Source organism: Harpia harpyja, chromosome 12, assembly GCF_026419915.1.
Source record: "Harpia harpyja isolate bHarHar1 chromosome 12, bHarHar1 primary haplotype, whole genome shotgun sequence".
NCBI lineage: Eukaryota > Metazoa > Chordata > Aves > Accipitriformes > Accipitridae > Harpia > Harpia harpyja.
In genome coordinates, this window is record NC_068951.1 from 40481464 (window position 1) to 40553552 (window position 72089).

General features: G+C 39.1%; 1 protein-coding gene across 2 annotated transcripts; it reads left to right on the forward strand.

Annotated features, from left to right (window-relative positions):
• The first annotated feature begins 19721 nt into the window (after window positions 1–19721).
• PDCD10 (programmed cell death 10) lies at window positions 19722–32878 on the forward strand. 2 transcript variants are annotated; one of them, XM_052803790.1, is made up of 8 exons: window positions 19722–19875; window positions 26628–26842; window positions 27504–27557; window positions 28922–29039; window positions 29694–29820; window positions 30202–30280; window positions 30593–30675; window positions 32394–32878. In XM_052803790.1, the coding sequence occupies exons 2-8, from the start codon at window positions 26747–26749 to the stop codon at window positions 32473–32475; spliced, it is 639 nt and encodes a 212-aa protein (XP_052659750.1). In that variant the 5' UTR covers window positions 19722–19875; window positions 26628–26746; the 3' UTR covers window positions 32476–32878. The 2 variants fall into 2 exon arrangements, with proteins under 2 accessions (XP_052659750.1, XP_052659751.1); XM_052803791.1 differs by lacking the exon at window positions 19722–19875 and adding an exon at window positions 20105–20128.
• Window positions 32879–72089: the final 39211 nt, after the last annotated feature.

Below are 72089 nucleotides of genomic sequence, written 5' to 3' on the forward strand. Positions count from 1 at the left end.
AAAGTTATGGGTTTTTATCACCATCTGTCAATTACAGAGTCACTGCCTTCTGAAGCAGGAAACCTTGAGGTTAATTTCATTAGAAAGCAGCACAATAACAACAGATAAGATACTGGGGTATTTAAACCTCTAGTATATAGTGACTAAGACAAAGAAGAGTCATTCTATAAGAAGTGTTTGGACCATACTAAAACCTTGCTCTCCAACACACAGCAAGGCGTGCCCCTCAGGATTCTTTATTTCCTTTTTTTTAAATGGCCCCATAACACCAGAAGCTTCACGAAAACCTGAAAGGAAAATGGTACGCTGAAAACTTTCATATTTACTATTTCTACCATTAAATCCCAAATGTTTTTAAACTTTCATGGAGCTTGGCACTGAGTCACCAACCTGCTGAGGCAATTATGCAAGCCAAAGTTGTCTTCACCAAGCTTCCTCAAGCATAATCCCTCAGCTCCAATTAAAAAATAAAAAGAGATGCTGAGAAGCCATGTCCAAAATACTTAAATTTTAATACCCTAAAGCAACCATTTAAATCCATGTCTAGACAATTAAGAAAAGGTGGTCTTATTTCAAAAACTGCTACTATAAGGCCTGCAATCGTGAGGACCCGCATACAATTTCTCTGTTTCTTCTGCCTAGAAGAAAAAAATTTTTAGAAATTGTTTGGCATAGTGCTTTTATTTGTGACAGCTACAATGTGTCCCCAAAAGTAAAAGCTATAAATAAGAAAACATAAAACAAACAAGCTGTATGAAGGAGAAAATTTGAACTACTGGAGAATTTGGAGAGGCTCAGAATTGGGAGTGTGCACGTGGCCCTTCTGAGAAAGTCAACAAAGCCTGACTAGGGAGACCTTCAAGGCTAGAGATTGAAATACTATATAGCATCTACTTTCAATAGACTGAAAGGGGGGCCTACCTGTCAAGTTCCATAGAAGCAGCTTAACCAGGCACAGATTGATTTTTTTTTTTTAACATATATTAATGTTTCCGTGATGGTTGTCAGTCCTATACACCACTCTGAATGAGGTTACTCTCATGCGTGTTGGTCTTCTGGTGAAGATGTTGACCTGGTTTTACTATGGAAGGAGGGACAATGCCTAGACACAGGAGGTGAAGTTGGGTCTTAGAGGCTCTCAAGAACCAATTCTGACAAGTTCTACTTTTGGAATTTTTTCTCTTTTGAATGAAGAGGCCAGCATAGTACTCCACTCACAGTGCAGCCATCCAGGGAAGATACCCCAAATGAGACAGTAGCATTATGTTTCCTCCCTCAGATCTCCTTAGGGCTGTTTGGGAAAGGAAGGCAGAGGAAGGGTGTGGCCTGATTCCGTAGTAGTCATTTTCTATCAGAAGCAACAGAGATGGTGCACTGCCATCAGTTATTTTAGCTGCAAGAACAACTTCTTGCCTGCTCTTGCATGTCCTGCAAATTCCCTTACTTACAATAAGTCACATTTCTGTTATTTTACTGTGAAATTCAGTTGATCAGCAAGCTCCCAGAAGCAAGCTCCCAACTATAATTTAATTAAAAGGGCAGTAGCTAAGTTTCACCATATGCAACTGCCAGATGCAATCATTGCAGTTTAAGTCTAAAGGCGATGTTACTGCATGTACTAGAGCGTAGTTTTATAAGTGATGAAAGCTGTCACTTATGTCACAGACATTGCTGTAATGCATTACGATATTACAGTTTCAGCAGAACCAAAAAATATTAATAATACATATTCTGAAAGCATTTACAGCAAGCGAGTTTGGAATACAATGTTTCCGGTGCCATACACTTTTTCTTGCAACTCTGTATTTATGCATAGTCACTTCAGATATGTTACATTAGACTATATACTTTGCCTAGCATTATACAAGCTCTCACAGCCAATTTTAAACCTTCAAAAATGGGAGGACTGGAGGACAACTAATTAGGGATAAACAAAACCAAAACAGGAGCCCTTCACTGTTCAATGATTCATAGGAATAGGGAATACTGCATCAAAGGTACCTTAAAATTGTGTCTCTTGGGAGAAGACTTGCTGAATGCATGTCAAAAGCCTACCAACCAACTCAGGAAAATTTTTAAATGTCTTTAACAAAATATTATGAGGAATGATAGCCTTGAAATCATCCCAAAATAACTAAAGAGACAAGGTATACATTAGCTGTGAAACACTGTTTAAAAAGTTCAAAGCAGAAGTTAATACTTCAATACATTGTTCAGCTTCCTTCACAAGGACTTCAGAAAAAAAAAGATCAGGCTATGGTATAAGTATGTCAAGAAGATAAAGAAAATTAATTAAAATGTCTCAGGATTTCAGAAGAGGAGTCTATCACTTCATAAACTGAATGCCAAGTGTGACATACAAAACAGCTTGCTTTCCTACAAAACAAGGCTTCAGACTTGCAGTCAACATTGGGCTCCATTTACATTTAGGTAATGTCACTATTGCCAAGAGAGGAGTCATTCACTTATGTTAAAACTACTTAGACCAGAATTAGTTTCTTGCAGGACAGTAACAAGATATACAGATTTCTTTAGAAAAAAAAAAAAAGCAGTTAACCCTAGCATTAAAAGTAGGTTATACCCCGATTAATTACAAACTCATAATGACAAGGATTATTATAATGCATGGACACAGTTTCTCTAACGCTTCTCAGCTTCATAGTCCATTTCTATACAGAAGATGCAAGACTGCAGCAGCCGCAGCCACTGGTGAGCTTCCAGCCAGCTACAATTACTCTTAAAAGCAACTGCATATATCAGGCAGACTGTCATGACAGCCACAATCCTGACAGCCAGCAAATCTCCCCCAGCCACCCCAGCAGCCCTGGCACCTTCCGTGCTGGCAGCTGCTCTGGAGCCAGCCAGGGGACTGTGCTGGCAGAGGTGGCCAGGCCATTTCCATCCAGCCAATAGAGCTGTCCTGGCACAGCCGCTGAAGCTGGACAGGACCTACGAAAGCCTGTTTTTAAAACCAGTTGAAAGAGCTGTTTTGGCAAATGTGCTGAGCCTGACCAACAGAGCCACAGCTGATACAAAAGGCGAAATGAAAACAGCCTGTAAAGCTGGTCATGCACAAAAACTCCAGAGACAAAAGGATGAGAAAGAGGAGTCCCTCAGAAGGTGTTTACTTCCAAACCAGCAAAATGGAGTCAATGAACAAGAACATTTCATCAAAAAATCAGTAACTCCGATATAAAAATTTACCACTACTACGTAAGCTTCACCACTTCAAATATTTCTCTAAGGTAACATGTTACAAAATAAAGACTTCTTTTTTAAAAATTACAGAATAATCTGGATGCAAAATTCAGCTAGTAACAGGATTTTTCACTCCGTACTTCACACAGTAGAATACTCAAAAAGGCATGTGATAAGAATTTCCTTTTGATGTGAAGGATGCTGATCACTGATCTTCCCAAAGGAGTGAGAAGCATGGAAAGGCCACGTACAGAAGAAAATTAAACTTTTCCTTCCTCCTGCCCTAAGGCCAGTTCCAATTCTTGCCTCTTAGGCTTCAGCATCATTGCTATCTGCTCTGCTAGTACTTTTCATGTATTTTCAAATATTTTCACTTTTCTCTCTTATCTCCATGATTTCTTCAACTCCAGAACTCCAATTTTATATTGCTTCCACTTGAGAGCAGCTCTGTAAATATCTTAAAAAAAAAAAAAAAAAAGCAAGCAAGCAACCAGGGCATCTGCCTGATTACAGACACCAATACAGGCAACTGATCAACTCGCATAATATCTGGACAGGAGGAAAAAACAGCTAGCATGGCATAGTGGACAGATACTAAAATCCTCACTTTTTTCCCCACATCATCATTCAAGTCCTTCCTCCCTCTTAATTCTTAAGCATCCATGAACTTACCAGGTTAAGGAGGGGGGGGGGGGGAGAAGGGAAACAGTAGTAGCCTCATCCTGTTCAAAATGGGTGAGCTGGCAGAGTATGAAGACAAGAAGCAGATTCAGTGCCCTGCATGTGTTACTGAAATCGTTGAGAAAGAATATTTGGAACAGCAGCAGTTTCAAGGGATAAATGGGAAAGTTGGAAATGGAAAGACAGGGAGGAAAAAACCCAATCCCTGCTGTGCAAGTAACTTATCCACAACAGAAGATATACAGCAACCAAAGAAATATAGCTTCTTCAGTTAGAGGCAAAAAACAAGACTCATTTTACAGGGCGGGGGGGGAATGAAGAAAATATTCACATTTTTGTTCTAATAGTTTTGTTTATCATGGCCTTGGAGACCTATAGCTGTTGAAACATCCCTCTTGGCTCACCATGGACAAAACAGCTCAGTTCAGAGTCCAGTATTCAAGCTGTGCCTGGAAGGTGGAATCTGGCCTTGAAGTGCACTTCTGCGGATACACTGTTTAAGCCTCATTGGTTTGTGTTTATGAGAACTGATGCTGTTCCAAGTATCCTCTCGATGATGAGCCATTTAAACAACACATGTAGGGAACTGTATTTGTCTTAATCTTGCTTATTCTCCCACACAGAAAAGTTTGTATCATGTTAGATCTGATTCTAACTGCTAAAGCAATTCAAATGAACAAGAGCAATCATGAAGCACTGAACAAACAGTCCACTTCTGTTGTTCACTGGCTCACATCTATACAATCTCCCTGTGGCTATATGAACACATTTGCGGTATGTTGTACAGAGGGTGTTTGGGGGTTTTTATTTGGTTGGTGTTGATTTTTGTAGGTTTGTTTTTGTTTTCTTTTAAGATTTTTAAATGGCTTTTTATAATACGAAAATTCTAATACCTTACAGAAAGTAATCAAGTCATTTCCAACACCCAGAATGAGAAATGAGCGTTGAAACCTCATTGCCTCCCCCTCCCAAAAATAGACTACCTGTCTTCCAGCAAGTCTTAGGTGTTTCCTCTAGGATTTCCTGTGGCAAGTTAATATTAATTCTACCTTTTGATAGAGAGACTATAATACTACTCCCATTTTTTGTATTATAAGCTATGATTCATGCGTGTCTAATATTTTACATTGGTGGGTAGCATACACATTCTTATTAAAAATTAGGTTAATCTTTTTAATTAGCGTGGCTTTGAAAACTAAATAGGCTAACCTGAATTCTAGTGCCTGTTTATAAGATCTCAATTTTCAAGCTTTCCACAGGTTATCTGATTGTTATGTCTAAATTAAGTTGTTAAACAGGCAAGGTGGACAGCTGTACCTCAAAGCAAGGAATTTAGACCCAGTTTGTGCCAACCAGTTCCATTAACACAGCCACAGCAGAAAATATATTTTAATTTTCAATCAATGTATCTCAGCAGCAAACTCATTAGCCAACAGTCAACCAGAATGCCTTGCCTCATGCAGACCTCCTGGAGTTGGTGCAGCTGTATGAGAAGTGTTGCCCAAAGCATGCACATTTTTTTAGTTACTTACCACAGACCAGTTACTCTATCGGATCCAAATACACCCCAATGTATAAATGGGCAAAAGCTCATATCTAATTGCACAAAGAATCTGTTAATCCTTGAAGAAGCACACAGAGATCAACTTCACACCTTGTGGAAACTAGACTGTATACCTCAGCCACCTCTGTCTCATAATCGGAAAGTTTATCACTGTGATACATGAGATACTGTTTAGAATTATAGCTAGCTCACCTCTTAGAGGAAGAAAAGCAGGCATGGTGGCAGAATTTAAGAGGGAAACATTACTTAGAGTATGAAATTATCCACCTAAAGTTCTTTTTAAGTTTATTTCTTCTTTGTTCAAAGTCATCCAAGGCAGAATATATAGGCTCTCTTTAAGTGAGGAACAACTCTCATAGATTTGTTGTTTCAAGCAGTAAACTGCCGGTGTACAGGTGAAAGCAGCTCAACTGCATCAAGTGTCCAATCCTGTTTGACATTCAATGGCATGGATTTCTGCATGGCTTAAAGAGCAAAGAGTAATCAGCTGAGACATCAGCTTCATGCTTGTTTTCATAAAAATATATGGAAGCCAATTGCAGCAAACACCAAACCTTAAACATGTCTTTTCCAGCTCCCAAAGTCCACAATAACCGAGCCTATTAATAATAATGGACTAAAAGTTCACTACACATTTTTTCCCCAATGCTAAATTAAAAAGCTAGACTTGAAAACTATCCAGTCCTCACTGCATATAGAGTTGTAATATTTGCATGCTTACTGTGGCTACTAAATACAATATTAATCATGTCAGACATGACCACGCACTTGCCTAGGTAAGACTTAAATTTATGTCTCCATATAGCCAAATATTAATAGCCTAACAGCTGTTTTCCCATGATTCACAGGGTTTCAGGAATTCTTACAATGTACTAGGAGGGGCAATGAAAGGCCTAGTAAAATAATGGATTAAGAAAACTCTCAGCACAGCAAGACTTGAAAACACACTTATCACAGCTGTAATTACAAGCCTGAATAGCCACAGCTGATCCCTAACCTCAAACACTGCTTACACTCTCCTTCAATGAGTCTGCATTAGGAGAAAAAAAAAAAAATCTTTACTGTGGCCTTATTAAACAAACATTTCCTTGTACTTGTTTTAAAGGTTCTACTGGTTTAACCTGTTTATATAGAAAGAGTCAGACCATGACGTTACAAAATTAGAGCACTAACTACCTCAAAGTCCTCAGGTTGTTCAGATTTTCATAGGTCTCACCACTGTCTTTTTGCTGAATTGTTTCAAGAAGGGAACTGCAACCATATTCACCTGCTATTTGACATCGGCAACTCACCACTCCCTCTAACAATTGCTGAGATCACTTTATCCAGGTACACATACTAGAAATTATTCCCTGCAATGTCCTGATCAAACTGTGGATGTCTCAGATAGTGTATTTGGTTTATGATACTGCTAATGAACTGTCAAAGAGGTCCAGCTGGTTACTATGAACTAAAAGCAGTACCTTTCAAAAACCAGAACTATCTTCTATGTCTAAGTAATCTTCTCCTAAGCTTGACTGTGACAACAGTCCAGCTATGAATTCTTCAAGGCAGGTGCTTATTTTTTAATTGGACTAACAACGATGCCAGCTGAGGTAGCCAAGTATGAAAGTAATGTGGTTTTAAAAGCTCAAATTTTGCCAGTTTGGGGATGTTTTATTTCAGTCTCTATCTTTGATATCAATCATGGAGGGAGAAGAAGAGGAATTAAAATACTATTCTGATTGTGTACACATAGTGAACGGGACAAGAAGAGTCTCAAATTGTAGTAGCAAAACATCAGGCTGGATTTTAACAATAGCATTTTTTCTGGCAAAGACAATGAAGCTCTGCAATAGGTTGCCTGGGGAGGTCTCTAGATCTACCCATATCCACCAGATCCCTTTAAGAAGGTTAGACAAGCACATCAGGAATCAAGAGACAATTGACTGTTACTTGGGAAAGCAGATGAACTAGAGGAGTGAGTTTCAAAGTTCCTTGTGTACAGCATACATTTTTTCCATCCTCCACGCTCTGGAAAAGATACATATACATACACATATACGTCCGTATGCACACAAATACATCCCCACCCATATACATTCTATGGCCCCATTTTAAGAACCATAAAACTATGTACCTCTTACACACTGAAAAACACTGCTGAAAAGGACTTTATCTACCTAATGAATAGTGATCTCACATGGAAGATGCATCAGAGGGAAAGCAAGAGAAAAAGACTATATAAACCTGCTCCCGATCTATGTTCTATGCAAAATGAAACAACTGTTAAGGGAAAACGAGGAAAGGTACAGCTCAAAATTTCTTTTGGTTCAATGATTTTGGAATTCTTTGGCCAAGCGGGCAAGTAAGGTTCAAATCTCTGTTCTACGTCAGGTATGGAAACACAGTAGTAGTCACTGTTTTGTGAATTTTATGGCTGGCATATAAACCCCACTAGGAACAAAGTTCTGTTCACTATGCATCTTTGCTTTTATTTAAAAGGCCTGAAAAATTACAGATTTTTTCCCTTGGCTTGAACTAATATTATAAAAATATTTCGGAGCTACACAATAAGTTTTGTGTGTTTAGCTGCTCAATCCATAGGGGAAAAAAGTTAATTACACAACCCAATTATATACTTAATGTGCCAGGGCCAAGTCACTGTATGTTCACAGGAAACATTAATAAACATCATTTATCTCATTTTTGAAAAGTTGTGATTACCATTTTTCAATAACTGAAGCTATCAGCAACATGATAGTTCTCATACTTTATGAAACTGAACCAAAGTGGCAAAGCCTATTTGAATTAAGCTCAAATGCCAGTTTATTGTGAACATTTTCTCTTTTCGTTCCCATATATAATGTCAAAATTCAGGCCTGAATTTCTGAGAGTGCAGCACACCAGGGCTCAGCTGAGAACAAATGGGAAGAGCCAAGCACATGAGATAAAACAAGCCTCTATTTTGGTGCCTAAACGGGAGGTAAACATTCCAGAGTAAAAAAAGAACACAAAAACCCATATGCCTGCTTGTTTTCAGAATCATTACATCTTAAAGACTCTATGTAGAAATGATCCACTTTGCGTTTCAGTTACTGAACACACGAGAAGTATTTAAGAAGTTTCCTCTACACAATACAAAACATCACAGTACTATGTACTTGTAGTCCAAGACCCCTTAAAGTAAACTGAAAGACTTTAATTCTATCATACTTTGCATATATAAAATCTGCATGCACGCATTAAAAACCTTTTGTAAGTTCATAAAATTCTCTTCTGTAATGAAAAATTAAAAGCCTGTTTGAGGAGGAGTACATAACCTTTCTGCAACTGCAATACAATGTACAAAGTTGAAAGACTCAAACTGAAGACAAACATCTTTGGTTGCTGATACATGAGGAATTTGGAGACGGAATAGACATTTTATTTTCAAATATAAGAAACTGGCAATAAAAGAAAAAAATGCTGAAACTACCTTGATCTGTAATAATACAAAACCCACTGCCACTCGGTGGTTTTGCCTTAGCAACCTGACACCTTTATTATGGGTTACCGACATTCCGCTTCTGAACTGCTACTGAGATACCACCAAGCTCTCAACTCCCATTCGAATACTGACCTGGCTGCATCTTTCTTGTTTTGAAGACAGGCAAAATTATTGGTATGTATCACTGTAGACAAGCAAACCCTAATATTTTAATTATGAGTGAAAGTGAAGAGATTCCTACAGAGGAAACAGAATTGGTAACTTTTCTTGCCATACAGACATGACAGTTACAGTATAATTGAACATATAAACAAACTTTATGAATTGTGTGCTAAATTACCTTCAAGTGTAAGTCTTCTGACAAAACAGACATATCATCAGCCTTTGGTATACTTAGTTTGATGCAGAAACATGCTGTCAACTCATCAGGTAATTACTTCCAACATATCAGAATATGGGAAGGTCTAAACATCAACTTACACAATATGTATTAGTGCTTGCAGTCCCTGTTTGCATTATCAGATATAACAATGTCCTGATTTTTGAAAGCATTTTTACCACATAAAGGCTACTGCTAATATCACTATGCCAGGCCTTTTTACTAGAAAGTTGCAGAACTTAAACAGTGGTTCGTCCAGTATATACGCACAAGATTAGCCCAAGGTTAAGTCTTACAATTTTAAGAGTTTTTCAGAATAAGAATATTCAGGTTTTTACTCAAAACCAAGAAAAAGATCACATTCCCACAGAAACAGTTAATCTCAGGTGAATCTGTCTCAGAGGCTACAGCCCAACACTACTCAGGCCTAGAAATATTCTAAAACAAATTAAAAAAATGTATCAACAAGAAAAATAAGTGATTTCCCTAAGCATTTCCATAGCTTGCATAAAGACATCAATTACCATAGCTTGTCTTCTAAATTAACGATTCACAGTGATGGATTATTCATGCAAGTCGGCCAGCTGAACACTACACTTTGACTCTGGGGAGAAAGTATAGCATGTCTTAATTAACTATATTTTGTATAAGCCAGAAGACAGCCAGAAAAACGTTATTTCTCTAGTCAACCAGGTAAAATGTAAGAAAATAAAACTAGTGGTAATTTAAATATGAAAGAGTCTGCAGTAGTGTCCATAATCCTTATTTAAAGTGAACTAGCAAGAGCACATTGCCTCAGTGAGCTCTGTAAAGTAGTTCCAAATTGCTGTTTTGTTGAATGAACTGATTTGAGATCTGCTCCATTTAAGCATGAAAAAAAGATGGAAATTTCATGTTGATATGCTGTTTCCTGTTGTATCCACAACCTCGCAAGACTTCAATGATGGCACAATTTCTTGTTTCAAAAGGCTATCAAGTATTTTCACAGCCTTGACTGAAATTCAACTCAACACTGAATTTTTCTATAAGTGAATGATACATTATCTCAAATATTTTCCAAATGAATGCTGTATTCTAACAGCCTCCTTGAACATAGATAACATTTATGTGTTGTGTAAATCTACTGATGATATTTGTTACTTTGATCAGAACAGTGCAAAATACCTCTACAAGTCAAACAATATCTAGGATTTGCAATTGTTAGCTTTCAAAGTGTTATTCAATCATTGTATTGAAAGATTTACAAAACAAAAATGGGAAGTCTATGATAAATGTTACCATTTATCCTTAGAGTAAGTAAAACAAACAATCTAATATCTCTAAAAATCTATACCAAACTGCTCTAGGATAGCAAAGACCACCATGCCTGATGAATTATATGACCACCTAGTTGCTTACACAGCTTATATACAATACATTAAGGTTGTTAAAAGTATTAATCACATCCAAATAGACCTTTACCCTTTAACAAACTAATACCTAGATGCCTCAGACTCATTACTGGATTTTATTTTATGAGTAGAAGTGTCTGTTTTCATTTTATATTGGAGAAACGCAGGTTATGTATAGATTACATGATTTGTCCGCTACTGAGGGATCTAAAACAAAGTAAGCTTTTTTCTTCTTCCTTTAAAACTATCCTGTCCATTGGTGTAGCATCCTCTGAGCCTACCCAGGACAATCCTAGGGCCTTTGAAAGCAAAAATTTAATTCTGTCCTTGCTCTCTTGGTGCTTCAGCAATACTTCTGGGAGGTTCTTCTAAAGCCCTATAATTCTTAAGGAATTAAATAATAACTCAAATATAGAATAGTTACATAAATAAGGATTAGGAAAGAATGGTGCATATCAATTGAATTAGTCTCTACCAATCCTGAAATGACAAATAGCAGGAACACTTATTATCATAAATCTGCCTCCGCAGGGCTTTCACTACAGGTAAGATGACACCCTATTAGACCTAGCTCCTTGTAACAATTCTGATAAGCAGATTTGAACTTATGTTGCTTTCCTCTCCTTCCAAATAGAAGATATCCTTGTGTTCTTGTTGCAAAATAAGCTTCCATCACTTCAGTAACTTATTTTCATTGAGATTGAGTGAAAGTTTGTCCTCTTCATGCTAAAGGGTATTTTGCTGCCACTTCATATATGAAGATCTGGTATCAGTTATGTCAAATTCCCAAGTGTACTGTGTTTTGATATTGTATGTACATTTTCCTCCCTCATGTTCGTATATGAAAAATTACCAATGGCATTTTTTCACTTCATGCGTATCATCCCCTCAAAATAAATCTACTTACAGTCAATTTGTTTCTTACTCACATTCACGGATATCTTCTCTATATACCCTGCTGCTCCATATCCCCCATAATTAGACATTTAGACATTTATCCCCCATAATTAGACACTGCCCAGAGAAGCTGTGGATACCCCATCCCTGGAAGTGTTCCAGGCCAGGCTGGACAGGGCTTTGAGCAACCTGGTCTAGTGGAAGGTGTCCCTGCCCATGGCAGGGGGGTTGGGACTAAGTGATCTTTAAGGTCCCTTCCAACCCAAACAAACCATTCTATGATTATTTGATGATTCTATGATTTCGGCTTGCTTGTTCTTTTGACACTTGTTTTTCCTCATATCTCCTCAGAGATCTAATACACTGCTTTCTTTAGTATTTCAACACATGCACGGTAGGGACAGCAGATGGAAACTACCAGCTACAGATGACACCAAGTAGCTTCTGGGCAAGGGGAGACTCCAAAAGCTGTAAAATCTACATGGATTTTTGTGCTACCATGACATTTTCTATGCCTCAGAGATGCTGGGGAAGACTAACCAAAGGCACTCTCCTACAGGAAATTGAAAACAAGCATGGTTATAGCATGCAGTGACCACACAGGTGACAGTGAATTGAGGAGCTGCATTCAGGCATGCATGGCATCTGAGACTTCAGACAACCTGACCCCAGGAAGAACAAGAACATTTACAGCTACAAAGCACCACAAACATTGTTTCGGGCTGCTCAGTCCTATCAGGCATCATCCTTCTATTAAGATTGTTACCTCATGTCTCTGGCTAAACAAAAAACCCCACAAAACACAAACCCAAAACACAACCCACATCTGAACAAGTTCACATGGGGGCAGGATACTTCACAGACCCCTTATTTTCTGTTTGAACTGGTAGTAATAAAACTACTCCTGCTTACTCTAAAGAGAAAGCCACAGCTAGTACTCCTCACAGTTCTGCTTCCTTGCAACGGCATTTTCAGATGGCAGAAGTAAGGAGGGGTGGGCAATGCCTCCTGAAGATTAAAAGAAGCAAAGGTCTGTATGCACACACTGCAGGAGCACAGAGCCCCACAGGCATAGCAGAGGAAACGCTAGAGCATGCAGAGGGAGATCTCTACAGTTAGGCCTGGGCACTGAGGGAGACACATAGAACAGGCAAGCAGATGAAGAGGGAAGGCCCAGTTCTGATGCAGAGGAATGACCCAAGGCGAAGGTGAGACATTCCTTCCAGACCTTCACTCCTATCGGTTACAGACAACACGTAATCCCTATCCTGCAATACTTACGTCAACATTGCTGCAGGATGAAAATGAGATCATAGCAGTCAAAGACCAAACCAGTGCTGAATTAAAAGGGTTCAGCTCTGCATCTCCTGTGTTCACAGCGTAAGCGCTAGATGGTTGTTCTTTTCAACACCTTGCCTTACTTCTCTTAAGAGGTTCTCGGACACTGCCGTCCTCTTCTTCCCAGCTCCTCAACTTGCAGACCTTCACTAATAGCTTCTTTGGATAAAGAGAACTGGGAGAACAGATGTGTTCACGAACTCTGTGACCGGACTAATCACAGCCAGAGTCACAGGACAAGGAAAAAAGACGACAGTCCATAGCGCATGCAGTCATGAAATAAGATTTTATTTTTCATGCTAGACTGTGAAAGTATAGCAGGCACATTAAGCATTAAACTAGAAGTGTCTTCTGTCATCTTCAACTCAAACGTCAGCTTTGTCAAATGTTATCTGAACCTTGATTTTAGAAGTGTGGAGTCAGCTTTGGGGTTTTTTTGCCTTTTTTTTTTTTAGCAACAAAAACACTTGCTGCCTGTAACATTACTGTGAATAAACAATGTTACTTTATTAAAGAGGTTTTTATTCACCATATGTAAGTGCACATGCTTTTAAAGACAAAATGGAATTACTACAGTGTTTTAAAAGTCCATATCCAGTTTAATAAGAGACCAGTTTATTCCTCTTTAGTACTTGTAAGAATCATTAGACATCTTTCAACTCCCACTAATTACTTTGTTTTTGGCAGACATTACTGTTTCCTCCTCCTGCTTTTTTGAATAAATCTGCAATTAACAAGTCAATAAACTGACATATTTACAGTAAAAATAACTTGGCTTCCCTGTCTTTTTCCTCCCACTTCTCATATTTCTCTTTGCAGATGAAAAGGTTATAGTTCAACCTACAGGCTTTACATATACTTACAGCAATTTGGGTAGGGACCTAGGCATCTTTCTTTTACATCAACAGGATCTCAAGTTGAAGACCTGATATTACAGTAAGCTGGTTGTGTTGTCTTAGGTCTTGATTAATAGCTTTAAATAGTTTAGAAACTAGAGCAAACACTTCTTTTGAAAAAAAGATGTCCACAAAAGAAAACATGAGTTGCTTCAGTGAACTCAAATTGCTATGCGAAGTACACAATCATTAAATGCTCCAAGAACTGCTTTAATTTAAATGTGGAAAGAAAAGCATTCGAAAAGGGCAGTTTTAGTGTACCAATTAAAAAAGATATCTTAAATCTTTAAACCTATTTTCTTTCTAACTACGACTTACATAACTGAGATGTATGGGGAAAACTGGGGCAGCAAACATTACCTCAGACATAGAAACAGTTGCAGAAAAACAATGTTTTGCTATACTGCCAAGGAAGGAGGCAATCTCTAGCGGCTAAGTGATCATGAGGAGTTCAGACAGGCTGTCATTGGCAAAGTACCCGTGCTCCTAACATTACCTTGACATGACAAGGTCAGTTAAAAAAATCATGTTGAAAAGTAGATGTCTCAGCTTACTCCAAACTTCTATAGGAGAATCAAGGGCTGGAACGGCATCACTGCTCAAAAGTATCAGATGAAAATACAACTAGTGAGCAAGTGTTTAGGCATGTTATCTTCTTGCAAAGGCAATTAAAGCATTTGTTTTCCTGTCGTATCCAAGCAAAATTCTCAGAATTCAGTCAGAATTCCAAAAGCAAAGCAAAGCCTTAAATATGTTGTTCAAGAAAGTTAGAAGGGAAATCATAGTTCCCTCTTCTCAGATGAGGAAGTCCCCCCAACCCACTACGCATACAGAAACGTGGATGACAAAAATAGATGAAAACAGAAGAGCACAGGAACTGAAGTTCTTCCGAGGTCTGAAGAGATCACTCCTAGCTAACAAGTGCTTATTTTCATATATTTAAGAAACTCCACTGCACACACAGTACAGTTTCAGTTTCAATTCTGACAGATTTGATCTTCCTGGAAGATGCCAACTGTCCATTAGCCCCGTCAAGTCATCATGGGTTTGGAATTGTCAGACATACACAGCAAATTAGAAATAGTTTACATTATTAAGCAATTATTTGTTTAGATGTAATGGTGAAAGACTGCAGGGCTGAAGTACATCGGTGGAAAGATATCTTCTGATTAATAGGCTCGCTATTTAGTTAATATGAATACAACCACATTATTTTAACTTTCTTCTTCTATACACTGTATTACTTGTTACAATTGATTCTTCTTGAAAGAATAGTCTTGAGATCAGAAAAAATTTCTCAAGAATTATCATAATATTTAAACACTCAACTAAACCAACAATCCTTTACAACACAGAAAAAATATTTCTCAAGAATTATCATAATATTTAAACACTCAACTAAACCAAAAATCCTTTACAACACAGGAGGTCAAACCTTATTAACCCAAAAGCCAGACACATATTTAAGTCATTTGCTTGTATCAATAAGAAATTCTCTTTGCCCATCTCATAGCTACAGCTGCCTTGCAATGACTCTAAAAGACCAAAAAGGATGCAGATAACACACAGCTTTTATCACATTAGCCACAGTCTGCAGTTTTCATAATCATTAACTTTGAAGTATATTAAACAAAGCAAACATGACCTCACAGTTGGTATTTTAATCACACCATATAAGAACAAGTCTTTATCATACATACTTCATTAAGGCCACCAAACAAGATGCTTTCCAGAACTACCCAAAACACAAACAGGCGGAAAAGAGCACTACTGTTGCACAGCCAAGTGAAGCCAGGCAGTGACCACACTACAAAGGCGGTTAATGGGTTAATGATTTTAAATGCAGAGTCACCAGACAACTTCCAACATGTACCTCTGACTTTGGCTGGGCTGAGGGATCAACAAGAAGCGGAATGCATGCATGTGTATGAGACCAACAGAAAAAAGAAATTGAAGCTTTTAGTTTTAAAATAATGCAATGTAGGATAGCTTTACTTACTAGCAAAATGCACAGATTATCCTATCTACATTTATGTTTAGTACAATATGCGATTACCTTTTTAGAAACAGAATTTGGGAGAGGGAAAGTGAAGAGAGACACGGCGTTTTTTTCAGTGAAGTGGGGAAACTGAAGATATTTCATATAGGAATATAGGAATTCATCCTACTTGAATTCTCGCAGTACTGTGTTGTTAGGTACCTTCTCCAATATAAACCTGCTTTCTAATGACTGTACTAAGGTATTTACAGTATAAAAAAAAGTATATTCCTAATGTGATTGATGCAGTTTACTTGCATCTCTGTCACTTTGTACTGCTTTAAATACCAAGTGCAGAGGGAAAATAAGTCCAAAACTTTACAGTTATTATTGAATTGTAGGATTAATTTTTTGTCTTGAAGTGGCTAGCTTCATTATATCCAGCACAACTTTACAAAGAAGTTTAGAGAAAATATGTTGTTCTGTCAAGTCAATAATTAAAGATGCAGAAAGCATTTCCTCTCCTTCTGCAGGAATAAGTGTTACATTATTTCCCCCTACCCCCAAGTTCCACTAACCTTTTGTCACCCAGTTCACAAGACTAGCAGTGCTTGAAAGACATGAATTAAAGCCAAGAATTTTAAATATATTTCCAAATTTAAGTTAACTACCCTGGTCTTTCATGTATTTGAGGAAAAATACAAAGTTATCACTAATCACAGTTGACTACACAGACATCTTCCCTACCATCTGCCCATTACACTGACATGTAACCAGAGATACTGACTGTATCAGGTATATACAAGGGTATATAAAATAAAGAAAACCAGACATTAATTTTTGAAGCCATGTTTACACACCAATTTTTAACATTATTTTGAACACACAGCATAATCAAGATGAGGACAGCCTAAAGACTGAGTATAGGACAGATGTACCCTACATTAATTCTTATTCAGCCTGTGTTTTTACAAAGGCTGAGTAACATATCGCCTACACAGAACATGGACTGTTAGATATTATTTTAAAAGGTATTCTGCCACACCAAATATGCGTCTTCATGGATGATGAACAACCCAAAATAAAATTTGAAATTTTGAGAAAAAAAAAACATTAGATATGTTAGTTGAAAAGGACTTCACAGAGCTAAGAGTAGCTAGATCTTGATGTGAAGAATCCTACTAGCACTAACCCCTCTTCCCTGCTACATTTTGTGATATTTAAGATTAGAAGTTGAATTAAACTACGCATAAACATGACATTTACATCTACAGAATAAATTTTCAAAAGACTTATTACAATAATGTACTGTCCCTAGAACTCTGCTAGACTATGTATGAACATATACGCATTCTTCCATCTGAGGGGAATAGATGAGAGGAGGTAACAAGGGATCCAAGTCTTAAGAATGAACACAAAACCACACCACACCAGCACGCTCCTGCAGGAAGCGAGTCATTTAACAGCTCAGAGGTGCATTAATCCCAGGCCATTTTTGGAACCAACTTGAGCCGGCAGCGCTGTAGCCAAAGCGTTCAGTAGGCCAACAGATGCACAGCATATTGTGTGGTTTCAACAATGAATATGAAAGTAGATGAGTGACAACTTCATGAATACTTTCACACACATGTGAACAAATCATTCATTTAAACTGGTAGATGGGGAGACAAAGTGAAAGCAAATTTAAAAACCCAAACTCCATCTCAAACTCGACTTGAGAATGTGAACATACAGGATAAACAGCCTTGTAAAGATAAATTTTGGAACTCATGACTGCATTTAATAGCAAACTTAACATTGCCACAAGCCTTCACCTTGTGTTACCTCTTTAGTTGCCCTGTGTAATTCTGTAGACAACCCATACCTTGAAAGAAAAAGCCAAGAACCATTCCTCCTCCCTCCCTCCCTCGGCAGTTATTCCTCATCACACTCAACCAAGCCACAACAACTCTGAAAAATACAATAGGCATAAAATAGGAAAGTATGAATCTGGTCCGAGACCTTGCTGCTTTAAAAAAAAAAAAAAAAAATACAACCAGAATCTGGAAAAGTATCACAAAATTGATGGAAAGGGATAACATACTCTATTTTAAGGTTTAGCACCTGTAGGACTGCAGCTTTGTAGTTTTACTTTAAAACATACTAATTTCACTAAAGGATAAAATCCCATAGATATGCATTTGGCTCAGTCTATGCTATGACATTTTGGTAAACGTCTCTCACCTAAGCAGAATGGCATCATTTTCCATTAGACTGAAGTACTGATCACATAAACAATGAGGAGACAAGAATTGGGGAATCAGAGATCATAAGTGATTAATAATATACAATTCATACACACTATGCAAATTCTAAGTAGCCCTTTAATAATAAGATGTGTGGAGTATTTGATATATGAGACATCATACATAGGTCTGATGAAAACAAAATAAGGTGGTGCGAGAGGACAGAATTCAGTACGTGTAATAATGTATAACAATCCAGGTGCTTTTTTTTTTTTCTTTTTTCCTTTTTTCCCCAGTGCGTTTGCTCACCTACGCGAAGGTGATGGAGACCGGCAACATACGCACATATACGCACATGATCTGTCTGTTCCCACAGACAGACATCAAAGTCTTCCCACTTTGCCATCTCACTACTACAAGAAGTTACAGCCAATTGTCTGACAAGTTTAATACTTTAGCTGTTCATTCACATGTTCGCATTGGAATTCATGTATCTTATAAACATTAGGTAATACTGAGCAGTACTTAAAAAAAAAAAAAGCTAGTTTTAATACTGATGCATCAGAAATGCAGACACAAATCCAAACCCAAGTTAACGCTTTAACAATTGAGCTCTTTTTAAATATAACTTAAAACTTTGAATCTTAAAGCTTGCCAGTAACACAATTACCTCGACAAATAATACACAAGTTTACTTAGTTTTTTGAACAGTCCGAACCCCCAAATACTCCGTATACACACGCAGCCTGCAGAGCACTGAACAAGCTGACGGAACAAGCGTGCCACGGACGAGAGAAGCCCCTCAAAAAAGGGCTTCCGAAGCACGGCTCCGGCTGGGTAGCGACCAGAAAAGCCACACAAACCTGCGCGACGTCACCTTCTTGGGCACGGACGGCTTTTTGAGAACTACTGCTGCGACACTTACCACAGTATAACTTGAAAAACAAAGTGCCGGTGCTGAAGCGCAGACGGGGGTGAGCGGGGCTGAGGACGCCTCGGCTCCTCGGGAGGCGGGAGCCGTTTCCTCACCACCGGGGCCGGCAGGTGGAGAGACAAAGGGTGACTGAACACCTCAAGGGGTTTGGGATGCCTGTGTGTGTGTGTGTGTCCCCGTCCCCGCCTTAAGTTCCCCTGCCGCCGAGGAAGCGCCCTCGCTCCCCAACGCCTCCTCTCCCCGCCGCAGCCTCCCTCCCCTCAGGCGCTAACGGAACGCCGCGCCGCCCGCGGCGGCGCCTTCCCGCCCGGCGCGAGCCGCCGCTCCCACCGGCGGTCCCCCCCCCGCCACGCGCCCCCTCCTCCGCACAGCCGCTACCCGGACAGGCGTGCCGAAACAGAGCGATAGAAAGCTTCGCTCCGTTTAAGCGATAAAACCGGAGCCGCCGCCCAACACACGCTCGCACCCTCCTACTACCGCCAGCGCACTCACCGGCCCGGTGCTACTACCGCTGCCCCCCGCCGCCGCCGCACCCGCCGCTCCGCGCTCCGCCGCGGGTGTGCTCCCCCCGCCGCCAGCGCCTGGGTAGTCTCACCGCCCCGCCCCGCCCCGCCGAGGCTCCGCCCCCTCCTCCACCCGGCCCCGCGCTCCGATTGGGCCCTCCCGCCTCCTTCTCCCCCCTCCCCATCCCGTCTTCTGTCTCCGCCCCCCCGGGGTGCCGCGTGGCATTGTGGGACTTGTGGTCCGCGGGCGGCGGACTACAGAGCCCAGGGGCCCGCGCGGCCGCCGGTTAGTTCCGGACAACGCCTGGTGTGTGGTAACCGCGGCGGACGCTTCCTCCTTCTCCTCCTCCTCCTCCTCGCAGGCGCTTCCTGCGCGGCGGTGCAAGCCCACTCGAGGGCTCCGTGGGTCGGGGGGAAGCGAGGTGAGGTGCTATGCCGTGCCTCGCCGCCGGCTTTCCCTTCTCGGCGTGTGCCCGCGGAGGAGCGGCCGCGTTTGGAGGAGGCGGGAGGCTGGGGGGGGGGTGTCCGCTAGTGTGTTTGCGCAGGGCCTGGCTCGCCCTTCGGGGCTGCGGCGCGTTAGAAGCGTAAAACTGTTTCCAGCATCGGGGCCTGGCTTGAGGGGCGGCGGGGAGGAGGACAGGGCAGGGCAGGGACCGCCGGTAGGTCCCGCCGCAGGTGAGCGCGGCCTCGGGCCTCGCCGTGTGAGGAAAGGCGGAGAGTGTCCCTTCGCCTCCCCGCCGGGGAGAGGGTCCGGCCCTGCCGGGCGTCTGACCCGGTTACTTCTCGCCCCGAGGCTGGGGTGCGGCGGGGAGAGGGCTTGTCCTTCTCCCCGTCCTTCCCGCAACCCGCCGTTCCCCCGCCGGTGGTTTGGGGCCCTCCCTTCTTCGGGGGTGGAGCGGGGAGGCGGCGGCGGTGGTGGTGGGGGGGCTGCCCGGCTTGAGGCCCCTCGGCCTGGGCCGCCCCGGGAGGGCCGGCCGGCCCTGGGAAGCGTAGGCCCGGATGTGTTATTATTTTTAGCTCGTCCGAAGGTCGGAGCGGAGCGCTGTCAGGTGGCTGCGGTGAGCTCCGGCGGCCCGGTCAGTGCCCTCTCAGGTGGAGGAGAGAGAAAAACATCTCGGCTCCTTCCCGCAAACCTGGCGGCTCCGGGGCCGCCCCGCTCCGCGGTGGACAGCGAGAGTGCCGGGCAGGGACAGGGGGGACCCCGGGCGGTGCTCGGCTGGGTAACCGAGCAGTGTGGGGAGACGTTCAGTGCTTGGGTGTCCCATTAAGCTGCTCACTGAACTGGTGAGTTGGGTTGGTTCCTTTCCTGTAGCTTGCACATGCTGGGGCACCGGTAGATGGCTGAAAGCCTGGACCAGGTTTGTGCTGTTCCTGTTATCAGAGGAACTAATTGCCCTTTGGTATTTCTTTACTCGTTGGATGCATTTGTATGTTTGAAACTGTGAATTACCTGTTAGTGTTTGATAGAGTAATAGCTTTACTTTCACATTCCCAAAGAGGGAAAAAAAGAAACAGGGCTGCGTTGTTGTGATTATATGTGCTAAGAGCCGTGACCTGTTTCAGTTATACTGTGTGATAATTTTAATGTTGCTAACTAGTGAAACTGGGGCGCAGTGCAGGAGGCTATAGTTTCTCATGTGCTAGGCAGACACAAAAGCTGGGTGTATTAGGACAGACTAAATCACTTCCATTTTGAAGTTCAGCACTGCGAAAGAACGTGAACTAATTGTAAGCCTGACTTCAGAGCAAGCCTGGATTTTGTTTTTTAAGTTGATACGATTCTAAAAATAGACATCTTGGGTTTATTGCAAGTTTGTGTGATTTACGAATTAGTCATACGGATTGCTCTTCCAATAATAAAATGCATAACCAGTTATGCTTTGTCAGAGTGAACTCAACTGTAAGTGGCTATTATATGTGTATGGAGATGTTTGAAAACTGCATATCTCTATTCTAGCGAGAGGCATTTAAAGATACTTTTAAAACTTCAATGCTCTTTTGTGGTGACATTCCTTTTATTAACTCTTCAGTGAAACTGCTGGGTGTAAGAGTTAGTAGAATATGGAATCAGTGCAGTAGAGTACCTTTTTTAAGTTTCTTGTTATCTTTACTGATTTTAAAATATGGAGGCTGTTATCATGACAGTTGATCTGTATGCCAGTTCCAGCGAATTCAACCATGCTCCCATGAAGTCACCTCAGTTTTAAAAAAAGAAGGAAAGTTCTGTATCTGAAGCACAAAGCCTTTAAACTTTGTATCATGTAGCCTAAGTTACACAATGGGAAATAATTGCCATCTATAATTGAAATACAGTGCTGGCAGGTAAGTTACCATCTGACAAGGAAAAGGAGTGTGGTTTTTTTATTTCTTTTAAGTGACCATTAATAAGGGAAACTTAGTTACCAAGCTATGTGTGGGGTATGCGTGTAGTTAAAAGGGCATACTCTGCAATTTCTTTTCTTCTGTGAAATTTGCAACTGTAATTAGTAAATTGCCTAAACTCCCTCCTCCCATGTACATTGGTCTTACAAATAGGAGCCAAGCTCTTTGCCTCTGAATTCAGGGTAGAATTCATGCTGCTATTTCCCTTCCCCCACTCTTTCTTCTGAACTTAAATTAGTTTTTCTGGTAACTCAGGGGTCTTGAATCGGGTTAAAGGTAAAACCTCTTCTGAATCCTCACTGCAAAAAGTGGAGCAGACCTTCTTGGCAGTAAGGATAGCCTTTTTTCTAGCAGGAAGAGAGCTGTAATTTTTGCTAGAAGCCAACCATTGAAATAATCATTCTGGTAGATCACTGCCTCGGGCCTTGTTCCTCTTCAGTAGTTTTCTAAAAAAGAGTATTAATGTCGAGGTGCTTAAAGTTTTCCAGATCTAAGGTAGATGGAGCCTGGGGAAGGGAATAGAGACAACCTCAGCGCATAGGTAGATTTACTGATGACCTAACTGAAGGTTGAAATCCTGCCAATTGATACCCAATGTTTCTGTTGTTTTAAAACTCTACAACTTTTAAAATCGTGAGACCCTCCGCTCTTCTCTTCAAACACTGTTTCAAAAGATAGTGTTAAACCACCACCTTTCTTTCATGGGTACCTTGCTTGTTTTCACACTGGCCAATGAGCAGATGTGGGTTTGGGCAAGATTCCTGCACTCTGTAGTGATACCGTGATGATTATATTCTTAAGTAGCTCTGCAGTTCTGCCACTTGATTTTAGTGCGTGACCAAAAGTCTGTCAGTAAATGACACGGATTAGAGAAAGCAAATTATCACCTTAGACACTGATAACCATAGTTTTGGGAAGTGTGGTGGGTTTTGCTATTTACCCTTTTTGGCTTACAGGAAGTTTACCTTAACATAGGTTTTTTTCTAATAAAGTTCAGTTGAGTGATTTAAAATGTCATTGGATGGATATGAGGGAATAGGTCTATCAAAGAATCCTTCCAAATTTGTTCCTCATCTAAAATGTACCAGTTCTCAGTGTTTGCTGAATAGCTGGGATGATATTTTAGTGCTGGAACTTAAAGGTTAGAATCTAAGATTTATACTGACAGTGAAAGTATATACTCTATGTTAGTACCTCTCTTGGAATACAGCTTGATGTGTTTGATGGTTTAAGACTGAGCAGCCAGGATTGCATTAACTGGCATCTTAGCATAGTTTTCAAACTTAGATTCTCTTTAAATTCCCTATATCATTCCGTACATTCTCTCCGACGGTTGATCTCATCCGATGTAGCATGATGCATGATTGTAATTGCACATACACAGATTTGAATTTGTGGGATCACTGTAAGAAAAAAAGATCAGACTTGCATGCAGATTAATATTTGACAGTAACCTACTATCTTCACCTTGTCTTCCCCCTCTGACCAATTAACAAGTTTGCCAGCAGAGTAACACCTTTTTTGCATCTTACAGCAATTTGCCAGGATTTTCTGCACAGCACAACTACATTGTGCTGTTCTAATAGATCACCTTCTCATGGAATCTTATTCCATCTTTTTTTTGAGAATGCAAAAAAACAATTGGCAGATGGAACTAGGGTAAGCTTGTCTCACATAAAAGACTCTCTTGAGATTGTAGGGAACTGAAGTTAAGCTTTTAGAAGACAGTGTTGTCATAAAGCTTGGCAGTGATGCAGATGGCTGCTTTTGATCACATACCAAAAGAAATACTGAAAGCTCCTAGTTGCTGCATGATAATGGGCATTAAACTTTGGGTTTAGTCAGGCCAGTAGACTTTTGAAGGCTAGTGGACTTTCTAATAATTGATCTGAATAACAGAACAGAAACTTCAGTTTTCATGGGGATTTGGTCCATAATCAGGATTGAGACCTTCTTCAAAAGTACTTGTATGTGGTTTAGTGCAGCTATGACAAACTATCTTTCTGTAATGCAAATAAACGTGGGGTTTTTTTTGTGAAGAATTTTTCACTGCTGTTTAACACTAGCAAAGACTGCAGTGCATCTAAGTTACATCTGAAAGATGTGGAGAGGTTGATCCCTAGCTGCAAAGACAAATAGCGTGGCAATGTTAGCAGTCAGATACCTGCATGACAGCACGACACTACCTGGTTTATCTTCTGGAACATGGGAAGGTTTCTGCAATCATGAACGACCAGTGTGATATATTGAATATATTTCTTTTCATATGTTGGCAACAAAAATATTTGATGTTCTCATGTATTTCTTGTGTGCGTTTATATTTAAATCTACCTCTTGTCTTCAGTTGCAACAGTTGTATCCTTTGTGTTAATGTAAATCCAAGGTTTTGTATTTTGTTTGAAGCGTGTCAGTGTCTGGTAAAGAGGTAATAGATGGTGTATAATTGTTTTTATATGGGGGGTTTAACTGTACCATGGATTAGTAACAATAGCTTATGGCTCTTCAGGAGAAAACGAGTTCTTCATGGTAGTCCACAGTGTAATAGGTGTTCATCATCATAAAAATCCATCATTTCAGTTAGTATTTCCTTTTATTTGTGGATACTGCTAACCCATAAAAACAAAGTAATTATATCTGATGGTTATTTTGTCCTTTTTTGCCCTTCTTCCTGTGATCAGAAATCTTTTGGGTAGACTAGAACAATGTTCAATGACCCGATTTTGCTGTTTTAAAAACTTACTCTTGTTGAGAATACAGTACTCCTAGATAAAAACTTGCAGTAAATTAATCTGTGAATGTTGTGTTCAGTGTTGCTTGTTAGTGTAGTATCTTTCATGAGTATATATTTTTACTGAACTTCCAGAAACGCAGAATTAAGCAGTAAAACAAACAGCTCACCATCCACTCTGCCCCTTACGTGCCAGAGTCTTTAGTGCAGGGAATATGCATGTATAATAAATGGGGCAGCTTGTACTTGCAGTTGTGAGTGAAAACTTGTTCAGACATGTTCCTCCCCCCCCCCACTTGAGTAGACCTTGCATGAATTTATGTAACTCTGAAACAAGTTCTTTAAAGATATTCAACTTTTTGAGGAATGATAAATATTCACTTGTATTCTTCCATGTTCTTGAGAGCTGTAAAATATCTACGGGTAGGTGATAAAAATGTGAGAGTCCTGATTTTTGCCATTCCATCCACGTGCACATCTCTCATCTATACAGTCCCCTTTTTAAAGTCTCGGTAATCCTGTTCTGTGGTTATAGGAATTTGCTCGTGTATGTCATGTTGAAGGGTTGGAACAGTAAGAGAAACAAAGATGAGATTTTGCAATAAGCAGTCCATATCAGAAGACTTGTATAAAGAGCTGTTGCTTGTTACTATAGTCATGTTTAGTTTTTCTTCAAATCATGTTTTAACTGTTGGCTGTTTCTGTGGTGTGACCAGTCCTTTACTTTTCTCACTTTTGGATATGTTCATACTGCCTAATCACATACTCAGATGAGACATGCATGGTAGTTGTCGTCATCCAAGTTCTTTTCTGTGCTTACTGTAATCAATAACAAATTTCACTTGTATAATTATAGCTAAACTACTATATATCTGCCCTGGGCAAAAAAGAATATCTGTTCTTCTATTTAAAGAGCCTGAAGATTTTTTAGCCAGTGCAGAGCATAAGGAGAAATACAGCTTGAAGAAATATCTGAGCATTTTTTAACCTGTTCAAACTATTGGGAAGTGATATTGATTACTGTAGTAGCTTCTGCTGTTTCTTAAAAATTTCACTTTTTTCACTTCTTACTAAAGTATCAATAAAATCAGTACACGAACATACAAATGCCTGATGTCTGAAGCTTATGAGGAGGAAAAAAACTCCCCTAGTGCATTAAATACTCCAAGCAAATCTAAAAATTAAAACCGTTAATCTCTTTCTGTGTTTCTTTATTCCTAACTTGGCCTTTAGGTCTTTAAACTCAATTATGTTGTATAAATATTTTTAAAATATCTTATGAACAGAAAATTTAGCAGGCTGTAACAAGGATTTCTTATGAACTGTGGGGTGACCTTTTTTCTTTTCCACATAATTTCTGGGTCTGAGCAATGATCTCTCCATGTTGGATATGATGAGCTGGTCTGGGTGGAGAAGTTCCAAAACCTAGGTTCAGTTACTGGAACAATAATTTTCCATTGAGTTAACATCGCTGTTGACACACCCTGAGTGGAAACATGACTTAAGACTTTTGCTTATGTAAAACCAAAGATGCAGTATTTGGAATTCAAATGGGTAGAAAGTAGGCACTGATCTCCGGCAGAATCACAGCTTGATGCATATGTGAAAATATGGAATATTTATATGTAGTCTTAATGTTAATTGTCATAATGCATTTGTATGGGTTTTGGGTTTACAGCATGTAACGCTTTTCAAGCTTTTTCTGTACAGGAGCTGTTGGGAATCTTATGCTGCTGCTTACTAGTGGTGGCAAGATTTTTGTAATACATATCAAATAAAATCCCTTCTTTCAGGAAAATTAATTCCATAACAACTTGAAGTAAAATTTTTTTGGTAGTACCTTAGTCTTTAAAATATCTGTTCACGTAATAGATTTCAATTAGGGTTTTAAGTTACATGAAGTAGTCATTCCATATTTACTCAACTCATGTCATAAATAATTCCTAGTTTCTAGGCAGTAACAAACTAACATTGTTCTGTGCCTTTTCATTTTTAGAACCTGTCAGTCACGAGCATTCATAATTGTGTGTGTTTGTGTTTGTTTTTTTTCTCGCACAACCTAAGGACGATATATTTTTCAAGTTCTTCAAGTATTCTTGCACAACGAGGAAAAAGAAGAAACGTTTCAGTGAATGAGGAGTTTTTTGCTTCTATAGTGTTTTCCTTGAGAAGTGGGTCTTTGAATGAGGATGACAATGGAAGAGATGAAGAATGAAGCAGAGACCACTTCTATGGTTTCCATGCCTCTCTATGCTGTTATGTACCCTGTCTTTAATGAGGTAAGCTACATTTTGCTTTAGAATGTAATAATCCCCTTTACATTGGGAAATATGATCACAGTAACAGGTTGCTCATCTTGATTGGGAAAGCTTTGCATCTAACACCATCTTCTCTGTGTGCATTGTTTTACCCTTCTTTCCATGAGTACAATATCATGCTCGTCAAAGACTGCTAGTTGTCTTGGCCCTGATCTTTTTTTTTTTTTTTTTTTTTTTTACATTTTACGGAGGATTTTCACAAAAATGCTAGGTCTGGCATTGTACGGCAGGAACTAATGTACAGTTGAACGTGTACCTGTGAACAGCTTGATACATTTCAGTTTTACTGCTGATGGTTATAATTTAATAGGATATTTGTTTTTCTGTGAGTATCGGAGATTGTCAAGATGTTCTCAAAAGCTTCTGTCAGGCTTCTGCTGTAGGCTGGATAAATGCAAAATCTGTCCAGTGTCATGTTTGATTTTTATGTTTTTTATTTTGAGGGGAAGTCTTTCCTTTGGGATTAAACTTTATACTATCTCTCCCTCAAATGAGACCAGTAATTTTGAATGCTGCTATCAATTCCCTTTTTCATTATGCTATATAAAGCAAGGCATGAGCACTTCAATTGTTTTGTTCTGATACCATTAGAATTGCTAATAATTCTGAACTCTTATTGCAGCTAGAAAGAGTAAATCTATCTGCAGCTCAGACACTGAGAGCAGCTTTTATTAAGGTGAGAAGTAACTTGTATTGAAGAATGATCATTTAAAAGGTAAACCATATATGATGAAGTTCAAAAGCCAGCTGTCTTGTTTCTTTGTGTCTTTGTGTTTGAAGACTGCATCCTTAATCCAGTAGTCTAAAAGTAAAGTGGGCAATTGCATGGACTGTAAGTTTGAGATGTCTGCAAATGTTATGAGTAGAAATCTGAATGATACAAGCATATTGAGCAATTTTAAACAAACAGAATCTTGTCTTGTCCATGTAGTACAAAAGCTTAAATGAAGAATCATCAGTGAAGGTAATAAGATAATAAACTTAGTCTAAATATGACAAGATTATGTAGAATAGGTGGTCATGAGAAATAGGCATGTAACAGACTTTGAAAGTGGTTTCTAAAGTGAATGGTAATGGGATTTTTTTGTGGCTGAGGATAAGTTCAGTGTTTGTGTTTGCATCCAGCAGTAAATGGAAAAAAAGATTCTTCTAACTTTTCTATTATATTCCTGAAGAATGAAAATACAGATATTCCTTTATTTTTTGAAATTCTTTAAACAAAAACAGTTGTAGACGTGACATACCTTAACATGTGAGCTATGCAACTAAGTAATACTTCCCTGTTTCTACACTTAAATCTGAGTGTACCTAGACAGTCTTAAGTCTTAACTAGAGCTCGTACAAGTTAAATGTTTTTATGACTGGTGGTAAGGAGCTAAGCTGAACGCAAATAATGTAAAAATTGAGATATTGGTAGAAATGGTAGTGCTAGCTAAAAAAGACAACACACCCTCATTCAACACAGCATAACTTTTTGATAGCAACACAGATAGTGTGAATACCTCCAGTGTTAGTCTAGCTTTACTTAAATATGTCATCAATCAAAAGGGGGGTGGGGGTGGGGGTGGTTTGTGTTTGTTTTTGTTTTCTTTGAAGAAGCAATTCCAAGATGATGTTTGAGCATATGATGTGATTCATAAGAGGCACATTTATAAAATGTCATGTGGAAGATGGGGGAGTAGCACCTGTGTTTGAGTGAATTAGATCCCAATGGATACAATATCTTTGTCTCAAAGCTTAATGTTTATGGGAATATAAAAAAATGTAGAATTTCTTGGAAAACTTTCTTACTCAAGTTGAAATGAGTGGAAAGATTTATTTGAAAAGTTGTTTATACAAACCCACTCCAAGTAATCCAAGAAAAATGGATGTTGTAGTGGAAGAATGGTTTTCAATGTAATCTGCTAGTTTAAAGCCATTAGACTTTTAAAGTTTCTAGCAAACTCCTGCAGTATATGAAGCAAGTTACATGAAAATCTGCCTTTGTGCTTGCAATTATGTGTTGCATATTTAAGAATAAAAATTTTCTTTGCCATACAGGCTGAAAAAGAAAATCCAGGTCTTACACAGGACATCATTATGAAAATTCTGGAGAAAAAAAGTGTGGATGTGAACTTCACAGAGTCTCTTCTGCGTATGGCAGCTGATGATGTAGAAGGTAATATCTTACCTCTTATGTTGAATAAATGTGTTTTTAATTACACTGTTAACTAGGAACATGCTTTTCTCTATGCCTATTTTCAGAAGAGGTTATTTGTTTCTTAATAGAGATTTTTTTCTTCAGCATGGCAGAAAAATGTTTGTATTTTCTGAATACCTCTTTTGGAGAAGTTAAATCTCCCTAAAAAACATACTTGAATAATAAGAGAAAGAAAATGAATGTTTAGAATTATGTTTATGTGGGTGCATAATTCACCTTTTGCAATACTAAAAACCAGAAAAAAGCATATATGGAGTATAATATTCACCTTCCTTTTCTCTGCTTCAAAGTAAAAGCAGTAGTTACACTGTCAGAGAAGGGGTGTATACAGTAGGCTTTAAGTTATTTTAATACTGCATTTGATTAGTATAGTGTCTTCAGTGTCTCAAAGTAAGATGGGCTCTTTTTCCAACTTGCAATAACAAAGATCATGTTGCACTGTGTTTCTGTTGATGCAGAGCGTATTGCATTTTTCTGCTCATGGCTATTTTTCTGCTGTTCACCTTTAAATGTAACATTGCAATACTGCTGCGCTTGGAAGTAGTGTTTTTAGCTGTCACTAGAGACTTGAGGAAAAACTAATGGTATCTTTAAATATGCTCTTCCTGTTAGAGTATATGATTGAAAGACCAGAACCAGAATTCCAAGATCTTAATGAAAAGGCACGAGCACTTAAACAGATTCTTAGTAAGATTCCTGATGAGATCAATGACAGAGTGAGGTTTCTTCAGACAATCAAGTAAGTATTGTATATGTATTTTTCTGCAGATTGAGTTGTCAAACTTTTTATTTAAATCTGAATGTTCAAATGCTGTAGGATATGCTAGCAACACTATTCCCATTGGAAAGGAGCCTGATCCTTGCTTATAAATGGGCGGACAGAGTTAAGGATTTTTAATGAGCGCCCCACGGTACTAGACTGAACTTAACTTGCTGATTCCTAGTTTGAATTCCCATGTCACTGGTCTAGCTCTTTGCATTTGGTCTTGTTACATCCTGTCTGATGCTTATTCTGTAGAGACTGTTTTAAGAAGTATTTGACTATTAGAAGGGGATTAAATTCCAACATTTAAATAGAATAGCTTAAGGATATTACAACTACCTTTTTATTGCCAAATAGGGACATCGCGAGTGCAATAAAGGAACTTCTTGACACAGTAAATAATGTCTTCAAGAAATACCAATATCAGAATCGGCGGGTATGTGCAATAACTCTTTTTATACAATATTTTTAATAGTATAAGAGGAAGCATATCGTTTTGATCAAAGGATGAATAGGAGAGCTTAACTGGTCAATGACATAATACTTCAACAACAGGATTGTTGTATGCTAGGTCATACCAGTTTTATAGAAAGAGGACAATTTCTCTGCATGTCTCCTAAAAAAAAAAAAAAATTTCTGTACCTAATGTAACGTTAGCCAACTTTCTTACCGGTTTAACCTCGAGATTCTCACTGTACCCAACAATATGTGAACTAAGACTCTGCTCCTGGTGTTTTTGTTTTCTTAGGCACTTGAGCACCAAAAGAAAGAGTTTGTAAAATACTCCAAAAGTTTCAGTGATACTCTGAAAACTTATTTTAAAGATGGAAAGTAAGTATGTTTTTGTACTAACATTTTACATAATGAAAGGCCCTGTTGACTAACAGGGGAAAATAGGACAAGCTTTGGGGCGTGAGCTGCCTTCTTCAGGACTTGCCCAATTTTTTCCTCACCTGTGTCCTCAGACCGTCATGGCTGCTTTAAAGTACTTTTATTCCTTTTGTAATGCCTTTGAGGAACGGGAAGTTTGCTGAACTGCACCACTGTACAACACCCATGTACAGTGTTATCTTTGAACTTGAATATGTGACGTTAAATTTCATGGCCCTGTGTGGTTTTTCTCAGTGTATATACGAGGACAAAAAACTTATGAATGCTTTATTGAAAAAAGTAATCTACCTATTTGAAGTATCATTTAAAAACACTAAACATCTGTGCAGTGTTTCTTTGATTTACATTTTTATTGTCCTTTCTTTATAGTTTCTTATAGTACTTCACAGTATTTGGAATTACGCAGCTGATTAATCTTTTTATGTTTGAACATTTTAGCCTTCAAACTGAGGCTTTTTTCAGGTCCTCACCTTGGGTTTTCAAGTCACTGTTCTTCTGTATTTCACTGTAGTGACTGTTTTGGATGAAGGCTGTATCCCTATCAGATTTTGACAGTGCCAAAGTGTTCTATGTGCTACTGTTTTAAAGATGAGAACTAACTTTCATGTCTGGTCTTGTTGAGCTTGGCAAAGACTGTAAGAGCACCCAGGGGATGGTACATTAATAAAGGAGAGAGAAGTCTTGAGCTCAGCTGTGAATACTACCTTGCTCCTACCAAAGCGTTCTTTCCCCCCCCCACCTTATTGAAATTGGGGCTAAGTTTGGTTATGATACCAAAATGACAACTTTAGACCTTGGTAGCTTTATGATTACTGAACAGATGTGTAGATAAGTTTTCACATGAACTAGGTCTCAGCAGTCGCAGTTAATTAGAAAACTCTTTGACTGAAAAAATGGGGAAAGGATTGGATGTGTTGAGACATACCCCAACTATACTGGAAGAGACCAGCTTTGTTTAGCCCTATGTGAAGTGAATGCTGTGCTGCGTATTGTGGGCGTAAGCTTAAAGTGCGTTAGGTATTATTGATATTGCAAGAAATACCAGGTAAGGCTTGTATTTCTTTGTGGAAATCAGAAGTAATTTAAATCTGTCTGAACTGCGTGTTGAATAAGATACCCAGCTCCCACCAGAAGGTAACAGCACTGAACAAAATAGTCACAGACGTCATTACTGAGCTGAAAAACTCAGTGACCCCACACCTCTTTCTTAACGAAAAGATAACTAAAATAGTATGTTGCTTCCATGTGCGCATGCTTAGTAGTATTTCTTGAGGAAGGAGTCACAAATGCTGGAATTACTAGGGGATGAAGTGTTCAGCTTTCAAAAGAACAGGTGTTTAACAATCATCTGCTCCAGTCTCTCTCTTAGTTAGCTAAAACCCCACAATTAAATGATTGAGATGTCAATGATGATTGAGAGCCGAAGTCTTTAAGTTCCTGCCAATAAACATAGTCTTTCTGGGATTAGCCATGCAAATAAGTCTATCTGTTTGCCAGCAGTAAGATTCAGGTAGATCACGGTGTGGTAAAACATCAGTATGCTTCCAATTTGCATAGAGCCTAGATGCCAATATATTTAGTTGCCCAAACTTAATGCTGTATTTAATGAATGGCATGTTTCTAAAAATGTCTGAAGTGGTATCTTTCTCTTTTAACAGGGCAATAAATGTGTTCATAAGTGCCAACCGACTAATTCATCAAACCAACTTGATACTCCAGACCTTCAAAACTGTGGCCTGAAAACTGTATATGTTGAGAGTTGTACTTTTCAATGGTGGATAGGGTACCTTTATATGTAAATTTTAAAGTTTTGACTGTATAAATTATCAGCCCCTCTTGAGGGGCCTAATGCAGGATTTTGAATGGGATTATTGCCATCTTACACCATATTTTTGTAAAACATTGTAGCTTAATCATAATCTCACAATGAAGATTTTGCATCACTTTTTGCTATTATCATTCTTTTCAGAATTATAAGCCAAAAGAATTTACGCCTTAATGTGTCATTATGTAACATTCCTTATAAGAATTGTAAATATTTGGTGTTCTGTTTCTGACATTTTAACTTGAAAGCGGAAAACTGCAAGATTATGTATTTAACAATATTGGTGGCAAATATTCAATAAATAGTTTACATCTGTTAGACTGTCTTTTTGTATGTGAACAAAAATGCGTAACTCATCTTTCTAGAACTGCAGAACATTCCTTAAATGGAAAAATTAAAATTATTTGGGTGCTTAAAGCTACTGGCAGTTCAAATTAGTATAAAATGAGTGTTTTTCCTTAAAACTGAGATTTTGTCTGTGATCTAATGCTAGACCAGAACATCAGAATAATTCTATTAAAATGTCTTTGACAAAATAATGAAGAACCCCAGAAGTGAGATGTGCTTTTGGTTTTGATAGAAACTAAATCTCACTTCTTTCTTAATCTTCTGTTGGTGGTGAGTTAACAGGTTTTTACTCCGAGACTGTTCTAAGGTTTTGAGCGGAGAACTACTTTAAATATATGCAGCTGAATATGCAGCAAAGGCTGAATTTAAAAAAATGAAGATAACTGGGTTTCATATTGGTACCTTTTTGGGAGGGAGGGGAAGAGAAGATAGAACTCTTCCAGGTAGCACTAGTAATGTCTATACTATGCATGCCATAAGGCAACTTTCTTTTTTTTTTTCAGGGACTGAAATCATGTGAGACCTCGATTAAAAAAATAACTTATTTATGTAGATGGTTAAGAACTGCCGATAGATAAAATTTTATCATTGTGATTTCATGGTTATATTTCACAAGTTCTAATGAATATTTTGCATGCTCCTTTGAAGTGCACCTTGAGTTTTATTTTTAAATAGAATCTTTGTAAAATAAACATCTGAAAGTTTTCAAAATACTTATGTGGCCATAACTAGTAAGTTTAGGGAAGAATGTGAAGCAGTTTATAAAGCTGCACTAGCTGTTGCAGGAGGGTCACTTCAGACTGAGAGAGCACAATTGCTACAGAACTATTCCTTGTTTAGCTATAGATGATGAAGAAAAGGTACATTCAGACTTTTCTTGCACACTGGCCTGGTGCTGTATTGCTCATTTGGGGCAAGTGCCTTACCCAGAGTACAACAGCTGGGTCTTTGAATTTGGTTATCTGCTTAAATGATCTAAAAGGGGAAAATGCCATCTGCAGCCCTCCAAAATAGCACTGGATGTTCTGCTGTATATTTATGTGTGGAAATGTTTCCTTGATGAAAGCACTGACTGTAGTAAAATACAACAATGTGAAGGAGAGTATTATGTAAAAATGAGTTATTGGGAACGTATGTTGTGAATTTCTTGGTTACATGAAGCTATAAACAGGTCATGGTCCTTAAAGCTTGCTGTTCAGGCTGGTTTTTGTTTTGACAGTGGTGTGTTGTGTTTACTAGCAAATCAAGCTTAGTAACATGACAAAGGGATGCATATGCAGTTTGCAGTTAAAACTTTTTGTTATTTATTAAAGCTTGGCATGCTAAACTGTCCTTTCTTGGAAAGTGGTAGAAGAGAAGCAATGTTAGCAGCTACTAAGGAGGCAGTCTGACTAAATTAGAGTTATACTTAATTTCCATCTTTGAATTCTGTAAGTAAAAATGTTAAGTAGTCGTCTTTGTTGATGATGTTAACTTAAGTGGTAGCACCAACAGGCTTAATGTAAACTAATTAGTGAGGTAGAAGAAAGGGAAAGGCACCCAGAGTTTCTGATACTTCATTTGTCTTGAAAAGAGCGCTTGGTACTGGGGAGACTGCACCAGTGGCTGTAAGGAGAGACATGCAAGCTTGGGTTATACTTCGTGAATTGGACTTAATTCCAATAAAATTCTGAGGGTTTTTTTTTCTATCTTCTTGGATTGAGAGGGACAGTAGCTAGTGTTGGCAATCATTAGTTGAATGATAACATGTTTATGTCTGCAGGTGTAGTAAAAAAAAAATTTAAAAAATTATGACTGGGGTCCCAAACAAAATGCTGTGTTATGTCCTGCTAATTGATTCCTTGAAGTTAAAATCAAAGAGGCTATTAAGAAATGAACTGTTCCTGTTCATCAGTTCTTCCAAAAACCTTTATTGGGTCAAAGGTACCAAGTATAGGGCTAAGCTTCAGGTAGTCTGGCCAATGTTTTGTTTTATTTGTAATCTTATTGTGATTTCTTTTTGTTACCCTTAAAAATAATGGAAAATTATTCATTGTAATCAATGACTGGTAATGGGAAAACTTGAAAACTGATGTCTTCAGGTCACACTCTTCTGTTGTGTGCAGTGAATCCGTACCTAGTGGTCTTACAAACTTTATTTTCCACTGAGTATGAGCTGGAGCATATGTCTGTCAAATTTTATTGTGGTTTTGCACTTTATTATTCAAGTTACCTGAGTAGCTAAAGATAAGTTTCTCTTAAGGATTTCTAATACAGCAGTTAGTGTTACAAAACGCTATTAGAAAATTTCTGCTGTGAATGTGGGTTATAATTGATATGATAATGTTAACATACAGAAAACCAATCTAATAAAATAAAACTTTGTATATTTGTTAATGAAGCAAAGAAATGTCTTAATCACTTGGTTTGATCTTCCTCAGCCTATAAAGAAATGAAGAAAAGCTTAGATTGACTTATTTCTGGTTAAAAGCTTCTCGTTTTAATACTGATAAAAAGTTTTGTTTACAAGTCTTGTAAGATGTGCCAGGTGCCCCGCTCAGTGTAAGCTTTATCTTGAGTTGACATAAAGTGGTAAGTATGAAATTTGATGGTGTTCTGGTGTCCACTTATCCAGACAGTAAGATGAGACAGTATCAGTCTTGATTAAGCATTATCTTTTCACATGGTCTTATCTAGATTACCACTGAAGTGTTCCTTCTTAATGTTCTTTTCCGATCTTTCACTGTATGTCAAGGGATGACATGCCATGTTTATTCTGCAGGTGTTATCTGATCTCTTTATTTTACAAAGAGACTGCGTATGCTTCTCTGAATTGGGTGGGGAATGAAAAGAAGGCTATCTAGACAGCCTTGTCACAAATCTAAGTTTTAGATTATTCCATTATGAAAGAGAGATAAAATAAATATAACTTAATGTGTGCAACACTAATAACTGGATTTGGCACAGCAGCGATCATCGCTTACCTTTGGAGTAGGCGGTGGCTCTTCTGCTTGAGAATATTGCTTTGCCATGCTCAGCCTGGCTCATCTTCCCGCAGGACTAACCAATGCCTTCTGAAAAAGGTATTGCAGGCAGTTTCTGCTTGTGAGGTGTGGGAACTCTTCTAGTTTTGCATAATGATTCGATGCGTTTGTTCACTTTGTCATTTTTCACTCCACTGTTTTGGTTTTCTTTGTACTCTTCTGGGCAGATGTTGCTTTCAAAAGAGACTAGTAGGAAATATGCTTCAGGAACAGAACCACTTCCTAGCAGCAAACTTAGTGCTAAAAATTAGGACTGGAAAGATGCTCCTGGGTCATCAAGTTTGGCTTCCTGTTGCAGAAGTTAAAAAGTACCAGATAATGTTGGTCATAAATCTGTCAAGTTCTGTTTTAAAGCCAGCTTCTTTGTCCTCATTCCTCTTGATAGATGTCATTTGAAAACAGTCTGAAAGGACAAAAACCACCTTCGAATATTCAAGTTTAATATGCAGCATAAATTTAATTTATGATGAAGAATTCACTAACCTTGTCCACAACCAATTGGTCTTTTTCCCCTCCTCTTCACTTGGTTTTGGGCTGAATAGTATACCGTCTCGGGCTTCGCTTTATAAAGATACATAATCCCAAGTTTTTGGGATTCTCTCTAAAAGGAGCAGAGGTATTAGGCAATGCTAAATTTGCTCCTTTGAGGCTGATATAACAGTTTTGGTTTTTTTTTCTCGTGCTTGTAATACAAACTTGAACCTTGCAACAAAATTCACTGGAGATGGTGCCTCCAAGGTGAAGGAGGAGGATTGGGCTCATCTAGAGATTTCTGTGGAGGTGATGTCCCTTCTTAGATTCTCTGTCCCTCTCCTGCCTCACGGCTTGGCTATGATTTTGTAGACGCAGCGCTTGATTTCCGAGACAATGCAAAATGCTTTTGACTAGGTATAATGCATCGCAATTGTTTGCTGCGTGGCATAAACATCTTCTCCATAAGTTCTTATTGTGTGCCTTGTCCTTCTTCACCCCCATCCAGACGTGGCTGCGGTAAGAGCTCGGGATGCAGAACACGCGTGCCGCAGGGTCTGTAGGCAGCACGTTGTCGTGCCGAGGGCTCGTGTAGCGTGTGGGAGAAAAGCTCTTCGCTAGGCGTTTACACCAGGATTGATTCCTAGGCGATCATGTGTAATTCTCTAATTTAGCATATATTGCATGTCGTCTTCACAGCTATTTTTGCAAGATCTGTGCAAGTACGTGGCTTTTCCAGTGCCCGTTGTAAGGATGAGGAGTGCCGCACCATTTGAGGTGCGAGAAGTGTTTGTGCCTGCATTGCACACATAGAAAGCTCGGACTGTGGTAATGATACCTGGACTATCAGAGTATACAATTATGTGATAAAGGGTTTAATCTCTTCCCCTTTTCTGCCATCTTGCAGTGCTTCTTATCACAGGTCAAATGGCTTTAAGATTAGTAAGACTTTACCTGGCAGCATATGCAGTAAGAATTTGCAAGTTAGGAGTCTACCGTTCCAGAAAACACGCATTGTTGGGTAAAGGTTAGTCGGGTCAGAATTTCAGTTAAAAGTTTGTCTTTGGTTAGACTTTGCTATTGTTGCTATTCCTTTGGAATTTGGTTCTTGCTATTAAAGACTCATAGGTGCTTCCTTTTTTAACCAGTAACCAAAGGTGGCCGTGGAGGGAAGTTCGGTTGTTTTTGTAGGGACTGCCAGGGACTGTGACACTTGCGAGCACCAAGAGGAACGGAAGCAAAAGACTGAGTGTTATGAATGTTAAACTCTTCTCACCCTAGAGACAAAAGCGTTCTACTTACTAGCTGTATTCAAGAAGGAAATGTGTTTCTTAGTGCTGTAATTCCGTTATTGGTGACAAGGTAAGCAAAATAGATTTTCAGTTGCTGATTTCTAATGCACGCTCAGATACGCTGTATAAATGTTTGTGAATTTGCATTTGGTATCGCAGTCAAAGGGGTCATTGTACCTGACAGATATAATGATTTTAGAGAATATTTTGTAGTATTTCACTAAGCTAAAAAGTTTAAAACCTCTATCTAAATTAGACATGTCTTTGACATTTTATTATTTCATAATTGTAGCTACTAGATTTTTCACAGTAGGTAATTGCTTTTTTCCCCAAAGCTGCGCAAGTCTCCAAGGACAAGTGATGGGTGAAATAGAAGCCTGAGTGCCTGAAGTTTTAAAGAAAAGAGAATAAAGTATGAGCTACAAATATAATTCACTTAAACTCCCTTTCTGCTGCTGGGTATCTAATCTCTGATAGAGCCGCAGTGAAAAATGCTGTGGAAGAATTTGAAAGGAGACTGAGTTATAACCTTTAAGAAAATGCAGGGCACTTTCATGGCAAGTGAATTTTCTAATTAAAATGTTAATTGGAAGGATTTTGCCTTGCTTATCGAGGAAAATGTGGTAACCATTTTTCACTGCTGTTTGCGTAGCCATGTGGTGTTAATAATTTTGTGTGGTTTTCTACATCTGCTTAATGAGTGACAAACAGAATTTTCTTAAGTGGTTTGGAATGGGAGATTGGAAATTCCTGTCAAGGATGTAATCTAGTAAGGATAATAAATATTGCCTATGAAGGTTAAGAAGCAAAACTCAGTCCTAGCTGTAAGCTTCCTCTGAATCTACACAGCCTCTACAATAACCGTGTCTAAGGAAAATTCCCATGCGTGTGACACTACAGCTGTAGACAAATTGTGATCAGTTAACGCAGCACTAGTATTTGGGCAGCTACGCTGCTTATCCGAGTTTTGTCAAACTCAAATTTGATACAAGTTCCTCTGAAACCTCACAAAGAGCCTTGGTTGCTGCAGGTAATGGGAGAAGAAATCCTATCTATGTCTATTTGATAAGAACTATGATGTTTAAGGGGCAAAGGCACATATAACTGGAGCTGAGTTTTACTTACGTTTTTTATGTGGTTTTAAATATCAAAACCAAAGCAAACATTTAACAGTAAAGCTTTGTACAAGTCGATATTTTCTATCAGAAATACCTGAAGGAGAACCGAGATGGTTTTTTTTCAAAAAAAACCCATTACCAAGACACAAAAGCTAAGTATGTTTTGGTTTTTTTTCCTTCCAGCATAAGAGACCTTTATATCATGAAATACAAGCAATAACAACTGCTGATGATGCCAAAGTAAGTGAAGTTCAGCCTGTTGACCTCTTTCTATTTGGAGCTTTTTCTCATGAACATGCAATAATGCTTCTGTAATTCTCTGCCAATATAAGGAAGCAACTTACATTAGCAGAGTAATGCATAAGCAAAATACAGCTGAGGTGCAAAAAAACCTGTTGTAATCATGTCTGTTAGACGCAAATTAAACAGCAAGGCTGACGTGCTGCAATAATTAGAGATCAAACCTGCCATTTGGCCAATTCTCATTTACTGAGGTGTCAAGCGTGATGTGTAACCTTGTACTAGCGCTTCATCTGCAAGGACGCTGAGCCCAGCGGGACATGCTCGGGGTTCTTGTGCTGTCTTTACTGGGGGAGGGAAACCAACAGCCCCCCCAGTCTGAGCTGATGTTGCTTTGATTTGTTTCAGGAATTCGGTAAACAATGAACAGCTACCACGTCTTCCTCCACATTATATATATTGCAATTTTAAAATGTCAGAAGAATCGGGTGCAAACCTGCCTGACTCTTTATTTAATGATTTTGGTACAAAAATCATCCTGTATTTCTACAGGCTGCAAATTTGTCTCAGTAGAGCTCTTGGGTTTCAAGGAAGCACCCGTGGCCTCTGGGTCTAGGGTTGAGGGCAGGTGGGCTAGAGAGTGCACTTGGGTCCCTTGGGTTGCACTTGAGGCAACAAGCTCAGGGACATAACTTTCAGCACAGGCTTCTTACTTGTTTCCAGACTTTTCTGCTCCTGTAGCCTTTGAGGCTGCTTAAAATGGATGGAGTTCATTTGTACAAGGTACACCTACACACTGCCATTTATTTTCATAGCAGCAGTCATTGGGCTTCGTTTTGTGTGTTCAGACTGCAAGCTCCAATTTCAGTTCTTTTCTAAGCTATTAGTCACTGTCCTTTGAGCCTAACTTTAGGAACAAGTGGAAAAGTTCATCATCAAAAATGCCTAAAGTAAATGGATTTTACTAGGGGAGGGGTCCAGCTGCAAACTACTGGTTTTTTTCTGTTCATCTCTAGATTGTCTGTCTCTCAGAATCAAGTACCTGGAACTAAAATCTAGGAATTGGCAGCTTTGTGGGGTTTCTGACTTCTTAAAAGCTAATTCAATACCTGTGCCTTCTGCTACTTGTGTGCCTTGCAGGCAAAATTTCTTGTCACTTCTATGCTTCCGAAAAGCTATTTGGAGGAGAACAATGTGGTAGAAATGAATGAAAAGCTTGGCCTTTACATTTGTTTTCTTAACCTGTGAAAACTATCCAAAGTGGTGAGTGTTAGTCTTTTGGGGTTTGGTTTTTTTTTCTTTGGGGGGAGTGGGGGGGGGGTGGACAGGGGATGATGATTACAAGTTAGTTATACCTTTAAATAACGTCTAAAGATGTTTCCACCTGAGTTCATGAATGTGTGACTATTCACAGTGGAAGTTGGATAAGATTTTTGGTTATATATACCGGATACGCTTACTGGTTGTTGGGATGACATTGCTTTTCTTCTGATTGCCTTTTACTGTACTGTTGGTAGAGTCTAACTTACATGGTATACACATTGTAGACCATAGTGTATTAGCACAGTTCAATGTGTGGGGATTTTACATGTTTTGGGTGGTTATGTTTAGGATCAATTGCGAGACTGTCGCTGCTTTGCTGAAATCTCTCTCTTTCCCATGAAACAAAGGAGTTGTAAAAGCTGCTGCATACCTCAGATTTTTGTAGCTGAATTAGCAACAGAAAGCAAAGACATAATTTTGTGTGAATTTTATCCTTGAGATACAGAAGTTCAAAAAGCCAACACACAATCTACATCTCTCACAGATGATACACCTAAAATTTTCTGTCTTTCAGTCTCTGCAGTAAAAGGCTGCTTTTCTGCTGATACGTCTCAGTGAAAGAACTCAAAGTTGGACAAAAGAATTCATGCTATCAGGAATGGAACTTGAAAACTAGAAAGACGATGTTTGAAATTCTGTAATTAAGTATTAAAATAACGACTGAAATTTTCCTTATGAAAAGTGTGACAATGGAACATTATTCCTGAGAGCTGCCTTTGTCAGTATTAAAAGATTTGTAGACGTGGCAGAGTTAGAAGCCTGTTTCTCTAGGGAAGCGTTGGTGTGTAGGGAAATCTGCACTGGCTTTAGCATGACCGTAACTCCTCCTACTGCTTCTTCACAACCTCACGGCCATTGCTTCCTAGCTTAAACATAGTGTTGGTATGCGTGTAGTTAATAAAGCTGTATCTTTGTTTTGCAAACGCTATGTAACTGTATATCCAAGGTATATCAACTTTTCCCAATGTGTAGAACATCAGTCAATAGGTAACTCTTAAGTTGAAAAGGAAGATCAAATCCAGTATCATTGCAGGTACAGAGAGGATCCAGTTTCCTTTTTCCATGGATCACTGTTGTTAGAGGGCCAGTTTGCTTATTGTGAAAAACCCCTCTTTTGTGCTACAGTATTCAATACCCAAGTCAGAATTGCCATCGGTGTGGCACTTGAAAAATAAATATAAAACCCCTTTAATATCTTTTAACCACCCACTGAATAGCTAGTCCCTATTCTTAACTCTCCTCAAAAATCAAACGTTTTTTTTCTTGACGCTGCCAGCAAATTTGTGGCACCACAAGATTTATTTCCCATTTTAAATGAATGGAGTCAGATCTTATGATGTTGCCATGTGACACAACTGGAAATGTTTGCTGTGAATTGCCAGCCAGCATCCCGTGGACCTAGTGGGCGGCTTGAATTCGTACCTGTTCTGGCATGATAAAGTAATAGCTGGGAGAGAGCCTGGAGGAACAGGGATGTGGGGCCATGTGTATCCAGTCTATACTGGACTTGTGCATGCATTTGTCTCATTTTTCTCATTATTTCTGTTGTACGGCTGGCGTAAGTGGTCCCTTTTTCTTAAAAGCAGGGGATCGGTTGTTTTGTCTCTGGTTTCAGTGCAGTTTTGACGCCACAGCAAAGACTGGTGGAGAACAAGGGTGGTCTTGTCTCAAATGGGAGCTGTGGTTCCAGTGATCCTAACCTTTGTCTGACCTCGATCAATGTGCTTAATTTCTCCGTGCCTCAGTTCCCTGTTCATTATTTAAGGAGTACACACAATGGGGCCCTGCTTTCAGCTACATTACTGTAATAATAATAAAACTTCCCAAGCATAAAGGAAAGATTTGCAAGCCAATGAGTCTGTCACATTTTAGAGTGCCGCATAGTCTTTAGAATGAGAAACATTTTAATGTGAGCAAAGGCAAATCACTTACAGTACAGGAACATTCAAAAACTAGATGGTATCCTCTAAATATTTTAGAATTGAGGTAAAATAAATAAGTCAGTATCTTTCAGCTAAAGCGCTCAGATAATTTTCTGCATAGATTATATTGCCAGAAGAAAATCAGAGAAGCAAAAACTGGGGGAGAACAGTCATCATTTCTAGAAAATGGTTGTGTGGAAGGTGAAAATCTTTACTATCTCATTAAAATGTCTACTGCATGTTTTCTTCCCGGAGCAGGAAAATGCGAAGGTATCTTAAATTTCTCATTCCTCCCCGCAGTACCTGCGGAGGTGCCAGGTGGAACTGATCGACGGTTCCCTGCAGCTCTGTGCTGCTCTGTGGCCCGTGAGGTTATTTGGACATCTTGCAGCCACCTATTGCTACTGCCCGTGGGCCCGTCCTCTCCTGGCTTCAAGCGGTGGCATCAGTGAGTACCCTAACACACATCCTCCTCCGAGACAGTGCTGGCGGAGAGGTCTGCTTTATTCCACCTGCAAAGCTTCTGGGGCTGCCGTATAATCCGCTAGCTCCCTTTTGCCAAAGAGAGGAATGGGAGCCGAAAAGGGGGTCTTACCCACCCTCCCTGTATGGTTAAATAGGTCTTATTGATGTCGTAGATAGAATTTCCGAGCTTCGTCTTTTTTCTAAGGATCGAGAGCTTGAATAAAATATCTTCTTTAGCATCTTTTCTATTTTAAGAATACAGTAGGAGCTCTTAATCTTTACGAAAAATTATTCCTAGGTGATCTCTATTTCAAACTTATTTCAGAAGTACAGTATTATTTATTGTATTGTAATACTGAAAGTTGTCAGTTCAGAGTGGGGTCTTGTTACGCTTCATTTTGTGCAGAGATGCAAGACAAATTAGGGGTGAAAGAGCTTGGAGTTCAAAACAGTATGACTCACAGAATAGCAAAGGAAAGAGTTTTGCCAAAGATCACTGGCATAACGTAAGTAGAAACTAGGTTGGTTTTGTTCAAACTATTGAATTATGTCATTTCTTTATAGACCAACCTGCCTTTGTAAGAGGAAAAAGTCCTTTTGTTTGATTTCAGTGATAAAGATAGGACAGAATGTCACAGACAAACACACAAAAGTAATATAACTTGCAGTATCACATTTAATCAAAATAATAATCATAAAAAAATAATCTCTTGATGTAAGGTGGTGATGGTGGGGAACAGACTGACCTTTGACTTCAAGCTGCAGTGTGGACATATACTATATGTCTTCCTAATCCTTGGCTAGCATTCCATGCTGATACCAGGGTGAAAACAGTGGAGAGCAGGGCAAATTGGCTGTGTTAAAACAACGTATCTAATCTTTTGCTTCAGGGGCTATTTGCAGAAGATGGCAGCAATTCTGCTGTACAAATCAATTTAAAAATTTCATTTAGAAATTACATTTTTGTAATTGAGACAAGTTGACCAAAGAAGTATGGAATGGAAAAAGAGGAAAGTGAGAGGAAGATGGTGGTCAGAAGGGTTAGAAGAAAAAGTTTTTACATTAAGCAGCCTTGTAGGTTAGACTTACGGACCCAGCTCTGAAGATGTTTTGGCACATATACTGTCTTTGTGGTTAAATACGTGCTTACAGTATGCCAGGTTGTTTGGTTTTGCCTAATCAAGGCTTAAAAACTGTGTCTATTGAAAATAAAAAAAATGAAACTGTGGTGCATATCTTGGGAAATCGTTGCCCTAATAGTTTCTTGATGTAGTATGCCTGTAGTAACTAACAATTACTTTTTTTTTCCTTTTTACTACAGAGTAACGCTGCTGAGCAGCTTGACCACCGGTAGACCTGAAGATGACATTTTGAGAGTCCCACGCTGGAAAAGAGGCAGAATGGTGGGTTTTCTTCATATCTTAGTGACTCTAGGCAGATTCGTTACATGCAGAACATCTCAGGGGTATATCTTGATTGAAGAACGATTGTGGTCACCAGTGTGAGAGCCGTGAGAAAGCATCCCATGATTATGCTCCTGAAACAGAGTAGATGAGGCATCCCCAGCACTTTTAGAGTCATAGAAGTATTTTATAATTATAATGGACAGTGGTAAGATGACTTGGAAAAGTGCGTGTGTGGTTCTGGCTACCTCTGTTCGGAAAGATTGCCTTGAATGGAAACGGAACCAGAGAAGTGCAGTTAAGAAGATCAAGGGAATTGATTAATCTTTTTGTGAAGAGAGATTAAGGGTTTGGCTTGCTCAAAATCTAATCAAGGTCAGAAAAGAGATTATGAATCTCTGCTTAAATATTTGGGATAGATAAAAAGAGAATTGCTTCAGCTAGAAGCTGATACAATTGTGTGATCGAATTGTTATGACTGTATGATGACTACAGTTGTGTTAGCTACTAAAAGTGGGGGTTCCTCCTTATTTGAGGAAGAAGTTGTGTGCTCTTCTGAACACCTTAAAAGGAAAAGGAACCTAAATGGCCTTAACGTGGAATTCGAGTTCTTGGAAGACATTGTGTAACTGAGCGGGAGAGTCTGGGGACAGGAAATTAGATAAAGTCTATAAATACCCAAGGCTTATCTATACCTAAGGGAAGAGGGTTAAAGGCTATTGAGTGACTGCTTTCCACACAAATATTTGCAGTGTACCCATCACATGCTTCTGCTGGTTGCTGGTTTGGGCCAGGAATTCACTTCTCCTCTTCCTTGAATACCGTAGTTTCTTTTTTATTTATTTTTGGTGTGCATGTGTACGGTAGGGGGGATGTTTGGGCTTTTCTGATTTTTCTAAGCGAATAATTTGGCTGCAGCCAGCCAGGGGTAGTGCTGGTGGTCCTATTGGCGTAAATGCTTAAGCACCTGGTTAGTCTAAACTCATTGTGTATGTGTATGGGATGTACTCCAGGAGTATAAGACAACGACAATTCCCTTTATCGTTCTATAGAGGTCTTATAAATTGTAAATTGCTCGGAAGGGGGTTGTGACCTGGAGTGTGTGATGATATATTGAATGGAGGTACTGAAGCTCCATTCTCGTGTAAAGCTAAGTGAGCTTCTTCGACCACAAAATTCTTTTGGAATAAAAAGTGCTGCTTTGGACTGATTGAAACTAGCTGTAAAAATGGATCCAAGTTTGTACTTAACTAGCAAAATAAAAGTGTGTATGTGGAGGGAATATTATTTGAAAAAAGAAATCAAGATTACTTAGCTCAACAGTTGCAAAAGGAAGTTTTACCCTTTTTAAAAAATGCTACATTTAGAAATTTAATTTTTAGGCATTGATTTATTTTATAAGTCTGAATTAAAACATTTCTAGTAGAAGAAAGCTCGTGATTTGGCTTGAAGACATTTTATACATCATGATGAGAAAAATGATTTTGTTTTGTTTCCTTTTGACTTCAGGTTTCAGACACCAAGACACAACGTGAGTTATTCTGTCTCTGCTCTTACTGTCCCCCTGGTAGAGCATTTAGTGTGGATTGCTTAGCACCTTAGCAAATCAGGGTATATTTACATTTCATAAAGCAGAGATCCTCATTCTCATGAGTGAAATAAGTTATTCTTCAAATATATCATTTGCAGTCTAGACTATCATGATAATGTAAAATACAGACTAGCAGAAATAGCAAGAAGAAAATATTAATAGAATTGATACAAGAAATAGTTGAGATTTTTCTACACAGGTATTATGAAGCTGAATGTCGCTTTATTTCTCATGTTTTTGTGTAACATAAAAATGAAAGAGTCAGCATTTACTAGTATAGACAGGAATTTGTCATGAAAAGGTGGGATTGTATTCCTAACTTCATTCTCCACTGCCCTCCCCTTACTCCCTGCCCAAAGTAAGTACATACTTCTTGCTAGTAAAGGACAACTAAAGAAATCGAGGTAAAATGTGTGCTGTAGGATTGCTTGTGTGCTTAGACTACTAATAACATACAGAAGCTTCCAGCCAATTTCACCAGATCAGGTTGAGCCCAGCAACCAAAAATCGTTACCATCCGACAGCTATTCAATAGATTATCTGAAATATGTTTGTGGTCTCGGGTGTCCGAAGATCAACATGCCCCCATTAGAACTGGAATTAATTTACCCCTTTCGGAGTTTCAGCAGAGTGACTGGCCCACAGACAATGCAATACCACTGTATATTCCCCAGGGAATTGAAAAGTATTGGAATTGCCTTTTTTTTTTTTTTTTTTTGAGCTAAATAGAATGTATGAAATTCACTCCTGTTATTACAGTTGTAGATTATAGCAAGTGGTGGCATATATGCTTCATCCCTTACAGTGGAATAAACTCATCCCTGAAAGTAAGGGAAGTCTCCAGAACTATCAAGTCTGTCTAAAGTTCAAGATATATGTATGTCCCTCTTACTTTTTTTCAAATACTAATCTCACTGCGTCATTATTACATGTTGGCACAGCCTTTCAGTATTTACGGTGAGATCAGGACTGGTCTTCTGAGCCTGAACACTTTTGTGTCAACTTCAGAGCTCTCTCCATATAAGACAAGCTGACAAGAATTATTATTTGAATGTGTTTTGTTTTGTGCTGGTAATTAAAAACTACAGATGGGTTATTATAAACACAATAACAGTCAAGATATTTTGGGATCTTTAAGAACTGGTGGCATGGACACAACTCTGACTAAAGCTAGTTTGGCTTCTTGGTAAATACCGTTTTAGATTTGTGAGCAACAGAAGACATACTGTAGTTATGTTCTTGCCCTTTTAGAGTCTCCAGGGTGAAAGGGGTCAATTGAGAAGAGATAGAGCAGATGCCTGTAGCAATCAGACACGCTACTACCAGTTGGTAGCAACAATAACCAGTAACCCATTCAAGGAAGCTTTTGTATAATCTGTTCTGTGAGAGGGGTATGTAAGTTACTGAATGTATTATTTTTCCTTTTGTGGTGGCTCTTCTATAGCTGTTGTTTTTGCGAGTAAACAGATTTGCTTCTGTAACCCAAATTCCAGCAAGAACTTTCCTCAGTACAGAATGTACTGGAGTGCTTGTACAGGAGCGCTGCTACGTACGAGCTTTGACATAAAGCTTATGATCAGCATGAAGTCATTCTGACATTTAGAGGTACTACTGCTTGGACACTCATTAGCACTTTAAACATAATGTCATAGTTATATTTTGATAAAAATTCTATAATAACTTTTAATTCAGAAAAATATCTCGTTGAGTAAATGAGAAGGCAGACTCCTCATTCTTGTCATAATCTTTTGCAGAGAGTGTTTGGTTTTTTGTAAATGTAGAGTTTTTTGGTAAGTCTTTCTAGGCTGAGGGAGGTTGTGATGGCATTCATATATATTTTAGGGTAATAAAGGGTGTGGAAAAAGTGTAGTCAGGTGAAAGGACAGTACTGGCACAAGAACATATATAAATTGGCTTTGAATGATTTAGGTACGCAATTATCATTAGGGCAGCTAATTTTAGTACAGCTGTCCAGCGGGAACTGTAAGAAGAAAATATAAACTAGCAAACCACAAGAAAATATCCAATTGGTGTTAGTGCATTTATGGGAGAGATTATTAAATTTCTGGAAAGACTTTATAATATATTGCTCGCAGCATCACAGGTTTCAACCCACTGGCTTAAGAGGTTTGTTCTAGTACTGTACCTATGCATGACCTGAATGAAATGCAAAGGTAGGAAGGAAATATATCACTGAATCATAAGATGATGGAAATTACAGCATGAAAAAACCTCCTCATGTCATTTAGTCCATTCCCTTGACAGCAAAGAACATGAATTCAGTCTCACTGTTAGAGCTTTTTCTAATATTCAGGATAAATTACCCTCATCCTTGCTGCATACCATCCCTCACATTTATAATCGTTGTACTATACTAAACAGGGTTTTTTCTATTTCTGTTGGTTGCCTTCAATGACTGTCACACTTTGTCTCCCCCTTATTTGTCACATACCCAAGTTGTACACGTTTAGGTCTTTCAATCTCTCGTAAGAAAACCCCTTTCTGTCTCATTAAGGAAAATAGCCACAGCAGTGATACTAAAATGTAAAGACCTGCCAGATAGGGATTGTCAATAAGATGGGACCTCCATGCTGCAGTTGGTGCAACTACCTTGGTAAATGTCCTGATTTGAAATTTCAAAGTTGACAGAACCTTTTTTTTTTTTAGTTTGTTTCCCCCCTGCCCCTCCTCAAGTTAGGTTTGTCTTTGGCAGGTAAGAGTTATTTTCTTCACTGCTCTAGTTTCCTTGTTCGAATGATCAGCTATTTCTTAAGAGGAAGGCTGCAAATATTTTTTTTTTTTCTGGAATGATCAAATGATCTTTCCCTTCAGAATATCACATTATTGCAGTGTGCAGTTATGGTTGCCGGAGTACATGCAGATTCAATCGTTTACTTGGGATGTAAGAATTGTTTTTATCTTGCTTATTATAAGATAACTTTAGGGGCCAGATCCCTGTGCAATGAAACTCACAGACTACGGCGGCTGCGCTGGTGTGTACCTGCTGAGAGTTTGCTCCTTGGAGAAGGTTTTGCGGAGTATCTGGAGGCTGCTGAGAAACAATTTCTACGAATGAAGTCAGTCACTGTTAAACAGCTAAAAAGCAAATGCTGTGCTTTTTAAAACAGATTTAGCATTGCAGTTTTCAGAGCAGTATCTCCGAGTTTTCCCCTTTTGAGCGCTACCATAAGAAATTCATTCCATCTCAGCCTGCTTCTTTTCCCCCGTTTTCTCCTCTATCAAGTTTTTAATTTGGCGCATAGTTTGATGTTATGGAAATTACTTTAACATCACCTTTTAGTCAGGCGTTCTCTGAGGAGCATGACTTACAATACAATTTAGTCAGAAACGAGTTTATGTCTTTGTAACAAACTGCAAATTACCAAGCTCGTGGAACACAACTTCTCATAAATGCCACTTACAACCTTGCGGATTCAAGTCCTCAAGCGACAATCAGGCTTTTAAACTTCCTCATTTGTCTTTCTGTATGGACTGCAGAGCAAAAATTAAAAATGCTTTTGGGTTTTAACTAGAAAAAATAACATGGGGATTTCTCAGGTAGTTACGCATTTCGATCCCATCATCATCATACTGTAGAGTAACTGTGTATTTGTGGAAGAATAATTAGAGTATATTGTAAACATCAGATACCAGTTTTGCTTTGCTGAGTGAAGAATAACTACCCTAGTAGCATGGACAAAATTGAGGTAATTTATGAGAAATCACTTCAGAAATGTATTTAGAAAGAGATGGTGATAGTTTAGAAGTAGTGGTTTCCAGTCATTCACTCTTTCTATATGGATCCTAACTATATAAGCTATATATACTATGTAGCAGCGCGGTGTGTTTCACCACAGTGGATTCCTTTCTTGGTCCGTTCTGAAACTGAGGATCTCCTACAACTTTGAGCCCGTAAGGGCTGATGCCAGTGAATACCTCACAGGATTAAATGTACGTTATCCAGCACGTTGTCAAGTACATGTCCTTGCTCTCTATAGAGTCATCCGATATAGGCTAAGAACCTGGCGGGTCTCCAGAAACACACTTAAGGATGTAAGCACTCTTGAATTGAAGCATGAGTGCCGGGGACCTTGCAGGATCCAACGTCTCTGGGACTTACTCAAACTAAATGCAGTTCCTCGTAATGTGGGGAGCTTCTTTAATGCTCTTGGTATCAGCCTGCAGGTGAAGTGTAATATCTTTCTTAATTATGTGCCTAGTTCTGTATGGATCAATTTCTTGAACTTTTTTTTTTTTCTTAGTTGCATATAGTTCTCCGTTAAATGCCTTTATTTTGAGTACAACCAGTATTATTAATAGATAAGTGCTGGTGTGGGGAGAGAGAGAGAGAGTCTCGTTTACAACTATGTGTTTCAGAATTGCCCAAGGAGTTTATGCTCTTGCTTTCCATTCTCAACTCATCTTAATTGTTATGCTAAAAATTCTAAAATTAATTCTCTCTACTAATTTATCATGATTTATTATGATGGCTATGATTGTATATTGTACCAATATTTCTTTCACCTGTATGTATATAACCCATCAGAGTGAATTATTGCATCACTTAAATGGTGGCTGTGATTTCAGAAGACAAATCAGCTTGCAAAAAAGAGAAGACTCAGTTTGGAAAAAAGGTTTGGTGAAATTTCAAGTAGTTGAAGGTGGAATTAAAAGAAAAAACATTATGTATATATAAATATACTATAATAAAAGCTAAGATTTTAATATAATATATCAAAGATGTCATCCACTCCTTTTCTGATTTTCTCTGCCTCTTCTGGATGGCCTCTTGCAGAACGGGATCCAGAGAAAATGCATGGTGAGCCCTGTTTGAAGGAGCCTGCATGTCGATTACTTGCCTGCATTTAGTTATTGATATCTTGCAGCTGTATGTTTTCAGGAATGCTACAAAGATTGGACCCCCTGTTGTCCCTGCAGAATGGACAATTTCCTATGATCTGTAACAGTTACTGCCATAGACTTATTAAAAGCCCTTTACAATATACCAAGTAAATATTGGTTTAGAAATTGCCTATTCATTTATGTGCACAACAGACCATGATATTTCCATCTAAGCCGCTAGTCTCTTGCGTCAGCCCCGGGACGATTCAACAGGAGATTTTTACCGTATCGCTTCCTTACCGGCCTTATTGGCTGCAGAGCTCACGTACAATATTTCCAGGTCTTCGGAGACCCTTGCAAAACGTAGCTCTGCCAATGCTGATGTTTCAGCTTTTCTCTTATAACTCTAATTTCTTTCTGTGCGCAAGAGCAAGAGGTTTTAAACATAATGGTTTTGCTTCTTCTCATTTGTCTGATTATAAACCAAATACGTTTCAATGCAGACACATCAAATGAGAAAGGCACAAACTGTGGAAAAGAAAATGAGTGTGATTCATTAGCTGAGACATTGTATTGAGATCAGAAACAGGACTGATCGCAAACCGTGCCCTTTATCTACTTCGTGACCTTGGATAAATCACCTATTTGCTTTTCTTTTTTTTTTTTCTCTCCTTTGAACATGCCGTACGTAAACCTGCCTAGACGAAGACTGTGTCTTAAGACCAGATGACTTGAAGGGTGGATGGGGATGATGCACTGTTGCAGATGTGCCCCCCATCCTGCCTCGCAGCCACGTGCATCGCAACTCACAAACCCCTCTGCAGCTCCGTATGGCAAACGTAAGATCTTTTGTAAAGGAACGTGAAAGCCACAAAATAGATCATGCCGGAATAGGAACAGGGTATCGCTGGACTATATTGGGTATTCATGCAATGACTAAGTAGTACAACAGGGCCCTGGCTATTGATACAAAACAAATAATAATGGAAAATGGTGGTTGACAACTCTTTATAACACAAACCAAAATGTGTTTAGTGGCAAATGAGGAAAATAATAAGCAAGGCAGACCTTCTGCAGTGGGAGCTATTCATTTCTGAATCCTGTTCTGAAGCAAAAACTGGAGATAATTGGTGATTTCTCTATTATGTTCACAGGTGTTGAGTATCTGGGGCATTCAGCATCAGCTGTGCATCCAGAAGATTGCTGGCTTGTTCCCAGAGATCCGAAATCTCATTCTTCTCTCTATTTTAATGAAGCTCAGAGATGCCCCTTTATCTCATTTAATAATGAACCGATGTTACTGGAAATGGAGCAGGAGACTGGTGGAAGGGTCGGAGGCAGCGGGCAAGCTGTTAGTTGTCCTGTGCAATTCGGTCTTGATGCAGGTAAAGGAAAAAGGCAAACCGATCTTTCTGCATTTCCCTGAAAAAAAAGCTTGAAAGCGTGTCTGTGGAAGAGATTTCAGAAAGTTCACAGGGATGGAAAGAAACAACCCTTTCCTTTGGAGGGGAAATTATCTCATACTGATGTAGCCTAATTGTGATGTTTGTGACACTCCCTGGAGAGAAATATGGGTAGTCTGCTCCTCCTGAATTTTAGTGGAACTGGCACACTAGCTGAAGTCCTCCAGCCTTTCGTATTTGAAAGGGGTTTAGTTTCCGACAAAGGTTCGGTCTTTCAAAGAGATACAAAATCTTCACTTGGCCTGTGCTTCAGTGAAACAACCCTAATAGAAATAAAACTCCTAATCTGTGATGTTCTAGGATTATCTCTGAGGAAACCTAGTCTTCATGTGGCTGCCAATTGCGAATGAACTTGGTTATAAAATCCTTCTTTATTGCCACCTTTCCGTATCCCTGAGGTTAATTCTGAAATATGCATGAAATATAATTAGTGCAGATCCATTTCCGCCAGCACGTTTTACACAAGTGGCTCACAGTGGCAGACCTGGATGTATTCATACTAAAATGATTCAGTTAAATGTAATACCACTTGGTATGCAGCATGAGTGTTGTTTGTCTTCACAGTACTTTAATGATGCACTGCAGTCTTTGGTATCGAAGCACTACCTGCATCTCAATGAAGAGCCATCGTAGCTATACGGGGGAACGCCTCCGATTGCGTTTTCTTGAGCTCAGCCCAAACAGCGTCTTTTATCTACTGCTCGAGATGCAAACCTCAGAGCATATCGTGTTCTGATACAGAGTATTGTGACTTTTCGCATCACTTTGTTTGGCGCAAATGAATGTTATAGAGTGGCAGCAGTGCTGCAATCTGATTAGAAGAGAAAAAGAGGAAAAAAACCAAAGAAAAACAGCCCGTGATCTAGTTTGCTGTCAAAGCCATCTATCTGTGCCCACCTGTCTGAAAGCACAATTCAGAATCTTCTCTCTCTGGACAGAGTGTTTTCAGGTTAAAGAAATAAATGTTTCTTAAACATGTCTCCTAAAGCTTTAAGAGGAGTTAAGGTTATTTTAAACTGTTTACAAGAAGTTACTTTGCTGTTTTGTTAACGAGGACACTAATGCAATCTATTTGTAGGAGCCTGTATGGTTAGCAATTACCCCTTTACAATTTTTTTGTCAGCCATCACTCAGTGCTAAAACAGCTCTTAGAATCATTGGAGTGTATGCTGGTAAATTGTAGGCCAAACTGGCTTTCCTAAATAGCTTTTGGTGCACTTAGAATCTATTATCTTCAAGTGTAGCTTGTTTTTGGATCAGGCTCCGAAGGCGAGATGGGTATTTGAGGTTTTTTCCTGTCTCGGGAAGCTGAATCAAAATGTCACTTGCCAGCATGTAAGCAGAAAATTGTTTGTCTCTAGCTCAGTAGAGATGCATCACGCCATCACAGAAAAAGAGTGGTGCAGGCTTACAGCCAGAAGAGGTAACAGCAACCTTCTGTGAGATCTTACAGGAACACGTATACGGACTAAGTCAGTGGTTGAGCAGATAAGGAGGAGATACAGGACATGGTCTTGGTGTTGGGGTAGACGGGCTACTGAAGGGAATGACTTTCAGCTGTAGTAGGTAAGCCTGACTCTGTGCAATAGCTGGAGAAGTTACCGAAAAAGCTGGTATCCTACCTGGTTTTCAGCTACGACTTGTATTTTGGCAGCACAAGTCCTTTTCCATTTAGAATTGACTAAAAGTTCTTCCTTTTCTTACTTTACCCTTATGCTATAAAACATATGTACGCATTTATCGTGACAGTAGCAGAAGTTCCCTGGGCAATGGACCAGTTCCTGTATTTTTTCTGTTTAAGACTTCAAAGGGATTTGGAATATTAAGTATAAAATCAGTTTTGTTATTAATAAAGCGTTACTTAGCAAGAGGAACACTGTTCTGAAGGTACATATGTTTTCAGTTTAGCTGTCAGAATCAAAAGGAAAGGACAACTAATTCCCTTAAGACAGAAGCATCACTGGATGCTTTTATTTTGGGGACAAAAACATCTCTAAGGATATTTTGGTAGTGGTATTCCAAAGTTAGACGTATGCCTGAATTTGGATGATCCATTTTGTGCTGATGTAACACTGGAAAGTTAAACACCCAAAGCACAGACAGTAATTTGTGATACAAAACACTGCTGCGAAGGTGATACCAAAGCAGCAGCATTGAGCAGCCCCTGATGTGGAGACCTGTGTCAGTGCTGGGCTGAGCTTCATCTCAATCTCTTAAGACTATATGCTGCTTTGGCCCTCTTACTGCATATTTGTCATGCTTAAAACAGGAGTAATGGAGAAGTGGATATCTGTGAACCTGGGAGAAAGGGTACTTTTTCCTTTGGGATTCTAAAATATTGCTGTATACAAAACTCATGGAAAAAATCATGCCCTTGCTAAATGGAAACACCTACTGCTCAGATAGTCCGGGCTTTGTATCAAAAGTATTCCCTTGTGAAATTAAGCCTGAATTTAAAATTTGAAAAATTCCCTATTTGAGGTTGGGGAAAAATGGTAGTTATTGACTGTTAGAAATCTTTTTGCATGGTGTGTACCATTTCTCCATCTCACATTTTTGCATACAGCATTTCACACGGCTACTGGAGAGGCTCAGAGGAACAAGATAAGATGCTGCTGCATGGTGATAAGGGAATAGATGCTTAAATACCACAGCTAATTCTGGCTGCAGTGAGCATCAGGGATTTGACATGAAATGTTGCATTTTTAGTTCAGTTTTCTGAAATTAAACATTTCTTCAAGAAAGCTTGTGACAAAATAATACCCATGTGAAAGCGAACAGAATCATCTCAGAAAAGCTTAAAATACAAGTCTGGTAGTCTGTTTAGATGAATCAGCCTCTTCCATAGAGCATATCTGTCTCGCATCTATAAATGGATGTGATCTAGATTACAGATTTATTTCCCTCAGATATTTAGGGTAGTTAGTGTCTAGACTTAAACCTAATTTCTTGCCCTGTGGCTTGTGGTTTTTATTACTAAAGCTAGTTTTGCTTTTCAGTATCTGGAGCCATGCCTGGATGTGAAGATGATAAATATATCTAGGGCAGGTACCTATGAAACCTGTGTTTTCTGGGCTGTAAATGTACATCTTAACTTACGTCGGCGTATGGGCCTTTGATATTTCCTGCCCTCTGTTTTATTTTCCCCTCTGCTATTTAGTCTTCTACTCATTCAATTTTAGATGCTGATTTTCTTGAACTGAGCAATGTCTTTCTGCCAGTAAGTACGTCTGTTGAGTTTGGCATGTTCAACATCATCTATTGATAGATACAGAGTTGTATAATATAAAGTTCATTTCTTACCATACCGGAACAGTGCCGCCACGTGCGGAGGGTCAGCCAAAGCTGGGCAATGTGTTCCGTTTCTACTGGCACGTATTGCAAAAATTGAGTTACTCAGGCTACTCTCTGCCTGGTTTAAAAGGCAAGATTTAACTATGCAGCTATACACTGAAAATTGTTTGCAATTACCAGTAAGTGTATTAATAAAAACGCTTGTTTGAAATTGCTTAAAAAGGGGGAAAAAACCTCTTATAACCTGTCATCCAGAAAACTGTTCTTTGCAAAAGCTAGGAAGCGAGACATAGAATTTTATGCTAAATTCAATGCTGCCTTCACCATCTCAAGTGATCATATCCTGAACGGTTCTCACACTGGCCATGGGTAAGCTTGAATAGGTAAGCCTTCACAGAAGTAACCGGTCTGCTAACTTTGCTATGACCTAACTTTGTCAGGTCAAGTAAATCTTGAATTTTACTGCTTTGGTAATCAAATCTCTCGAGCAATAATGAAACTTTAGTTTCTAGAAGTTGTCCAGAGCTGTAACCATAGCTGTCCGGTCCTAAACAGATTTCCCCACTTTTCTGACTTTCTCATATTGGGGTGCAACCACGTTTTCTGGGTCTATTCTGCCTTTTATCTGACAATTGTGACACAGTCAGCAACAGAGCTTACATTTCTTCATGTCAGCTCTTTGAATTTATCTTTTTTTTCCACCATTTCTTTATCACTAGATTTGAACTTCTCTCTCACACTCCTTGTTTAAATTACCTTGGATGAGTTGATCATAAGCCTCTGCCTGCCGGCTGCTGGCCTCAGAGAAGTGGGGTCTTGGGAGGCAGCCCTGTTCCATTAAAAGTTGTTCTGACGTATTAAAAACTTTGGGTAATGGAGTCTTCATTAATTCCTCAAATAATTTATTCTAGACCTATGTTCTCCTGAAAAAAAAAGCAGCTTTTAAAAAGCTTTTTCTAATGTCGAACTAGATTTTCCTTCCTGCAGTTCGAGGTCCCTAATGCTTGCCTATACTCCCATGGTCACAGACAACTGGTGATTCCCTTCTCACAGTGCAACAGCCTTCAGGTAATTTGAGATTGTTATTATAGCTTTCCTCTGTCCCCTCTATACTAAAATAATCCCCTACTCCTTGATCCCTATCTTCTCTAGACCTCTCTCCAGCACTGGGCTGGTGTTGCAGTGGAAGCCTTACCAGTTCTAATAGTTCACAAGTCTTGCAGATAGGTAAATATATCGTTAACTGCTGCGTTTCGTAAGAGAACATCAGCTAAAATTATTGTGATTTCTAATTCCGTCTCCGGTGGCAGGTAGTACCTCCCAGATCTGTGTCACCAGGTCCTTTCCATCATCCCGATGGGAGATGAAGTCACCGAAGGGAGCCAGACCTCTGCCCCCCCGCTGACACGCAGCGACGCAGCGCGCCCTCCCTCTTCGGCGGTAAATCACGACGACTATCCACCTGCTTTGCTTCTCTCCTGTAATAGTTTCATCTTGACAGCTAATTAGGAGGATGCCTGCCTAAAATCAAGATATATGAAATTAACTGCTTCTTCCTGTTATGTTGCTGTGAAAGGAGATGAGAGATGTTTTGTTCATGATGAGCGAGTGATGGCCGCTGCTCACCTCTTGTTACCCTTTGCTGCTTACCGGTAATATGATTATATTATTCCTGATTTTTTTTTTTTTTTTTTTTTTTTCCCGGGATGGAAGTAATGCTGTCATGTTCTTCTTTTCTCATCTCTTTTTCTCCCTCTTCTAGCAGACAGGGAGAACAATTGCCTTTTTCAGTTTCCTGCTATCGTGCTTTTTTCCATGATTCCTCAGTGAGAATTGTTAAGATTTTGAGGTTCAGTGCTCAGACTTTGAAAACATCCATCTTGTCCGATTATGCTCTGACCTATTTCGGGGAGAGCTCTTACCCTTCTGTCATTGGTGTTAACCACCTGCTTGACATCTTTAATAAGACTAATTAAATAATGCATTGAACACTTTGGCCTTCTTGGCATTGTTGAAATCTTACTCTCTCTGTAATGAACCAATATTTTTCCCTGGTTTTACTCTTATTCCTCTTATTTTTGATTCTGGCAAGTTGCTTCTCACTGTAGTGTGCCTTGGAATTTTTTTATTTTTATTTTTTAGGTTTTTAACTTATTTTTGTCCTTTCATATTTGTGTGATTGTACTGTTCGGTGCTTTTGATTCTGCTAGTTGCTCATAAAGCATTATATATATATGCCTGTATGTATAAAACCTTCTGAAATTAGTGATGTTATCACTATGATATTATTATCATTATGATAGCTCCCATAATCTGGTTTTCCCTTTAACTTTTCCAGCATATTTTTGAGAAAGTGCATGATTTCTTAATATACAAGAGAATCTCTTCTCTTTTTTCCTCTTCCTTTCCTTTCTGAGCAGCCTGTACCCTCTCAGAATCCTTCAATAACCAGCGGAGAGCTTAAAGTGCGTAAGAAAATAACAACATTTGTGTTAAAAGGAAACTTGGTTATAATCAGAGTTTAGTTTTTGCTCTGCTTGAGATGTTTTTAAGGGCAGAAGCAGTCTTTGTAATTTGGTAAGTGTGAAGTATATTGCTTCTCAAATAGGTTTAAGTAATTAAACAAGACCTTCTAAAGGGCAGCTTCATGCTGCCTCACTTTGATGAAATTTTTTTACAAGTATACAAGAAAATATTTGTGATAGTTTTGACCAGTTGTTGCTAGGATAGATTAGTATTATATTTATGGCCTTAAGTGTTAAGATCAAACACTAGTTTAGTTGTATGCATTGGCTGCAAAACCCAGGATATTTTCTTAGGTTGGAATTGCATTATGAAGAAATACAACTTTTATAGTTGTCTTCTTTTAAAAGTTCAGAGAAACAGTGAGAAACTTTTGTGAAAAGAATTTGGAAGGTGTTATGCATTTGCTTCCAGGAAAATTCCTGAGTTATTTTTGCAACGGGCAGCGCAGTGTGTACGTTTTACCTGTGAGATGAAAATAACACTGAGCAAGTATGAAGCATCTTTACACAAACAGTGGCTCAGTCATGAGGTGACATGTAGAAGACTCACTATGATGCCTCTAAAGCATCGAGTGCCTGACACAGTTTTATTTTATAAAAATAGGGCTCTAACTGTGATAGTACAATTAGAAATGACCCTTTCTGATGCATTGCAAGATGATTTCTTGACTTTGGGTTGAAGCAAGGCGGTCAGATGTGACTCTCGGATGTGAGTTTACAGCAAAGGATAGTAGGAGCTTGTTGCCTTTGAGCAAGTTCACGTCCACTGACCAAAACACAGAAAAGAAACAATCACAGTGGATCTTTAAATAAAATTTCTCCTAACTTCGAAATCTGGTCTTACCGATGAGTTCTAAAGTACAGCTGCTGTCTTCTCCGTCTCCTTGAATTTCACTTTCCAGGGGCTGGTGATTTATTACTGAAGGTGTCGGTCATTCGAGAGAAATGAGGAAGATCCAGCTAACCACCCAACAGCTTCTGTGAGACGTGTCTCCCAAGCTGGACGTGGTGTGTGGCTGCAGATGCGGTTCTGCCCCGCTTCGCCCCTGCCGATGACTCGGAAGGAGCGAGTCTGCTGTCTTCCCTGGAGCTTTAATAGTTTGGGAGCAGAAATCTTTTTAATGAATTGAAAAGGGGGAAAAAAAAAAAAAAAATCAGTGCCAACTGCTCTGTGATTTGCGTTTCAGATTTTAGTGTTTTCTAAGTTCAGAGCACATATGTATGAGATTATTGTAATGAAGATGTATACAGCAAGACTTTATATTTCATCACAGTTTCTGCTTTCCCCTAGGTAATTAGCTCAAACACAGGATCTACTGTTATCTTCTTGCTGACTGACAGTGGGCAGAAAATCAAACCGTTTACTGGTTGTCATGGGGATGCTGAGTTTTAGCACTGTGGCATTGGATGCAAGTGAGACGAGGCTTTTCAATGGGAGCGCATGTGGGACCGTAAAGGTGCAGGAAAGATCGTCCTTCTCCTTTAGCCTTTCAAGATATTGGCTTCTCTCGCAGTTTTACCCAAGTACAAAATGTCAGAACAATAGCATGTTGTTTTCCGCTGCCTTGCTAAGAAAGATGTTGAAGCCATAATGCTGTTGGGAAAACGGAGTTTGATTTCATTGCTCATCTAAAACCCTAGATGTACACATAAACCGTGACATATAATCCTTGCTTCAAGGACTGTGCAACATATGGTAGAAATCCTGCTTTTCTTGCTCAATTATTACCAGTCAGCTAAATGAGAGAGGCTGTATCAGAAACCTTACAAGGATCTGACCTCAATGGTTTTCGCTGCCCTTTAGTGCAGCTTTCTAGCAGCCCCTATAACATGCCCTGCATAGTATGAGACTCTTGAAAACCAAAGCAGGACATTTTATTGGAATGCTTCTCAATTAGAGAGACGTGTCGTCAACTGATTAGTACATTTGTCACTGCAAGGTCAATATTTTGAAATGGGAGCTATGTTGGTAAAGATCATAACCTGTTTTCTACACTGGCAGTGTGTATTCAAATGTTGGTGTGTTAAAAGGTAATAACAGTTAAACAGGTTTGTAATGTTCTCAAACATCTGGTCATGTTGCAAATCACCACATGACCTAAGGAGACTTTAGTCTTGGACCTTGGCATATATGTTCCAGGTGAAAATACCAGCTCCACAAAGAACTGGCCAGTATATAGCACTGTGGATTTTTAACCTGAATGCACACTAAACTTTCTAACTTACTGACCAAACTGACTTCTTCAGAGGGGGCCAGCTCTGACGCATCCAATTTCACATACTAGCTCTATAATAAAACACATCATATATATCAGCAGATGCTAGCAGAAAATCCATATGCAGGGAGTTCACGGTGCTGCTGAGCAAAAGGTGGTAGTGGAAGGAGTGCTAGCTTAGTAAAAGCGATGCACAAATTCAGCAGCTGAGCTGGCCAAGGAATCGGTCTCGTGGTTCCCAGTGTGGTGCTTGGTCGCTAGACCATGCTCTTGCTTAACTTTTCTGGTGATGCTTTAGAAAGTCCCTAGATTTGGTTCCAAACGCATCGTGGGGATTGGACAAAAGGACTGACTTAAGGTACAAACCCCCTGAAAGTTGGGTCTATGATGTGTAGCTGTAGGAAATACGACAGTCTAAGTTGAATAGAATCATAGAATCGCTTAGGTTGGAAAAGACCTTTGAGATCATCGAGCGTACCAGTTCAAAGTGTTTCTGGCATCTGGTGGTACCTCACAGGCAGAAACTTCTCTATCTAATGGCAAACTCTTTTAAATGTTGCATTCTTTGCTGCCTTCATCTCAGTCTTGTAACGAAGATCAAGCTTATGCCCTTATGCCTTTCCCCATTATCCAGAATGCTGATGCTGAGGTTAATGTGAATTAAACTCTTGGCTTTGTCTAATAAGAAGTGCTCTCAGGGGAAGGTTACTTCAGAGAAGTGGGAAGCCCTAACAAATAGTGATAATAACATGCATTTCCTGGAAAAAGAGGCTTCTCTTAATGCTACATTACAAGCATACAATACAAAAGTTCTGTCTTAGAACATTAGGTCTATTAGGTCTTCTAGGTATTATACCTGTCTTCCACTTCAACTTTTAAAAAGTAGCATTACAAAACCATAGCCCCATTTTAAACAGTTATAATAAGAAAAAAGCAGGTGCAATGGTGGTGCTTTTCAAAGAATAAACTAGGGGAAGTCCAAATTTTAAGAACAATCAGAGTTTTAAATTAGTGTCCTGAAGCTCAGGTCAAGTGTTTCCAGCAGGGATGATATAGCAAGGGAATTCCTTATTTCGTTCTTTCTGTCTTGTAACTAAAACTTGAAGATGAAGCCTTCCTGAATCTCACTTACATAAAACAAATGCATGCAACACCTTTGAAATAGATTCCTGCTGTGAGATATGCTTAGTTGGAATACCAACATGTGAAATGCATTCCAGCTTTAATGGCAAATACATTTTATCTGAAATTTCTGTCAATATAAATTATCGCGGCATGAATTATATTGCATTTAAAGTGAGATGTACTACCAATATTTCCCCAAACTGCATCTTTTGAAAAGATATTTTAATCTGTAGAAGCCAGACCGTAAATTAAGGAATACCACCCTAGGAAAAGCAGATATTGGTGTGTGGCAACGTACAGACCCTATTTTATTGGGTTTTAGCATGATGTTGGGCTAGTACAAGGAAAACTCTGTATATCACTGTATATCAGTGACCCGGATTTTCCTTTAGTCCTTCGCCTACTCAATGGAGATAGGTAGGGACCTCTAAAGCCCTGTGAGTAGTGGTTGAGAAAACGGCGAGGCATTGGGTTGGAGGGGTGTCTACAGCCCTCCGAAAGGGAATAGAGGCCACGTGAACCTATCGATGCCACTGCTTAGGTAGCAGAGTACCAACCGCTATACCACTGGTTAGTATTTTAACTTGTAAGCCAAGCTGACAGTATCCCGTAATCCCAGACAGTGTGCGTAGCCGGAGCAATCTGTGTACCACATGCTGAATCTCGTATGTCCCAGTACGTTAGTTTTATTGCACATGAAATAGATGCTTCTGCATAAGAGCACTAAGTCTGCCGAATTCTGGAGATGTCAGAATTGCTGAATATGCAGAGGGTTACCTGAGAAACAGGAGTTTCCTTCAAAGCATTGAACTGTGCAAACAGAAGCATGGGGATTTGGATAAAATTTATACCTTGTAACTATCATGTCATTGGTACATGTCCTGCCTCTGCTACGCAGTTCTGTTATTGTCTTACTTTGACCTGCAACATGTAATTTAATTTTTGTTTGTTTCCTCTGCCCATAAAATGGGGGATACTGTCAGTGCTTCTTTCTTCTGTGTCTTGATGGAAAAAAATCCATAATGGAAGGTATGTGACTTAGGCATAGTAGTATGTGACTTAGTAATTCCTGTCACCTAATTTTTTTTTTTGCTTATGTCGCCTTTTTTTTTTTTTTTTTGCTATATTCCTTCATTGCTTTATTGGCTCTGAAATTACTAGGGCATTTTTCTGCTTTGCCTATACTAAGTGGTTTTTTTTTTTTTTCTTAATTAGAAGTTTGATTTAGCTGTCATCATATACTTAGTATTGGAAAGGACAGAGCAGTTGACATTTCCCAGATCCTGGTACTAAAAGAGAATGATAACGGTTACATGTTGGGACAGGTACCGTGCATGTTATAAGAAAGAGCAGGCAAAGATATATTGTTGAAATGTATTGTTTGCTTCAGGTTTTTTAAGACAAAAATCTATCAAAGTCTAATTTTCTCAAAGCTTAGTAACTCATGGGCTGGTTGGCAACTCAGTGCAGGAAGAAGATTTAGGTCTGGCTGCACATCACTGAATATTGCTTGAAAAGTTGCAGCACAGTTGAAGAAATGCTTTACCATATCTCTTGCAAACTAAGGCACCAGTTCTGCACAGCGAATCCTGTTTCAAGCCGTGGGTCAGTCCATACTCAGGCTATTGTAAGATTGGTGTTTACGGCATAGGATTGCCACAATATTGATTTCCTAAGGCTTTGTTTTCTTTGCTTTATAGTAGAGGAGAAAGTGCACTTTAAAATTATTCAGGATCATTAAAGAACTGAAATTATGAAAAGCACTTCTCTGCTAAATTTTTATACCACTATTATGAAAAATATTGAGACATAATTTGCAAACATTTCATTTGTAAACTTAGAATTTCAAAGAATACAGATGTTGCTTTATCGAAGGAGATGACTTAGACAACAGTTGTTCACAGTGAGATGAGGAATAAAAAGGAATGAATTGCTTTTGTGTCTTTGTCTCCTTTGAAACTTTCAAACCAAATATTTTTCTGTGCCTTTTAGGGTATAAATTCAGCAAGGAAAATACCCCGTTATGGCCAAAAGCATGCTCGATACAATGTATTGGCAATGAGCTAGAAATGGAGAAAAATGCCCTTTAGTACCAAGGGTACATGCATACCACCTCTCTCTCTGGTTTGCGTTGTGTATTTATAGTACTCCCTGGTTTTATGTCATAACTCCCAGCTGCAGGGTGGGAACATGCTGTTGCTGTTCACACACGCCTGCAAAGTAATCGTGGCTTACAAGTAGCTAAAAATCCCTTGTACCTCTGAATCCATCATGCTTGCAATGAACCAAGAATAATATTCATTATGAGATTGTTTTCAGTTGAGACCTGGGTCTAAACTGCACCCAAATTCAATCATCTAAATGTTTGTCTTGATTTTTTTTTTCTTTCTTTTTTTTTGTTTCCAGCAAACCTAGGTTTTGTCTCCAACCAGCATAGGCTGACTACGTTCTTCGCTTGCTTACGTGGGTGGGATGAACCGCTCTCTGAAGCGCCGCTGACCATAGTAGGAGGCTAGGAACCTGGTTTAGATATGGTCAAAATACAGGTGACTAATGACAAGATAAAATTAATCCCAATTAGCTGTCAGCACACTTTCTGGGACCATTTGAGTACTGAGTTTCTACCTGAGCTTTTTGGAGCCGGGCAGTCCTCCTGGGCATCTTGATGGTGGGTTACAAGGCCAACGTCCTACCTGACTTCTGCTGGAGAACAACCCATCTGTGGTCTTGCATAGGCACTTCAGGCTCTAATTAGAGTGATGGAGTTTGTTTTATTTTCTCCAGTGTCCTTTCAATGATTTGTTGTTGTTTTTCCATTGTAGATATGGCTTTGATTCTTTTAAATAAAGTTAAGTTTCGTTTGGCATGGTGAGTCAAAAGTCAATGTTAATCTACAGACAATAAAACATCACTGCGCTACGCAAAATGTTGTTGCAGACAGACTAAATTCTGTTTGTAATCTGCATCTTAGGACCAAAAGGCCTTTATTTTGGTAAAGATGAGTCTATATTTCTTCCTACCAGGCTATTGAGCCTATCATTTTTCAGGTGGGATCTCTTGACTGACCTGCCTTTTTTTCTTCCTAAAAGCAAATGATAAAATTGAAGAAAAGATTATTGTTACTGATTATTTCTACTTCCTGTTTCTATCTGGCAAAATCTTATTAAATTACCATAGGTACAAAGACAGCTATCTGTTTTCCCTGATTCTAACTTTGCCATGTGCACCTGTATCCTATATAATCTTGCTATTGTGATCCCTTGGGGAGATAGAATCTGGTTCAGTTTGTCTCTTTCCAATCAATAGATAAACAGAAATGGAAAGAATTTTGTCAGGGAAATGCTTAACTGAAATTTCCTTGGCTTTCATACAATTCTGTGTAAGTGCTGACATCTTCCTAAGCTCTGATCGTTGGAAAACCATCGACACCAGTTCTTCAGGTGGTAAGATCTACGTACCCATGTTGTAGATCTGAATATCATTTGAGGTTAGGGTGGCATTTTACTTTGTTGGTAACAGATGTTATGAGATGGTCTTATGATTAGATATCTATTTGGGTCCCTGTAGCCACAATATTAGTAATATCACTGATATGTCTGCTGATAAGAACATATATCCCGTAAGGCTGGTACTGCTGCAAGCTGGGTACGGTGTTCAATGCTGGTAGAGAAATAGTATTTGTGGCAGTTACTGTTTTATCCTTTGATTTGTCAGCAGACAGCATTTTTATGGCAACTCGGTTCAAAATTCAGTTCAACCTATTAGAAATAATAATAATGTTTAAGACAATACTGATAAAACACTTCTCTGTAATAGTAAGGCGTGACTAGATTAATTTGTTTGTGACTGGTTTATTTGTGCATCTTTTATGAGGGTAATTACAGCCTTCCACCTGCATACCATGAAGCAATATTCTGTTCGAGCTGAAGAAGGGAAAGGGGGGGTTGGTATCGGTATCGTACCCTCCGTGCTGCATTTTACTGCCACATACTCTCGTTACAGATAGCAGAATGTTTATTGCCTCATAGATCAGCCGGGAACGTGCCCTCGTTATCGGAGGAGACTGGCTCTGTCACTGTGCGGGAGGACCGAGGCGCTGGCTGGTGACCAAGCTGTAATACCTACCAGACAGGACCAAATCGGATCATTTCGAGAGTCAAGGACAAATGTACGTTTATATTGAGTTTGTGTACTGTGGACAAGTTTTTTTCAAATAGAAGCATTTTTTTTTTCCCCAGAGGTGTGTAGGGATGTGTGTGATTTACAGTGGAGGGACTGAAAGGACAGTCGGGTGCCTCTCATTGTACAGGCACCAAATAACATTTTCTGTGTAGCATATCACGCATGAAAGTACATGTACACACAAAAAACTTGTAAAAAGTTTTCAAACGTAGTGCTATATGTAATCTTTATTCCTCACCGATTTTATTTTGAATCGGTATGTTTTTAGCTGTTTAAAGAATTCCCTGGCTCTGTTGGTGTGTCTTCCGTAGCAGCTCATTGTAGCAGAGATAGCAGGTAGAGCATTTCAGCCTTTAACTTAGATGTTTTTTGATACTGAAGATTGCAAGTTCAATTTTTGCTAATAGAATTGGCAATTACACAGGTACTGAAAGGAGGCACGAGCCAAAGTTCGTGCCTTGACTTTAAGGAGGCAGGACTGAAAGCCCTTGGGAATGCACCGTATTACTGGCCAAAGAGGGGCAGGGAAAAATGCTCCGCTCCTCCCCATTTCTCCCATCTTCCCGTCTCAAAGACTGAAGAAATCAATCCGGGCAGGAAACCAGTTCAAAGCTTCCAGGCAGTCAGCACTGAGCATTTCTGAGATGGTCCCAAATGTAAAACCTTGTAATGGAGCGCTTCACATTCACGCCACAACTCTGCATTACCCTTAGGTGATACACGCTGGGTCCCGTTCTGAGATAAGAACCTGAAATGAAACCCCTTCCCTTCCAAAGATAGGGGTTACACCGTGGGGAATGGGAGTTGCTAGCGATATACAGGACAGCAAAGGCCTTAAGACCCATTTCTCACTTCCTTAGAACACCTTTACCAATATTTTAATAGTCTGATCTAAAAACCACTTTTTTTTTTTCCTTTTTTTTTTTTTTTTTTCAGTGAACAGCGTTACAACCCATACAGGAATGCAAGTTCTGTTAACCTTTTTAAGGTGAACTTTCATATAGCACATGTATGTATTAGGTTTGGTAAGAATTTTTTTTTTTTTTTTGCTGTAAGTTTGGCTCAAGATTGGCTGATTCATTTAAAGTTAGTGTTGTTTAGTCTAGGGAGCAATGGTAGAAAAGTTGTTTGCAATAGCAGTATGGAAAATACCTACCTGAAACTGCGCTTCAATCCTCCAAAGCCTCTGCAATCCAAACCTGGTGAAAAAGCAGCTTATCCAAGTGATTTTGTTGAGAACTGGAGGTGATGTGCTATATTTTCCTATGCATATAATATCCCGGGCGCTACTAAATTACTGATAATTGAGTGTAGACTGGGGGGGATTATTTACAACTTTGTCCTGTCAGAGTGACAAAAAGCAGCCTTGAGGTGGTGCTCGCTCTGTTCACCTCCACACTTTCAATATATTCTCAAGGCTATTGCTTCTGTCTACTGTCACAGACCTGCATCAGCATTTTCATATCATTACCTTCAGCGAGGAGCATTCCCTTAATTTCTGCCTTGTTTAGTTCTAGACTATAAATAACACTAACTGCTCGTGAAACCTTGCAGAGCCCTACCCTGGAGGCTACTCAAAACCTGAAAATTTCATTGGTTTGACAGTCTTTACAGACTAACATCTAATATATAATAATCATCGTGCCAGCTGGAAATCCGTAATTATGGCCCACTCTAAACTATAGCACAGTAGATGAGAAATAATGTCGAGTACTCCACTGAAGGAAGTGTACCGAGAGTATTTGTCAAGCCATTTTCTCTATGTGGTTCTTACGCTGGCTCCCTCTCCCCAACTCCTCAGTCAGTGTGATGGGAAAATAAATACAGATATTTATGCCCATTTCTGGGAATGCAGTTGTCTCGGCACACACGGCACCCAGGAGGGCTGTAAGAAATAAATTAGTGATCTACCGCGTGTGTATGCCAGCCAGGATGCGTATCTGTTTGACTGCTTCTAAGGAGCTAAATATTTTAGATGAGGAAGGCTTACAATACTGTGAATGTCAATGATATGTCAAAGGAACAATAAGCTTATTGAGCTTTTAGGGCTCTATTTTTCAGCCTGCTGCTGGTATCCCGAGTAATCTGGTGTAGAGTTATTGCCAGTGCTGCTGGGGAGCTGGCTGTTGCAGCCCCGGGGCTCCCTGGACAAGGTGCTTGCTGCTGATCCTGCAGACCCTCTCCCGAAGTCACGAACCCGATATTCAGGTGACATAAATTCTCCATCTCTGCTGATGTAAAAGGAGCGAGGCCAATTTACGTTAGCTGAGGACCTGGCCCTGTAATTAGGCAACGCTTTTTCCGTTCAGGCAGCTGCTTGTGTGTAGACGACTCATTGATGTAGTGGCTGGGATGTGCAAATGAGGTAGAGACTGTGTTTTGTGCTCATTAAAGAAGGCACTAGAAATCTCATATGGCCACCATCTGCCGCCTTGTTTGTTGAGTTTGATCATTAGTCAATGAATGGTTCCACTGAAATTCAGTGATTAATCTCCGGGATATGATTCTCTTTATCATGATGAAGGATGGCAGAATTTAGCTCATTATAATAAAATTGTACGAATGTGCATATTCTCTTCAAAAGAGATTGGGATTCATAAAGCAGTTAAGTACAAAACCGGGAAAATTAGCTGTGAGTTTTTGTAATGCCTATTTACAAACACAAGCTCCTTGATAAAAGCTGGGAATATCTTGGGTAGATATGCGGTGACTAAAACAGCAGCGTGGTTGTGCTTAAAGAAGGACTTCTAGAAGGCACGCAATGTCTGCAGGTGATTTTAATGACTGACACTGATTTCAGCAAGCTATTACGAGGCTTTTCTTTCTAGACAGTAGAAGGAATATTTCATTGACAGGTGTTTTAAAGTATTTTCTGCACACTGGCTTGGCTCAATTTGTCTATAATGAATAAAATGAGTTTTAGGGTAAAGGGGGTGTTATTAATGACTCTGATTTAAGCACGTAACAATCTTTAATTTTCTCTTCTTAAAAAACCTGGTTCAATTAGAGGTCTTGGAGTTTTTAATTGCACGTTGGAATAGTTTTTCAAACAACAAAGCATTAAGTCTTGTTATGGATCTATTTCACTTTTTATGTGAACAGATTTGATCATAACTGATACTGACAGGGAATTTAAATAGTCTAAACCCAGTCTGGCAACAAACGTAGAATCATAATATGTACAGATTTATAGCCCATGAAATTGCTCCAAAGTCAGTGAGGTTGCATAGGATATATGTCACAGCACATTTTGATTTTTGTACTGGTATCTTCAGCTGTTTTCTGTCTTGAGAATGTAAAATATATTCTCTGGGGTTTTTTACTGGGCATTCTTCGAATCTGCATCATATGTCTACAAAATGATTTGAAAAGCTGTGGATTTATTTACCTTGTTCAAAGAAATCTGTTCATAGGGCTATTGATTTTTTTTTTTTTCTCTCCATCTATAGTCAGTTCACCAGTTACTTTCAATTCTATGAAGAAAACTGTTTACACAGAGATTTACTTTGGATCACAGTATTCCTGAACAGAAGATAAAGGTTAAACTTCTGACAGAACATTTTTTGTGCTATAACTCTCTCACATCTCACATTGCTCTGGGAAATGAATGCTTCTAGCAACGAACTTGCACTATGTATTTCATGTGGATGAAATTTATTGGCAGATTTGTCCCATTTGATAATTAAAAAGTGACTGGAACAATAAGTTCATGCACAACAGAGGCTGCTTCAATGTAGAATTGCTCAGCCTGCCCGTTTGGCCACACTGGTGTGTTAGGAGGAGCGTGGAGCAAGCTGGGTTTCCCGTGGAAGCTTTGCAATCCCTTGGGTGTGATGCTCGTGCTGGAGCTGGATCCGTTATCGTGGCTACTGAGATGGTGAGTCAGTATCTCCTAATGGGTCAGGCAAGTGAAAGTATGGAATATATAGGTAGAGTGCAAGAAAATCAGTCCACTTCATTTTTTTTGTTCTCTAATTTGGTAGGACAAGTGCAAAGGAATTGAGTTTCACTTGTGGCTTTATTTTTTTATCTCATTTTTTTTTTTAGCAAAGGGAAAAGGGAGCAAAGCTTCAAACTTCAGCTCTAAGCTATTGAGTGAAGTCCACGGGAGCCCTTTAACTGACTCTAACGAGTGTTCAACCAGGCAGCTAAAGAAAAACTATTTCCTGCTCCCCCACCACAAAAAGGGATTAGCAGAGACTTTTCCTTATCAATCCTCCAGGGCCAGGATTACAAGCAGTAAGCAGCGGTGCTCGGGAAGCTTTCAGACCTCTCCTGTCTGTGTTCAGGTACCTAGGTATTTTCTTTTTTGACCGGGACTGCTGTCTGGGTCGCAGTGAGAAGGCACCCAGCCCCATCTCCTGCCCAGCATGTCCCAGCCACACCAGTTGTGTCACCTCCCCGGAGACCTGGGTGCAGAGGGCTGACGCTGTACCCATTCTCTCCGTAGTGTTGCTCTTAGTGCCACGGGGATCACTTGCATCCATCAACATATTTCTTTTAATAGCAAAAACCCAGCCCAGTTACTTCCCATTTTCTTAATGGGCGACTTCATTGCTGGTTCTTCTTCACATCCCTTTCTGTGTTACTGGAGCAATGCTCAGCGTCTCCTTCTGTTCAGCTGGACCAGCTCTTTCTGTGGAAGGCTGGAATATTTTAGGAACAGCTTTTCCCTCTTTAGGCAGTATTTGGGTAGAAATATGAAATACAAATAAAAAGTGGCTGTGGTATGATAGTTATTCTGGCTTTTAAAACCAACACTTTTAAGATCTGCCATGGTAGAAATAAATACTATAGCTCTACAGATGTCTCAAGGGAGATATGTGCTTGCTTTCTTTGTCTTTTTCTTCTTTCGGGAAAAGGATGACAACTGATATATTTATATATAGGAGAGTCTGCCTATTTTATCTGAAGACTACAAGAAATTATTCAAGCTTCAAGCAACTCTTTACTCCATACTTTTAGGAAGAATATCAGCAAATTGAAAATCTTTTTGCCTTTCGCAGGAAGGATGTTGCAAAAAACAAGTACAAGAAAAAAGGCTGATGAGGATGAAGACACAAAGAAAAGCAACTCCTTTTCCTGAAGAGGAATCTCCTAATTTGGGTATGGAGGATAAACAGTAATTTTACTTGTAAGTAACTTATAAAAGGCGGGTTTATGCAGTGGTATGCTTTGATCTATTATGTCAAAATTGGATAAAAAGCCAAAAATATAGGACACTTCAGACCCAATTTTTTTTCAGAATGTTGGAAGACTTCAAGATTTTGCGTTAAAATAAAGCATTGAAATTGTCTCCAGTTTGAACCATTTGTTTGTTAACGTGACAGAAATTATATTTTAAGTAAATTCATGTGCTTTCTCCAGTTTTTCATGCTTTGCTTTCCCCATCCTCCAGTTAGGAACACGGATTCATGCGATATGCAAAGAGCAAATGGAATTTTCCAGCACTCCCTAGATGTCAGGTGCTGAGTGCACGTTGTCTGTGTGCTAGAAAGTGTCTCCTTGAAATGGAAAGGGGATGGTACAGCGTGATGCCCGTTTGTTGATATAGTGTACATGGCTTTATTATTACATTTATGGACTCTGTTTTCTCAAAAATGACATGTGGTTTGTTAGATGCTATTATGAAAGATAGTATTTAGCCCTATGACAATAAGATGTATTAATCTTCATCGCTTTGGTATGTTTTTAAGCATTTCATTCTTCAATAACCTTCTCTAGCACGGATTATATGAAATACAAGCAGAGTAAAATGCAATTGTACTAAAATGCTTCCTTGCATTACATTTTCTGAACATAAAATCTTGAAACAATTACAATATGAAAATACTTTTTAGATAACATTCACAAATTTAATCGTAGCAGTACCGTCTGAATCATCAACATGAATTAAAATTGAAGGTAATTTTGTTGTATGTGGGGTTATTTCTATATGGGATAAAGTATTTGTTAAAGACTGAGCAGCAGCTGAAAAGAACACCGAGTGAAAAACATTTTCAGTATACTTTAAATCTAGAATCTAATTTCAGAGCATTGCCCTTAGATTTCACTCGATAAAGCGGTTAGAAATCAGACCTGAATTGGGCCCAACACCATAGTTTTTAATATTCTGATAGGAAAATAGCAAATTGCTAAACAAGTGCCATTTTGTGTGCATTTTTCCGAGGAATTGCCATTTTTTGCCTCTTCCCAACCGTGGTAACTAACATGGGGAGGTGCCAGCCCCTTCTTCCACCTTCCAGCCCAGCGGGTGCCTTGGCAGACTGTTTTAGGGAGGGGATGGCAGAGGTCTTTTTTCTCTGAGTTTTAGAAGTGCCTAAAGATAAATAGATCAAGTTGTTCCACTTTTGGTACGTTTTTACAAGCACATGAAAAAGAAACTGGCTTTTGGGTGTTCTTGTAAATATTTTACTAGAAAGTGGCCTCATGAGGGATTCTCTCTTTTGTTACAGCCAGATTCCTCAGAAATAGGGCTTTTAGTAAAAATTGCTTTGGGATCACATCAACATGTCCTAGTTTCCAGTTCTGCAGTGATGTGAGGTGTTTCTGAGAGTATGCTCTTTTTTGGAGACATTTATGGTAATGTATAAACCTCTAGACCAGTTAGTAATTTTTACATAATTAAAACTTCATTAAAAAAAGATGATTAGGAGCGTTATTATGCAAGTTGAATTTCTGGCTCA

Coding starts and splice junctions, on each gene's coding strand:
- PDCD10 (XM_052803790.1), top strand. CDS start 26,747: ATGAGGATGACAATGGAAGAGATGAAGAATGAAGCAGAGACCACTTCT. Junction 30,281..30,592: donor ACCAATATCAGAATCGGCGG/GTATGTGCAATA, acceptor TTGTTTTCTTAG/GCACTTGAGCACCAAAAGAA. Junction 30,676..32,393: donor ACTTATTTTAAAGATGGAAA/GTAAGTATGTTT, acceptor CTCTTTTAACAG/GGCAATAAATGTGTTCATAA.